Source organism: Neopsephotus bourkii, unplaced genomic scaffold (genome assembly GCF_033783945.1).
Source record: "Neopsephotus bourkii isolate Nb327-2 ecotype Australia unplaced genomic scaffold, CSIRO-AGI_Nbou_v1 NB_1600, whole genome shotgun sequence".
Taxonomy (NCBI): domain Eukaryota; kingdom Metazoa; phylum Chordata; class Aves; order Psittaciformes; family Psittacidae; genus Neopsephotus; species Neopsephotus bourkii.
In genome coordinates, this window is record NW_026902076.1 from 1,623,286 (window position 1) to 1,694,217 (window position 70,932).

The 70,932-nt window shown below is 47.2% G+C and overlaps 2 protein-coding genes across 3 annotated transcripts in view; one reads left to right on the forward strand and one right to left on the reverse strand.

Annotated features, from left to right (window-relative positions):
- The first annotated feature begins 6,231 nt into the window (after positions 1-6,231).
- On the forward strand, positions 6,232-22,654 carry LOC133222480 (L-threonine 3-dehydrogenase, mitochondrial-like). 2 transcript variants are annotated; one of them, XM_061372210.1, is made up of 10 exons: positions 6,232-6,346; positions 8,434-8,545; positions 12,030-12,231; positions 12,598-12,640; positions 13,822-13,892; positions 14,643-14,792; positions 14,882-15,054; positions 15,876-15,966; positions 16,442-16,711; positions 16,947-22,654. In XM_061372210.1, exons 3-10 carry the CDS (start codon positions 12,048-12,050, stop codon positions 17,084-17,086), a joined length of 1,122 nt encoding a protein of 373 aa, XP_061228194.1. In that variant the 5' UTR covers positions 6,232-6,346; positions 8,434-8,545; positions 12,030-12,047; the 3' UTR covers positions 17,087-22,654. The 2 variants fall into 2 exon arrangements, with proteins under 2 accessions (XP_061228194.1, XP_061228193.1); XM_061372209.1 differs by lacking the exon at positions 6,232-6,346 and adding an exon at positions 7,473-7,704.
- Positions 22,655-50,765: 28,111 nt separating this feature from the next.
- The window catches only part of FAM167A (family with sequence similarity 167 member A), a 21,348-nt gene continuing 1,181 nt past the window's right edge, over positions 50,766-70,932 (reverse strand). The window contains exons 2-3 of the mRNA XM_061372211.1: positions 62,782-63,321; positions 50,766-53,525 (exon numbers count right to left, since the gene is read on the reverse strand). Of these exons, the coding sequence (XP_061228195.1) occupies positions 53,262-53,525; positions 62,782-63,159 (642 nt within the window). The 5' untranslated portion in view covers positions 63,160-63,321 and the 3' untranslated portion in view covers positions 50,766-53,261. The remainder of the gene's footprint in view (positions 53,526-62,781; positions 63,322-70,932) is intronic.

Below are 70,932 nucleotides of genomic sequence, written 5' to 3' on the forward strand. Positions count from 1 at the left end.
TGCTGAAAGGCCACATCTTGCTCTTTCTGCTTGCCATAAGCTTTGCCTGGCTCAGTCCATGTGCTCATGGGCTGTTCAGCACTATCCGCACTCCTGGTCAGGACTGCAGTTCATTATTGATTCAACTAGTTCTTCCAGGCTATATCACCAGGTCCTTGACTGCCCAGACATCAGAGAGGTCTGTAGTACATAAATGATCTTTCAGTTTCTAATCATCGCCTTCGTATTTCAAACTGTCTTTGCTGTCTTTCCTGACTTTGCATCCTTCCAGTGTCTCTTCTGCATGAACAGCTGCTAAGAATTATTCTCCCTTCACTAGACTGTGGTTTCCAGTGTTCCCACTCTTACCGAAGTCACTAGCTTGGTGGCAGGATAGGGCCCTTAGGTTCTATAGCATTTTGAGCAAGGTTGTACTTCCTGAAAGAACAATAGCTCCCTCTTCCCCAGTCAAGGTCAGTGTCTCATCTATATTTATTGACTTCACTAACTGAGTCACCTGGTTGGTCTTAGGTGCAGAAACCAATGTAGGAGGGACTTTGTTAAGTCAAGATAATCTTTGCTGGAACAGAGGCTGTAGGAATTGTTGTGGTTGTGCTATCTGCACAGCCTGACAGCTGTGACACCATGCTCAAAGCTGCAGATATACCCTATCAGTACACACTCACATTTAGAGCCCCAGCTAACAGCTGTTCAGCAATCTCTTGTGCAGCTTCCAGTATATCACGCAAGAGAGTCTGCTGCTGATTTTGGCAGGAGATGGGGATAGCTATTCCAAGAAGAAAACTCATCCTATCAACATGCTGTTCTAAGTAGGAGGCTGTGTAGAGAGTAAGGTTAATGGAACTTCAAGTCTACAGCAAGGATCCCATTGGGTGTAAGACTCTGTGCTAAGGCTAAACAATCATAATTCTTACTATTAATCAAGCATTCATATATTGTTAGAATCTACATGTAAAAATCTAAAACAGTCTGAAGAGAATTCACTTGATATCAGGTACATTGAGCTGGGACAGGACAGCACTTTTCATTGGACACATTTTACGCTGTTTTGGAACACAACTGGTACATTTCTATACAGGACAAGAGTACAAGACCGAATGCTTCCCTGGTTCTTAACCTAGGTTCAACATTTTTGGATCTCAACCACAGGAATGCGAGCTGACAAGCCCTCTCAAGAAAATGCAGTTCTACATCTTCCCTTTCCATGTCCTCCAAAGCTATTTGTGCTGAGGATCTGGAGCTGTGCTTCTTGGTTACTAATTCTGCCCCTTCAGTTTCTTTTCTGGGGAAATGAGCTTTGTTTGAAGCACCTGCCCAGGTGTTTCACACAAATGGCAGAGAAAACAACTTCTACACATCTTTTTCTTACCCTCAACCACCGTGAAGTGGGCTCTGGGGTGTCAGATGCCCTCCAAATCAGAGATGTTCCAGAAATTCCAGAGGAAGTCCCATCCCTGGCAGTGTTCAAGGCCAGGTTGGATGGGGCTTGGAGCAACCTGGTCTAGTGAAAGGTGTCCCTGCCCATGGCAGAGGGTTGGAACTGGATGAGTTTTAAGGTCCTTTCTAATCCAAACCATTCTATGATGCAAGTTGATCCCACACTGATAGCCATCTGTGTGCACTGGCTCTGGACTGTCTCCCTTGCCTCAGGTTACAGTTTGCATCATGCAGTGCTGATCTCCATTGCATTTTTGCACTGGTGTTTTTCCTTCTTCCCACATGACTGGGAGGTGCACAGGTAGCTAGAGCAAAGGGCTCCCTTGGGGGTAAAATGAGAGCCCAAAAGGATCCCGTGTGAGAGCCTGGGATTGCACAGGAGGTGTGTTACCTGAGGCACCAGGATCCCTGCTGGCACTTCTCTGACTGCAAAACCATGGAGCAAAGCCTGCAGTGAACTCTCCTGGAAAGGCTGCTGAGTCTCCCATAAGAAGTAACTGCGTACAGCAACCAGCTCACAGAGTCATCGGGGACCTCGCCGTACACTAGTTCTGCCCATTTTCTCCAATGATCTCCTTCACTCAGTCTCTCCAGAGCTGCTTTGCGCTTCTCTGCCTGCCCCAGGGCTGTGAGTCTCATCTCTTCTGTTTCTCAGCCCACCACGTGCCATTTGTTGCCCCCATCTTTTGTACTTCTCCTCCTCAGCCTGCCTCTGCGTGGTTTACTTAGAGCAGATGTCCTGAACTGTCCGTTCCTGTCTGCAAATCAGCCCACTGAAAGGCAGTCCCATTTGTTGGGGTTGACACGCAGACACTCCCCAAACTGATGAGATGATACATGGTGCAGTGAGGACAATGCTGCACCTTTCCTGGGGGGTACTGGCCAAAGATCCCTCTAGAAATGGGCCTTAGTTGGCAAGAACTGCAGAAACCCTGTAACATGGAACTGTATGAGATTTAAGGTCCCTTGCAACCCAAACTGTTCTATGATTCTGTGTTTCTATGTCATGGTTCAGTCCAGACACATCACTGCCTAGACAACTGGGAAAGCTGCATGTAGCAGGAATTCCCTAATGAGCAGCCAAGAGCAGCTCATCCCTAATGAGCCTGGAGCAGCTTATACAAATATTTGGGCTTAAATCTGATCCTGGGTCACACTTCCTGAAACTCTTAGTCCTGGTGTGCTAGGTGTTCCTGCAGCCGAGGAAGCAGGGCTTGGTATGGGAACCCCACTCCTAAATCAAGGTTCTTCATCTGTTTCTGGCTGAGGAAGGAGGTGTCTTCTGGCAGCAAAGGTGCTGCCAACAGGGGAAGATTGTGTGTCATCCCCCTTTACAGGGGAGCATTGTAAGTGGGCCAGTAGGATGCCCTCTGAAGGACAAAGGACAGAAGCTGCTGGAGGACACTGTGTTTGATAGATCATTGACTTGACGGACCATGGCAAGTCTTAAACAGGGATGCAGCCAGCAGTGCCTGCTTTCCAACAGGAGTTAACTGAATCCTCCTTTCACTGAGCTGATCGTCACAAGTCTTCTCGTTGCCAGCAGCATTTGTACAAAGACTCTCTTCCGTTAAGATGTACTTCCTGCACACAACATCACTACTTTACCCCCTCTCCTTATTCCAAGCACTTCTAGCTCTCACAACCATAAAGAACATTAACTCCCCAAGCAATCCTGAAGAACAAAGCCTGTGAAATAAGATTAGCTTGCCACAGAGATTTTTATAAGATTTTTTTTTTTCCCCTTCCCTCCTGCTTACGCATTTCACCCCTTGGTAGACAGGCTGGGGTTTGTTCTGTAACAGCTTAGCTACATATAATTACAGGGAACAAAATTACATGTGAAGCAGATACATTATCCAGTGTGAATCATAGAATCATAGAATAGTTAGGGTTGGAAAGGACCTTAAGATCATCAAGTTCCAACCCCCCTGCCATGCATTAAACCATCTCACCCAAGGCCTAGTCCAACCTGGCCTTGAACACTGCCAGGGATGGAGCATTCACAATTTCCCTGGGAAACCCATTCCAGTGCCTCACCACCCTAACAGGAAAGAACTTCTTCCTTATATCCAATCTAAACTTCCCCTGTTTAAGTTTTAACCCATTACCCCTTGTCCTATCACTACAGCCCCTAATGAAGAGTCCATCCCCAGCATCCCTATAGGCCCCCTCTTCAGATACTGGAAGGCTGCTATGAGGTCTCCACGCAGCCTTCTCTTCTCCAAGCTGAACAGCCCCAACTTTCTCAGCTGATCTTCATACAGGAGGTGCTCCAGTCCCCTGATCATTCTCGTGGCCCTTCTCTGGACTTGTTCCAACAGTTCCATGTCCTTTTTATGCTGAGGACACCAGAACTGCACACAGTACTCCAGGTGAGGTCTCACAAGAGCAGAGGGGCAGGATCACCTTCGACCTGCTGGTCACACTCCTTCTGATGCAGCCCAGGATACAGTTGGCTTTCTGGGCTGCAAGTACACACTGAAGCCGGCTCATGTTCATTTTCTCATTGACCAACACCCCCAAGTCCTTTTCCACAGGGCTGCTCTGAATCTCTTCTCCGCCCAACCTGTAGCTGTGCCTGGGATTGCTCCAACCCAGGTGTAGGACCTTGCACTTGGCATGGTTAAACTTCGTGAGATTGATATCAGCCCACCTCCCAAGCGTGTCAAGGTCCCTCTGGATGGCATTCCTTCCCTCCAGCGTATCAATACTACAAGCTTACCTGAGTTTGAAAAGCATATGGGTGAGTCTGTGGAGGAGAAAAACGTTTATGTCAAGTGACTGTAGATAGACTGACTGTACAGATACCATGTCTGCTTCGTAAAGTCCTTCTAATGTCAGTCACAGAGGTCTGTGAGAATACTGTGGGGAAAGAGCTGCTGCTAGAGAGAAAAAAAAATGGACTAGGATGGTCTTTGCTTGATTTGATGTGGTTGCTTTTGTGTCTTAGTTCAGTTCACTTTGTGATGCGCAATACCTGCCTAACCACCACGAGGAGCAGACGAGGACCTTGCGGAGCTTTGCAAGCTACTCACTTTATATAAAAATGCTGTTTTACAAGGTGATTTATTATAAGCAGAGCACTGAGGCATAAGTAAGCTAAGTGCAGTAATTACATTTGTTAAGTATGGGTCATTCCTGTTGGCTGGATCCACTTGATTGCTATTCATACAATGGTGTCTTTTTTTTGTGTCAGATTGAGCTTATCAGTTACTGCTTTAAAAATGATTAGTGCTGGCTCATGTATATCCTCACTCTCAGCAGCACTTACTTGTGTTTGAATGCGCTCCTGAAGGCAAACCATGCTCCTCATTTGACCTGGATTTCACAGTTAAACATCTCATTAGGAAACGTTGCCTTTTTTCCCCAAGTCTGTGGTATTTCAGTGTTTTGTGGATGACAGGCTTTCCATCTTGCCTAACTTCTGCCCATAAATAGGTCTCAAACTGTTCACAGTGAGGAGTTAAAACACCTTCAAGCTTTTGCTTTTTTGTCTTCCTCCATGTAGAAAGGCAAATGTCTAATAGTTTATTTATCCCTGAAGTCTTGCCACCAGTGTCCCTGCCCATGGCAGGGGGGTTGGAACTTGATGATCTTAAGGTCCTTTCCAACCCTAACTATTCTATGATTCTATGATTAATCACCACAGAAGACAGTTACCGTGGTCTCAGAGATTATCCCCTTCCATCTTCTTCATGATGGAGTTCCTGATTCTTCTTTTTTTGTTGTTGTTGTAATACTCAAAAGCCTTTCAGTGACTTTAACTCTGATAAATGCATCTGCTCTTGAACCTCTGTATGGATTCCTTCTTGGAGGTAGAAAAATTTTCAACCTATTGCTGATCATTGAAGAGTCTTATTCCCAAGTGTACAAATCCTGCAGAACTCACTATTTTGGCAGACCATCTTCAACAGCTGTTAAATCAAAAGGTTTTCTTTGGCAAAATGTGCTGGTTGCTGGTCCTTCTTCTCACCCAAAGGGATCACCACTAGAAGCACGCATCCTGCTCAAGCAGTTGAGCAACAGGGCACCCTGTCCTGAAAGATTTACTCCCTGTATCTTGAATTTGTTCCTTAACTGTATCTTGACTTTTCACAGGCAATCAGGCTTTGTGACGTTCTAACCTTGCAGCCCAATGTGGAGGATGCTTTTTGGTCAGAAATTTATTTCCTTTGGCATTTTCAAAGGGGTGACCCTCAGTCAGGGTGGAATCATAGAATCACAGAATCATGGAATGGGCTGGGTTGCAAGGACCTTAAGATCACCTAATTCCAACCCCCTGCCAACTTCCACTAGATCAGGTTGCTTCAAGCACCATCCACCCTGGCCTTGAACACTGCCAGGGATGGGGCAGCCACAGCTTCTCTGGGCAACCTGTGCCAGGGCCTCAGCACTCTTTCACCTGCCCTACAGCTCTGCTTGCTTCAGAGCTTCCACACTGAATTCCTGAATTCGTCTTTGCAAACTGAGCCTCATCCTTCACTGTGTTATCATACCATAGCTTGTGGTATGACAGCAGTCACAGCTGATGACTGCTGACCTTGTGACTTTGTGCTTCTCCAGAGTTCTCTCTGAACCACCGATGATAGGGAGCATCCACCTGCAACGCAAGGCTGGGCTCAGGCCTGTGGGATGCTCACCCCCCTTACAAGGATGCGCCTCGCAAGACATGAATGACATCATGGCTGAGTGGCGTCACTCTAACGTCCCATCACGCCCCTCCCCGGCAGGCGGGTACACCAGGATGCAGCCCCGCCTCCCCCGAAGCCCCGGGGTTACCCTGGAGCGGTACCCATCGCCGGGACTGCGTTATCCAGCGCCAGGAGAGCGGTACCCAGGGCCGGGGAGTGGCACCCAGCGCCGCTGGAGGTGATGCAGGGCGGCCTGAGCTCGGCGGGGCCCGCCGGTGAGCGCGGTTCTGCGGGGCTGTGCCCGAATGAATGAGGCGTGGAAGGGCTGCGGGCGGTCAATACGGCCATTGCGGAGCGGAGCGGAGCCGGCCGCCCTGCATCACCGCAGCGCCGGGAGCACCCTGCCCGGGGTAACGGCGTGAGGGGCTGCTGCCCGTTGGGGGCCGGTCGCGGGAGTGTCGTGTTGCTCTTCCATCCCTTTCCTGGCGCTTTGGCTTCTCGGCAGGGGCCTGATACAGCTTTCTTCATGCGCCTGACACACACCCGCCTCTGCTTCATCTGTGGAGGCCGCATGTAAAGTCGATCTTTTCTTATCTGCTCCAGGAGCATCATGGTCCCTCTCTCTAAAAGAGGGCAACTTCAGGCTGGATGTGAGGAAAAAATTCTTTGCAATGTGGGTGGTTAAATACTGGAACATGTTGTCCATGTGTGGTAGACTCACCATCCCTGGAGACTTTCAAGGCCAGGCTGGATGTGGTTCTGGGCAACCTGATCTAACTGAAGATGTTCCTGCTCATTGCAGGGGGTTGGGCTAGATGACCTTTGAAGGTCACTTCCAACCCAAACTGTGCTATGATTCTGTTCTGTGATTCCATGCTGCTCAGTAGCTGGTGTATGTAATTTTGGGGTTGCTGAGGTCAGATTTCTAGTTGTTCCCATGGTGTTTCAGGCTGACATCATCTCTTGGCGGGCTGTGCAAGGGATACGGCGTCGTCCCACCGTCTTGCGTCACCTCTATAAAACAAGCGGCGCAGGTTGTGTGTGTGTCAAGGTTGTTTTAACTGAGATTAGCCAACAGCTTCCTGCCAGACAGAACAGGACAAGCACTGCCACTCCTCTGCCCTGGCACATCCACCACGCCAGGGGACACGGGGAAGGATGCAGTGTTCCCTTACCTCAGTCTGGGGCTTTCCAAGCCAGAGAAAATGCCAACAAAGGGTGTGTGATGTCCTTTCAGGCTGCATCAACTGTTGGTTGAGGTGAGAGGATCTCCCAGCTGTTGCAGCTTGAACACTTTAAATGTGGTGATCCGATGGACTTCCCAGTTGGCCATACCAGGGAGTAAGGCTTTCCCATGGGACGCACAAGGTGGCATGTGCTTTGTCTTCTGGATGTCCATGGCAGGTGGTATCTTGCCACTCAAGCTATTCTTGATACAGATGGAAGAAGTAGAGGAGCTTTCCAGCGCATAAGCCCTTCTTCTTTAGGGTCAACGCAGAAACTGGTTTTGGAGAGACATGAGTGGAGAACAATAGCTGGGAGTTCAGTGGTTGGTGTGGACCATGTGCCCACGGATGTTTGCTGTTTTGGAAGTACCAATGGTTGAGAATCTGCAGGATCCTGTGCCCAGAGAGTATCTTAACTTTCTCTGAAAGAAGCAAGCTCTGGACTTCTTTGCTTAGCTCTGTGGAGGAGCATCCCATGGGATCTCAGCAGCTATGCGGCCCCTGGAATGCAGTGGGACATTTGGGTTTTGGTTCTGAGCTCTCTCTCTTGCCTCTTACCCATTTTCTTTGACATTTACTGTTGTGGGATTTCCCAGACCTAACCCGTGAGTTTATTTTTCTTATCACTGTAATGCTCTATCAGTAGCTAATACATAAGAAACTACAAGCTTAAATAAACATGTTTTTGTCTTTTGCATGAGCAGCAGGTGATTGCTGCTTGTAGAACACATTGAAAATCCTGCAAAGGAGCAGTAGCTGGTGCTTAACTCGCTAAATACCATTTTATGAGCTTGCTTCTTTCTTTCCCTCTTTTCTCTATCTCCGTGCTTTAATCTTCTCACCAAACTCAGAAATTCCCTGCTATCAATGGAGATAATTGCTTTACATTCTGAGACACGTTTGCTTCATGCTAATCCTTTGTGCTGCAACCTGTCAGTTTCAAACCTGCCTTTCAGAGATGACCCTAGGTTGTGTGGTGCTGTTAGTTAAAGGAGCTGGTTGCATAGCTTTGGTGTCCTCTGCCTATCACAAACGTGCAGACATTTCAGAGCCAAACGAATGTGAACAAAGCGATATCCCTGGCTGCTGCTCCCATGAACGAGCTCTTTTTTCTTCTCTCTTCTTTTTTTTTTAAGGTGTGGGACAACTCCTACTTTCTGTCTGGTTTTGATTGGCTTTCGGAAGAGGCTGTGTCCTATAAATTGCCCTCGCCAACCTGCTTCTGCTCGATCACCAGCTGACGGACAGGTGAGTACAGAAGAGAAAAGATTCCAGCCCGTATCGCTTAATCCTTGACATTAGCGTTGGTTGTTAATTGAAATTAGTGGGGTGGGGGAAATAAATTCCATGTTTCAGGAGAAAAATGCCTCGTTTTCCTTGATCTAGGAAATGAAAGAGCTTGTTTCGAATATCAGCTTTTGTCAGTGAGTAAACCCAGTGACTGAGAAAGTAGTCAAAAGATAAAGGGGGGGGGGGGGGGAAGAAGGATGTGTTTGAAAATAGGCATGATTGTTCTCTCCCCAGTTCCTAACAGTACAGAAGTAGTCCTCTCTAATAGTAGACAGATAGATAGATAGATAGATAGATAGATAGACAGATAGATAAACCTATAGTTTGGGATAGCAAGATAGAGAAACCTATTAAAAAAGAAAAAGAAAGAATGTTCGTCTTTACATCAGTTAAATGAATACTTTTTGTGTTTAGAGCTGTTAATAACTCCTTGAAGTTAAGTAAAGTGGGAAACTGATGTAACAGAAGGGGCTTTTCTGTCCGAGTTACTTTTGTGAGCTTATCATTGTGTTGAGGCCAGTTTTATCTCATGGTTGGTTTGGGGGAGTGTTTTTTAAGGCATATTGTTAATTTCTGAATGGATCTGTGCATTGGTTGGCAACCTTAGGATTTCATAGGTAGTTACAGCATTTCCCCACACCCCTACCCCCCACTTCATATCTGAAATACAAATGCATGTCATAGGTGGTGATTTTTGCATGCAGTTGTGCTGCTGGGTGAGAGAAGGGGTTTACGGTATCTGATATAAAGTGTGTTTACTGTTCTTCGGAGTCAGCCTAGGCTTGCGTGTAAATTCTCAGCTTAAGCCTGGGAATTTCACTCCAGGCATGTTTGGAGAAACCAGTTCAGTGGGAAATCAGCTAGCCATGAGTGTGTCATTTTCAGTAACACCTGACTTCGGTTTGTACTTTGTTTATAGAGCTCAAAATGCCTTTTCAGGTACTTTAAGGGGAAATTCGCTGCAGCAGAAGCCAGAGAGTCTCTCTGATTGCTGTAAGAGCTGTTTATTGTCCCATTCTGGAAGAAGAAAGGTTTATCATGGCTCTTTAAAAGGCTGTCACTGCCCTTTTTCACTTTCACATGGGTTTCCTATGAAGAAACTTGTCTTACGAGGTTGAATTGTCTGGATATGTCTGCCTGCTGCTTTCGTTCCCTGCACACCTAACTATTTTTGCACCTATTGGCTAATTTCAAGTGAGCTTGACAGGGACTGGGTCTCAAACACATCTGTTTTGTGAAGATGGGTTTGCAGGGGAGGGAAATCTCGTTAGTGCCTTGGCTGAGCATCAGAGAATGGTTGTGGTTGGAGGGCACCTCTGGAGATCATCTGATCCATCCCCACCTGCTTAAGCAGGGCCACCCAGAGCTGGTTGCTCAGGACCATGTCCAGATGGCTGTTGAATATCTCTAAGGATGGAGACTCCATCACCTCTTTGGGCAACTTGTGCCTGTGCTTGGTCACCCTCACAGTAAAGAAGTGTTTCCTGATGTTCAGAGGAACCTGCTGTGTTTCAGTGTGTGCCCATGGACTCTGGTTCTCACACTGAACACCATTGAAAAGAGTCTCAATCCCTTCTCTTTGCACCGCCCCTTCACATATTTATATACATTGGTATTTCCTTGCAGCCTTCTGTTCTCCAGGCTGAACAGTCCCAGCTCTCTCAGCCTCTCTTCATAGCAGAGATGTTCCTGTCCATCATCTTGGTGGTCCGTCAGAAATATAAACTGAGCTGTACTGAGTGGTAGAGGATCAAGACAGGAGAAAGATGTCATAACCTCTGAGACTGAGTCCTCAGGAAATGGAGCTTCCTCACTTTCAGCACTGAAGGAATAGCTTGCTTGCTCTATTTTATAGGTGGAGTGAGATGTAGGTATGTAGGGCTGGTGTGTAGCAAGGAATTGCCAGAGACTTGTGCAAAGCCTAGCAAAGATAGAGTGATTGCTTCTGTGGCATTGTGACAGGAGAGAGATGGCTTTAATAGATAAAGCATATGATCAGGGAGACTGATTCCTCTAATGGGTTTGTGGCTGTGAGGTGCAGCAGAGGCTTGGCTAATTCATTGGGATACCAATTGACCATGCTTCTTAGGGCAATAAAGTGAGCAAACAATTCTAAGGGGTGGGAGGGAAGTTGCATTTCAGAATAAATCTCTTTTATCAGTTTAAATATGCAAATTTGCTTTTGAATGCTGCACTTTTGGAGGGTGGTATCTTATTAAGCACATCATAGGGAGTCAAGCAAGTCTTCTGTAAATAGCAGGGCTCCCTAAAATATCAGAGAATACTCAGCCTTGTCTGTTGCTGAGAAAGGAACACAGACATTAATTACTTGTTTGCTTTTCTATGCAGACTAGAATTGGAGTGGTGAAATCCTTCTGCAGCAATTAGCCACTGTCATTTCTTGTTGTGGCCTTCCTCCTCCCTGACTCTCCTTATTATAATACATTCCACAAGTACACATATGAGAAAGGAGTTGTCAGGGTAATCTCAAACAAGCTGGTTTGAAATACATTTTTGTCTGAGAATTCACTTATTCTGGCACTTAGTGAGAGTTAAAAGTTGTTTGAGGTGGGATAAGGAAGATCTTAAGTGGTTGTGTGTTAAGAATTGTATTTGAAAGAAGTAAATGGAAACCTTAGAAGAGAACAGTTGTGGATGCACATGTGATTCTATGATTCTGTGATTCTATGATTTTATGATTTATTTGGGGTACATCCTTCTCTATTTTCTTCCCCAATGTGAAAGATATAGACAGAAATAAAACTACCATATAGCTCAGGGTAACTTATGGAAGTTTTTGCAGTGTGCTGTTATGATAGAATCGTTCTTTTTTTTTTCTTTCTTTTTTTTTTTTTTTTTGTGAAATAATTAGGACATTTTCATTTGATCCTGGGTAAATACAACTTCTCCTTTGTTAGCTTCCGGGTACTGTCCAGCATGAGTCCAGCATTAAGTCTGAGCAAAGCAGTGCTCTTGAAAGTGATTTACTGCTGTGTCTGTTGGCCTAGCTGAATCTTGCTGATGCAGTACTAGGAAGGTTTGCTGTTTCATGGCAGTCTACAGACTTTCAGTACCTGCAGTGGAGCTGTGTAATCACAGCAGGCAAGCTTGCTGAATTCTGTATTTGTTGTCTTTTGTGCTTGAAATCCAAGTTTCTAGTCATGGTTTTAAAAGGGTTAAACTTAACTATATTCTCACTCTCCATTATACTGGACTTTGTGCTGGGGCTATGGATATTTTCTTGAGCTCACTGTGGTGAACATATTACCTCATTGATATTACTTCACAGGCTGCTTCTAACAGACAAGGCTCTCAGCTGGCACATCAGCTAGGACGTGAATTGCATCAAACATCCTGAAACCCTTCAGTTTTCTAAGGAGGTGTTTAGTATGTTTGATATGATTGAGTCATTTGTGACTGATCTTTTCTCCCTTTCTCAGAGCATACTGGAAGGAGGAAGATGCCAGTTGTCAGAAACATGAGCCGAGCTGTCCGCCAGCTGCTACAGAACTCTGGTTGTGGATGCGGGATTCCTGTCATTCCTGCTCGATGCAATCGAGTCTCGCCCCGCCAGGTGGCCTCTGATGCAAGCTTTCACTCGGTTTCCTTTTCCAACTCCGACCATCCTCGGGTGCTAATCACAGGTCAGCATTCCTGTCATAACTATTCTCGCTCCAGCTTCTCCATCAAGTCCCCACTCCCTTCCTCCCTCTCTGGTGAGCTGAATACTGGAAACAAAACTACTCAAAATATGCTGGAATGGTGATGATCTTTCCCCTATGGGAATAAGATCGGAGTCCTGTCAGTAAGAAAGTGAACTGTCCTATTATTTTTATTCCAGAAATCTACTAAAACGAGTTCATTGGATTTTCCTTGAGAAAAAGTATGAAAGCTTTCTGACTCACTGAGAAAAATAGTATTCATTTCTGGTGTGATACATATAATCTTGGATCTGTGTCTTTTGATAGCCCTTTTCCTCTGATTTTTGTCTCTTGTGCATTGCCTTTTAGGTGGTCTTGGCCAGCTTGGAGTGGGACTTGCTAAGCTTCTGAGGTACGTTGTGATTCTCTGACTTGCTGTGAGGAATTCACGCTTTAGCCATCACTTCTAGAAGCAATATATTTCTGGAGAGTTGATTATAACAGGATCCTAGTGATGATTGCAGATGTTCTCTTTTTTGGCCTAGCCAAACAAGGCTGGATTTGAGTGCTCAACAGAGAAACAAAGGCTGTGATTGTATGCAGCTACTACAGGAGAGAGAAAAGTACAAACACCTACTTGAAAAAATGCATAGTCCTTTGCTAACAACCCAGCTGTTGGGCTTTGTGACTGCTGCCTTTTACCTTTCTGAGAATTTCAGTTGAGCAACTTCAGGAATAAGTTGCCCCATATGGTAAAGTACAAACAAAACCAAAGATTAGGATACAAGATCTTGAAGTTTTTATAATTTGGTGAAACATAAACTGGCGAAGCAAAAAAAGTAAGTCTAAAATACATTTCTTTTGGCTCTTTCTGTTCCCTTGCATCGCATACAGTTGCCTTATTTTTACCATGGTATCTTTTCGCAATGTAAAAATGCTCTGAGAGCTCTCCCTGGTCTATATCATTGTCCATATCCACTCAGCTCTAGAGTATTGCTTGCACATAGACAGTGTTTCTTGCAGAGGATTTGGACTGTGACCCCAAGTGAGCAAACTCACTGTGCTCAACACCTTGCTGCAGTTTGTGTATTTTCTACTACTTCTGTGCTATATTTAGAAATAATTCAAGTAATGGAAGGCTGAATGTACTCCAGTGCCATCAGACTTGCTCTCTGTGACAGCACTGTGTTCCTTAAAAAAGCACAAGGCAGAGCTTGCTCAGTTGGTATAAAAGTAGCTGCAGTTGCAGCAAGCCCAGTGGCTTTTTGCAGTCTGTAGAGGAGTGGGTTATCTCTGGGTAATGTTTTGAGAAAGAAGAGGGCAAGGAAATCTTTCTTACTAATGTTTTTTCATTTTGCAAAGATACCTCTGTTCTTATGTGGTCTCTCACTGCTACTAGAAGTATTTACTGATTTCCTAAGATGCTATATTAACATTTGAAGGAACAGTAGTCATTGTTTTTTTAGTGCAATAACTGATTTCATTGTGGAAATTATTGTTCTTTTGATACTGCTCCTGCAAAACAAAATAGCAGAATAGCAATTTACCAATTATCTGAAAGACTCACTGTACCATGTGGGTATTTTTACACAGGAAACGCTTTGGAAAGAACAGTGTGATCTTGTCTGACATTAGAAAGCCTGCAGATAATGTTTTTTATAGTGGTAAGTGACTGGGGGAGCATATGGGAAAAAAATCTTGACTTTCATGTTGATAGACTAATTACCAAAGTCTAAATGTTAAGTGGATTAAACTGAACAAATCACCCTTCAAAACTTCTGGATAATGCTTTCCTGCTTTGAAATCTTGCCAAGACATTAATTTCCTTTGCCTATTATTCCCTTTTTCTAAATATTTTTCTTTGCTTTTTTCCACTGCTGCTTTGCCACTTTGTTGACCAGAATAACTACTTGAGTCAAGCTGAGCTTGGCTGTTTGCTCCTGCTGTAAAATGAGATGCACCTATTCTTTGGTAGGGAACAAGTTGGAAATTAAATCTGTGCTTTCTTTTTTTTATGCTCAGGCACTTTTTAATGGTAAGATGGATGTAGATAGGATTTTTGGGTCCTTTTATTTTCATTAGGAACTTGCATAAGTTCATCACTACTGCTTAATGATGTATTCAAGTATTTGAACAGTGTACCCAAAATGTTCTCTGCTTTCATGCTGTTGAGCAGATAAAACATGAGTTCTTGCATCATCAGTCTGTTGTTGAGGTAAAGGTAGCAGGTTCCCTTCATTTGTGCTCCTTATTTACTAATTTATTGACCACTGCTCTTAGGTGTTTATTCTGCTGCATAGTCAAATCCTGAAGGTAGGTATGGTCAAGAAGCAGCCATGTGAGTTTAACGTAGAACTTCTCTTTACATCCGTTCTTCTTGGTACTCAATTTCCTACTGGTTCCATTTCTTCTAGGTCCTTTTATCTACGCAGATATCTTGGACTACAAGAATTTGCGTGAGATAGTGGTGAATAATCGGATAACTTGGCTGTTCCACTATAGTGCTTTGCTCAGTGCTGTTGGAGAAGCAAACGTCCCCTTGGCCAGAGCCGTAAACATTACCGGTATGTGACAAGGGTTTCAAGTTCATGACTCCTACAGGGGCTTGGTAAGGTCCAGTGAGTGTTCTGATAAATCCTGTTGTTTGTCCCAGGTTTACACAATATTCTGGATATTGCAGCTGAGCATAATTTGAGACTCTTTGTTCCAAGCACTATTGGAGCCTTTGGACCCACCTCTCCTCGAAATCCAACTCCTGATCTCTGCATCCAGAGACCAAGGACAATCTATGGAGTATCCAAGGTTCACGCTGAGCTCATGGGAGAAGTAGGAATTTTTCATTTTATTTATTTCTTGAAAATTTTGGGATAACTTAATTGCTTTTGTAAGATTCCTCACTGCAGTGTTCTTTTCCCCATTCTTTCCTTCCTTCAGGCTTCAGTACTCTGAGGCAGCTCTTAAGGACAAGTATCTTTTGAGTTTTGTTAGAAAAAGCACAAAGAATTGGAAGCTGGTGAAGATCTAACTTTCAGTGTAATTTCTTCCCCTGATTCTTTTGACTTTGGCCTAATCTGCCAATATGAATGACGTTGCAGAAATGACAGTGTACAAAGCCTTGCCAAAGCATCCTGGGAAATGATGACTTTTGGTCCTCCCTTTTCCATACAAGAAGAGTCTACGGTCCAAGCCATGAGAGTCTGTACATGCACAACATCTCTTTTGGCTTTGTAGTTTATTATAAAGATAATATTAAAACTGATATTGTTATATACTGTTTCCTCATACTTTAAATTTATGAAGAACATTGGCAGGCCTAAAGACTGTATTAACCTGAAAAGGCTCACAAACTTAGCTATTTTCTGTTTCTGAGCATTAGATCTAGACCCTGTATTAAGCCAATCCATATCAAGTATCCATATCAAGAATCTGTATCTACTGATACGCATGCAAACTAGAAAAGAGCAAGTAAGGACATCAGCTACCTTATAGGAAATTAAGACTGTTCACCAGTCCCTTTCCTTTCATCCCTGTCATGGGATGGCTACAAAACAAAGGTTCATCCTGTGGCAGATTTTTCCTGTGAAATCCATGAGTTGTGAGACCTTAGTCTTGATGCATAAAGCCCTGCTTCTCTCCTCCTTCCATAGTACTATCATTACCGGTATGGCCTAGACTTCCGCTGCCTGAGGTATCCAGGAATTATATCTGCTGACTCTCAGCCCGGTGGGGGAACAACTGGTAAGAGACTTGTGTGCAGTTCTCAGCAAGAATATCAAAACCAAGCCAATACACTGTAATTTATAAAGTTTTTGTAGAAATTTTATCCGTGGCAGTATGAAGCATCACTGCAGAGATGCTGTTTCAACAGTGTTAGAGAAGTTCTGTCCACTCCAGCCTAGGGCATAATGACTTTGCCTTTAAAGAGTATCTGAGAAATTTCAGATTATTTACACTCAGATTATTTTGCTTTATTATTTGCTTTCAGATTATTTTGCTTTAAAATTATTTTAAACTCTTGCAGTGTGCAAATACTGGAATAACATTGGGATAGTCTGGAATTACTTACACTTGTGCTGTAAAATGTAAATAATGCATAGTCCTGTGGTTAGATTTTATCTGGAAGACACTGACGGTGGTCTGAGGATCGTTGACTGTCACGAAGTGAACAAGACTGAGGCAGATGAGTACACACCCCCATTGTTCTTTTCTACAGATTATGCTGTCCAGATTTTCCATGATGCCATAAAGACAGGCAAATTTCAGTGCTACCTAAAGCCAGACACTCGTCTCCCTATGATGTATATTGATGACTGTCTGAAGGCGACTCTAGAAGTCATGGAGGCCCCTGCAGAGACACTGAGCATGAGGACATACAACATCAGTGCCATGAGCTTCACTCCGGAAGAGCTGGTGCAGGAGGTGCAGAAACATGTTCCTGAGCTTCAAGTGACCTACAAAGTGGATGAAATCAGGCAGGCCATAGGTTAGTACTGGCTTCTTTGGCAATGGGTAAGAAAAAAACATTATATTGCTATAGGTTAAGGGCAAAAGAAAGTTTATTTTCTTTATGGGTGCTTGCAAGTTGCTCCTGTACAATTCAAGCGTACAACTGAAATTCAGCTTTAGTAATTCAAGTGGCCAGTGATGATATACCTTAATGTTTAAAGAAGTTCTTCTTAAACCTCATGCTCCTTGTTTCTTCTCTCTTTTCATTGCAGCTGACAGCTGGCCGATGAACTTTGATGACAGGAATGCCCGGAGGGATTGGGGCTGGAAACATGACTATGATCTCCCCGAGCTGGTGACTACAATGTTTAGCTTCCTAGGGTCTGACTCTAGGATTGCTCAAGTTAACTGAAACACTTTGTAGGATGTTTCCAGATTTCTAAAGAGGACCAGAAAGAAATGGCTAAATTAGTTTATATTTTTCTCGGTCTGAGAGCATGTCAGTTATTATCTTTCATAAGTAGCAATAGAGTTGGGCAGAAACATGCTGTTGCTGGAATCTACTGTTAGATTTACAACATCGTTTGGTGCTGTCTGCAAGCACAGCACCGATGACAAACACAGATTTCTTAAACTTTCATACTTAAGCAGCTATCAAAAAAAGCTAAGAAAAGCACGCACTGCTGGCTGATGACTCTTCAACCATTACTGCTGCCTGCCTCTTCTTTGGCAAACAACTTGGGCCAGTGATGTCAAGCCTGGTGTTTCAGGCATATCCCACCAAGTTAGTGATAGGTTTGCCATTTTTCCTGGTGGAGGATGTTAGATTGTAATAAGATACCATCCTTTCTACTCTTTGCTTACAAAAGAGAGATCAGAAGAGCTACTTCATGTTTTTAAATTGCAGGGGTTGTTGCAATTTTAGTTTGAAATCAAACCTCGGTCATAGTTCCTTTATATATATATATGTATATATATATTGCTGTAAACATTTTTCTATAGGGCATACAAGGTAACATTATTCTTACAATGCTTAAGAATGTGAAGGGGAATAGGACTTGAATTCTCATTATGCTTTAAAAACCCAGGGTTTACAAGTTAAGCTTTGTCCTACTCTGAAAGTGCTGCTGCCTGCAGTTTACCCTTGGAGGTAGATCTGAAATCTGAGGAGTTGTTGTTATGTGTATGTGAACCTGGGGTGTATTTCAAGTAGGTAATGTTTATGTATGGGTTTATTATTAATTGGCAACACTTTTGGTTATCCCAGTTGTTTGCTGTGCTAGCTAGCGTGATGACATACTGCCTGGAGCAAGTTTCCAGGATGGGCTGATGATGGAGCCTTATGGTAAAGTTCCATAAACCATTGTAATTTGTTTGCGTTCACTACATTTTCCTTGTGTGCTGTAAGTGTATTTGTAGATGCTATTTATGTCTAACTGTCATATGCTTTTATTCTTTAGAGAGGGATCCAGAAGCTGAAACCACCTTCTAGCTATAGTTAAGGGCTGTTCTGCTCATTGAGTCTCATGCACAACGGATTCTAGGATTAACAAGGGGGTCTTAGTAGATGCGTGCAAGGAAGATATGTTGATTCAAAAGGTACTTAGGAGACATTGAGAAATGACAAACTGGACAGACAGAAAAACAATTTAGGCAAAACATCCTTTTCCATGGATGTGACTCTGAGCTATCAGCTACTATAGCTATAGCATGCCTTGAGAGACAGCATCTGGGAACTTTTGATTTTGTTTCTTTCAAAGAAAAAATATCTTTCATTTTCAAAATGACTGGAAATTTCCTATCTGAAGCTCTCCATCTTTTTTGTCTTGTATACTCCAACAATGTGTGTAGGTAAACATGTTAAAGTCTTTTTTCTACCTACAACTTGTTTGCTGTGTTTTTTGTGACAATGCTTTGCTAGTTGTGAGTCTTAGTCTCTCTGTAAGCCTGCAGTGTTTCTCAGTAAGTAGATAAGTGACATGACCAGATTTCTGTCTCTCTGTGAAGGAGTCTGCATGCTGCAGGGAATATGTTTTCTCATGAAAGCAACCTTCAAATGAAGATCTGTGGTGAAACCCAGTTATTTCAAGTGTTTGTTAAACCTGTTTCTGTCAGGTTTGTTACGTATTTTAGTGTTTTGGCTGCTGGCAAAGTATGCATTTACCAGTTCCTTAAGCTCAAAAACCCCTAAGGTTTTGGCCTGTTATTGAAACATTTTTATATTGTTTACATTTCCGAAACGACAAGATTTAAGCTTTGGCCACTGTTGTAACTATCGCATTGTTCAAGTGTAGTATTTGGCTGAATTGGCCAGCAACGTTGTGGCCCCCCATTTGTACCGTACCAGGAAAGACTGGCTCAGGTTTTGTCCTCTGCCCTGCCAAATCTCTGCTAGTGAACTTTACACTGAGCTGTCAGGTGGAGGGCTTTAATATGAGCTCAAGTGTCCTGTCCATTCCAACCTCAATTCAGACCCTAAGGACTCCTCGTTGCCTCCATTCCACAAGATGTATAAAATAGTCATTGACGGATCTCACTCCATTTCCTTACTTCACTTAGTTGGGTTAGGAACAGCCATTTCAGAAATCTGTATTTTGCAAATCTGAGATAAACCATATTACAACAGAGAGCTGTTTGGAGGTAACAGTGCAGTGTTAATCAGGACTGTGATTAGATGTGTCTAGGTAGGTCTGGAAGGTCTGATTCCTGTTTGAAATCCTGGTTTTCAACCTGTGATGCATGCATTTTTTTTCATACCTTCCCCATTAACTTCTGTTATAACAGAGTCTTGGGTTACATGGTCTAGAGTGAAATGTCCCTGCCCATGGCAGGGGGCTGGAACTAGATGGTCTTAAGGTCCCTTCCAACCTTAACTATTCTATGATTCTATGTTACAGTATATTCTATATTACACCAATTTGATGTGGTACGAAATGTCTAACTTTTGCTACCAGTTTGACTTCTGGGCAGAGACTTCCCTCATGACATTTGAGCATTATAGCTGTTTAAATTACCTATTCAGGAAAGAAAGTTGTTAATACTTTGTTTTTCAAATATCGTCAGTTGTGGATGATGCCTACTTTAATAAAATCCTATGCAGATGTATCCTGTTTTACCATCCCTGTTTACAGCATAAAAGAGCAGTGATGAAGGATCTCAGTTACTGCTGAAGCCTTTTAATCAGCCACAGGAGCGATGTATGATTGTGGCACAGTGAAAGATACAGCCCTCTCAGTCTGTGTAGTGACTGTCAACCATTTGTATGACTCACCTGCCTTGTTAATTGATGAATTGACTCTTCTTCAGGTTAAACCCTTTTCATCCTCCTACGTCTCAACTTTCTAATGATGGGAAACCTTTTGATGGAGGAAGCATTCCACTTGACCATAGTGTAATGACTAATGCAACCATTGTTTCTTGCAGAGTAGGGGAGGGTGTTACAGCACCATCCTCTTCCCAGCTGCTTCAGTTTGATAATGTGTTTATACATGCTCAGTCTTGCTTCTGTAAGTGCTATAGGTGATGGTGCTTCATCCAAAGCTGCTGTAGTGGGGGAGAGGACCAACATTACCATGTCCTTACAAAAAAAAAAAACAACTATTCCACTTTTCCCATTTTCCCTCCATCCTGTTTGTCAGAGACGTAAGAATATTTTACCCTGTAATCACATTGATGCAGCAGAAACAAAAGCCCCCTAACCTGTTTGCTTTCAGTTCTCAGATTTGCATCTTGCTGGCTTGCCGTGGAGGCAGCAATGGGCTTTGCTGTCCTCACTTTGCTGTTCTCAGTAAGAGGGAACACACAGAGCTGAAGCAATGCTCATGCCATGATTATCAGTAGGTACACACTAAAAAGTTTCAAAGGAAGGTGCTTTGCTCCTTTTCAAGGTCGCAGTGATGGTGGAGCATGCACACCACTGTGCAGATAGAGGCTGGAAAGAACTTTATGGCCCTAGAGTTTTAAAGTCTCATGGCATGACAAGAGGTAGATTTGGGCACATGGAAGAAGACAGGACAGTGGCCTTAAAGTTATGGCTGGAGGCAGATAGAGCTGGATGGTTTGAGGACATCTCTGCACATCTCCCCAGCTCTTCTGAAAGCTAATGTAAAACTGATTGGATAACATCTGCAGGAGGGGTTGTTTCTTAGCACAGACATAACCTCAGGTTACTCAGCCAAACTTTCCCAGAGGAGAAAATGAGATTGTGGAAGGTTGACCCTTGCTGGACACCAGGTGCTCACCAAACCACTCTATCACTTCCCTCCTCAGCAGAACAGGGGGAAAGAATATAAGATAGAAAAAAACCCTTATGGGTCAAGATAAAGGCAGTTCAATAAAGCAAAGGCAAAGGTTGTGTGTGGATGCAAATGAAAACAGAAGATTTTGTTCTCTACTTCCCATAAGCAGGTGACGTCTGGCCACTTCCTGGGAAGAAGGATTTCAGTATGTGCAGTGGTTGCTTCAGAAGACAAATGCTGTAAATAACAAATGCCTCCCCTTCCTTCTCCTTCCTCTTAGCTTTTATTGCTGAGTAGAATAGGAATAGGTCAGGGATTAGCCCAGAGCAAAAACATACGCAGCAGGCAATTTTGATTCTGTGACCCTGTTTTGGAGAGCAAACAAATCCAATATATGGTTACAGCAAGGCTGTGCCAGCCAGAGAGAGCCCAGGCTTTGCTCAGGTTGGTCATGAAGTCCTTCATATGGGTGTCTCAGTGCCTGGCACAGGAAACCAAGAAGCAGGAGAGATGTGGCCATCTCTTTTCCACCAGTGTCCTGGGATTTGGCCATCCAGACACACTTGGCAAGAAGCATGAGGAGGTTCTTGAGTATCTTCCTGTAATCAATTCACATGTCCCTTGACCCTCTGAAGTTCAACAGATGTGTCCTCCACTTTGCTGCTGGTTCCTCAGCATGTCTCTGCCTTTGTTCCCAGTCTTGTGGGCCTCCTCAGCCCCTTCCTTGTCAAAGGAAAAAGGATGGGACCATGCTCCTGGTGGGATAAACACATCCCCAGTAATTTCCCTCCTACAGTGAGGTCACAGTGTGTAGCTTTATGGGTGGGATGACCTTTAGACCAATCCTCAATAGAGGAGGCTCTTGGCAGGGGATGCTAGACTGCAGCTCCAAGGACACCAGCAAACTGATCATTTTTTGGCAAGAAAGGAGCATTGCTGCAAGGACGATCTCTCCTTACCTATCTGGTGCAATAGGTCCCTAATCTCCCCAGCCTTTACGTAATGCCAGGGTAAAGACCCATCACCATCAGAGCTTTTGCCAAAGCAATGTGTCAGATGAGAGATATCAAAGTCCAGAGATTGTTCACTGACTATCTGTTTCCCCTTCACCCAACACTGCTGGTTCTTTGCATCTGAAACCCAAGATTCATGAGATTTGGTGCATTTTTTAAAGCCCTACCTCCTAGAGTTTTGGATTCTGAGAGGCTCATAAGAAGTTCTGTAACAGTCCACACCTTATTAATCCTTATGAATTAAAGGCAAAAAATAATCTCCTGAAAATGAATATGAACTTCAGGAACTCAAATATCTGTAATTTCTGAAAGTGCAGAGTTTTGATGTTTTATTACCATTTTATTTGCAATAATTGATTATACTTTTATTATCTTACTTATTTTTGCGGACTCACAGTTTTTCCCTCTATGGCCACAGCAATATTCATACATTCCTTTGGTAAATACAGGAATTACATTGTTCTTGCTGAAATAATGGCTTGCCAGCATTTCCTAAATGGTGATAAATTGCTAAAATCACATTTTCTATAAGAGTGTCTTATACGGAGCTCATCACAGAGTGTCTGAATGTGTTTAGTTACATGGAAACACCACCCAAGAATGCTGTTTCAGGGAATAAGTGGTTTATTGAGCTCCAGCACTAGGGAAACCTGGTTTGGTATGGATTTGTGTCTTGCAGCTGATTGATGTGGGTGTCTAATAATGAAATAAAAAGTGTTATTTTTACAAGAGATGCTCCTTCCCTTGGCCGGAAGGAACTCCTCATGGCCAGACACACACGACCCTCCATGCTCTTCCCTATTGCACTTGCCTTTGGGGAATGCAAAGGGAGGAAGGGTCAATAAAAGAGCAATTTCTGTTTCTTCCTATTGCTCCTGTTTTACATCATCTCTCCTCCTTTCTTATCTGCTCTCTTTTTTTCCATGGTTATGTGTGTGTTAAGCAGGTTTGAAGTTGTGTCAGGGTCCAAAAGGTGTCATATATACCCTATTGAAGCCAAACACGCTTTGGAAACTGGGAATAACTCCAATTCCTCCTGCAATCTCTTCCCTGCTTGAATGTTGGATGAAAACTGACATATGTATATATATATAAAACACCCCCAAGCATCTCAGTCAGGTAAGAGCCATCTTTACCAGTGCTGAGGGCAGGAGGAGAATGAGTCAATGAGGTGCAGATCCTGCTCATCCAAGCCCCAAACAGCTAACCTCCTGGTTTCCCCACCAGGCCATGCAGCAGAGGCGCTGCTACTGCTTGAGCGTACTTATGGGGACCGGGGAAGTCAGTATAGCATGTGAGTAGATAATGAACTCTGGCAACATCTAAGCTCTTGCCAGGAACAACAGGAACCCAGTGCTCACTAGTGACTCTAGGGCACTGCATGCTCAAACTTCCCAGTGGTCTTCAGCAGCCCATGTCCAATGACTAAGGTTCACCCCTTGGTTTGCATGGTGGTTCCACCTCCTCCATCAGTTGTCTGTGAATATTGCTGCTTCCATTAATAGCAAAGGACTTGCAAAGCAGAGGACAGTGTCCACCCAGGGGTTTGCTCAACTGCTTTCTCTGCTGGATGGCTGATGACCTGCCAGGAAAACACTAATAGGCACCTTTATTTCTTCATCCAGCTCATCCTGAGGCTTGCTGTCTTCTCAAGAGTTGGAAAACATGCCCAATCTATGCACATGACCAGCAAGGTCTCACTCAAGACACACGCAGTAGATGGTAGCACTGACGTTTGAACTACTGATGACCTGTGGCTGCCCAGGGGTATTTGCTCTGTTGGCAGAGTGTCCCAGGATCAGTGCCAGGAGCACATTTTCCACCTCCAGCCTCCCCTCCTGGCAACAGCAGCTGGGACGTTTGCCTAAGATAACACAGAGCTTTGGGACGGAGAGGGGGATGCTCCCCACCCGTCCCCAGACACGTACGCCTGTTGGTGACCTCAGCTGAGGCTCCAGCAAGATCCACATTGCACAGGAATAGAGGTACCTGGGGACATACTATGGCCCCATCCAGACCCTGTGTCAGGGCAAGGATCCAGGGCAGTTTGGAGGGGTTTTGAGTCTCTAAAGATTGCAACAGAGATGCAGCCACCATAGTGAACAGTGATGTTGCACTGTGATGCTGCACAGCTGCACTGTGCATAGGAGAAAAAGGCATCACTGGGCGGGGAATCCAAGGAGGATGAGGGACCCCACTCCATGCCCCCTAAACTGTTTCCTGAAGGCTGTGACCCAGCATCATTGGGTTGCCCTTGGCTGACCCTTTTGGAGCTCAAACATCACTCTGGTGTGCTTCTATCTGCCACCTCCTTTGAAAGGAGCACAGTAGCCAAGGTCTCCCAACTGCTCAAACCTACAGGGGAAAAGCTCTCTGTAAACCATTCAGTACTCAGTGGACCACCTTTTAGATCTACTTTTTAATACCAAGTGGAGAAGGTGTGTAGGCCCCATTTAGCCTGGATAACGTGGAATCCTGAAGCTGACCACAACTGTAACAGGTGTGCAATTGGGAACCTAAAGGGGAATGCAAAGAGGTGAGAGGAGGACATGAAATTTGGTTGTCTGTCCCTGCCCTGGTATTTCGGATTTCCCTTGGAATGCTGTCTAGAGAGAACATAAGGATTTCACTTTAAAATAGAACTAGAAGAGGGCAGATTTAAATGTGATATTACGAAGAAGTTGTTCCCTGTGAGGGTGGTGAGGCCCTGGCACAGGTTGCCCAGAGAAGCTGTGGCTGCCCCATCCCTGGCAGTGTTCAAGGCCAGGTTGGATGGGGCTTGGAGCAACCTGGAATAGTGGAAGGTGTCTGTGCCCATGGCAGGGGGTTGGAACTGAATGAGCTGCAAGGTCCTTTCCAACCCAACCCAATCAATAATTCTATTATTCTATGATTTGAGACCTTCACAGGGAGTTTCTGGGACTTTGGATGATCAGTGGTACGGGGTAATCAGAGCTCTCTGCCAGGTGTCCTTCCCAAAACCCAGCCACACACAGTGTCCCAGCTCCACCACAGATGCCATACGATGTTGATGCTGGCTGGTTGCTGTTTTCCTTTCAGTTCTCTGATGTTACAGATTCACTTCAAAATCTGGAATTTAAATAAATAAACAAATAAGGTTTGGGATATCTTTCCTATTAAAAAATAAAGAAATGCAGGGTCTTAGTAAGTTAATAAGTGAAATCTTTCAGGGATAGTTTTCTTTCTTAAAAGTACTCATATCTCAGTTCAGGACCAGGCAGCATTCTTGAAACAAAGCCCCTGTTTAAATTCCTTGAATACAATGATAAAAACGCAGCAATAGGAGTGCCACTTCTACTGGTGATGATGCTGCTGGCAGCCCCAGTCGGGGAACTCAAAACCCGGATGCTCTTCCAACACCTTGCAGTTCCTGCCAAGATGTTTCTGCTCACTGCTCTGGACGATGTTTCTTCACAATGGCTTTTTTCCCTAGGGATGGTGATTAAGTATTTACTGAGCTCAAGGCATGAGCTGTTCACATGCCGGTTTCCAAATCCCTTCCCACCGTAGCCACCTGCCATGCCCCAAGAATCAACGTCTCCATCCCTTCCAAGACACATGGAGCTCGTCGCAGCTCTATTTGTTGTCTGGCCAGGGCAGGGGTCTCCATCCCTGCTGAGACGCCCATTGAAGCGGAAGGTTTAATTTAAGGCTTGACTTGTCCTCTCCCCAGAAGCCATTAATTAATTAGTGCTGGTTTTGGCATGGAGACAGAAGCAGAGATGGTGAATGCTCTGCTTCTCTGAGCAATGAAGACACTCGGGTGTGCAGTGATTGCCCCGATTTGGGGTGCGCGTGGGTCAAGCAACACTGCTGGAGCAGGGGTAGCCTTTGGAAAGGGCTTTCCCATGGCCATGGTTGGTGGCAGAGGTACATCTGAGCCAAGTTTCTTCTGTGACCCCAGAGAAGCTGCTCAAGGAGCAATCTGGAGAAGAAGGAAGGTGAGGGATTCTCCATCCTCAGTTAGCCCAGGCCAAAAATGCTGCTTTGCATTGCCACATCCTCTCCCTTCTACACCTGGATTTTGAAGGCCTTGTGCATGATGTGTTGCAGAGGCTGATGATGCAAAACTTTCCAAATACCTGATTTTGTTTGAATTTTTTTTTTAAGGGAAAATAATGGTAATGCAGAGGTGGGATGTGCAAGTTTATGTGAAAACAGCTCTCCCCCTCCCAACAACTTTTAAATCTAACTTTACCAAGATATTCCCTGCCTAACTGTGAATCAGCACTTCAGGGTGAATCCAGCATTACTCTATGACCTGAGCAGTGCAGTTACTCTGCAACGCAATGCATTTTGCTTTAAGCTTTCTTTACCCCCTGTATCTCTTCTACATGTTGGTGAGGTTAAATGTGGATGTACGACAAGGTCCATGTACATGGTGATAACCTGGGGAGCCCCAGTCACACTGTGGCTCTTGCAACCCCCCAAAGTGACTTCAGGCTCTGTTAGGTGATAGCAAGTGCCATGATGCTGCTGGGCTAGGAGAGGTTAGCATCATGGTCCCTGGCCTTGGGGAGAGGAGATTTCCTGCCCTAAGCCATCCACCATGCCTCAGAAACCCATGTGGCCTCATAAGCAGGAGGGCAGGATGGGAAGCCTATGGAAGGAGAGGAAAGTGGTCACTGGAATAAATCCCAGATGTGTGAACAAAGTGTCTCCCAAGAAGGCCAAATTCAGGCAGGGAACACAACCAGGTGATTTGTGAGGGGGCTTGCAAGGGGCCAGCATTGCTTTTCCAGTTATTTTCTGAAGTACTTGACATCGGGCCCTTCTCCCTTGCTCTTGCATAGGCTCCAGTGCCATAGGCATTTTTTAGCTTACTTCCTAAGGAAATAAAGAAACACACTGGACTTCCTGCCCGCCTGTCCGTGCTTCCCCAGCAATAACTGCATCCCATGATTGATTTCAACCAGGCTGCACCAAGAGCTACAGACAGGTGCTAAGTCTGCCAGCCTCCTTCTCTCTGGAAGGGGTGAGAGATGTCCCAGGGTCAGCTGAACCCCATATTAGACACCAGAGAAGCCCCTCCCTCACATAGGTCTCACTCTGGGGTTCATGGCTGTTATCACCCCAAATGTGGGCCTGTCTTGCCATCTACTGGTGGGATCCCATCAGAGGAGCAGGGGCAGAGGACATCCAGGAGAAGGAGGTTGTGAGGACTGAGCCCTGTACTGATTATGGCACCCCAGGGGGTGACCAATCGGATCAGAAGGGAACCAAGTACAGCCTTGCAAGTTAACTTCTTGCTTTGCAGAAGGCTTTCATTGTTTCTGTTGGCTACTAATATCACAGAATCATAGAATCAGGGAATGCACAACCTGTGCCAGGGCCTCAGCTCCCTCACAGGGAAGAACTTCTGCCTAAGAGCTCATCTCAATCTCCCCTCTGTCAGGTTAAAGCCATTCCCCCTTGTCCTGTCCCTACAGGTCCTTGTCAAAAGCCCCTCTCCAGCTTTCTTGTCAGCCCCTTTATGCACTGGAAGCTGCTCTAAGGTCTCTCCTTAAGGAGCCTTCTCTTCTCCAGGCTGAACAAGCCCAGCTCTCTCAGCCTGTCTCCATAGCAGAGGTGCTCCAGCCCTCAGAGCATCTTCGTGGCCTCCCCTGGACTCACTCCAACAGCTCCACATCCTTCTTTTGCTGGGCCCCAAAGCTGGATGCAGGACTGCAGGGGTGTCTCAGCAGAGCAGAGTAGAGGGGGAGATGTGTATTGGACATGCCCATGCTTGGCATGATGCTGGTGGTGCTTTGGTTTGGTTCAGTGTGCTTACTAAGGTTTTCTGCAAGAAGCTTTGCTGCAGCACATTGCACCCAGTAATTCCTTCAAAGGTTTCTGTGGGTGAACCATCAACAAAACTGGATTTTGAGGGATGTCTGAGCAACTCGGTGGCTTTGTTCATGCCCGTGACCCAGTACGGATGGGCAATCAGCAACCCCACTGCCTTCCCCAGCGGCTTTTAGGAGGATGGTTGGACCAGCAAAAGATGTCAGGAGAGGGAGCCAGAGCCTCAGCTCAGAGCTGCGAGAGCTGCCGGGAGCGCTTTCACCGCTATAGGGGCACCCTAGCCTACACAACCACCTCTAATTTGGAGCTGATCCCTGCCACGTTTCAGATGCTCAGAGCAAGCCCAGCAAGTCAGGTCCTTCAGGACCTTAATTTCTGGAGAGTGTCCTGGTTTCAGCTGGAATAGAGTTAATTTTCTTCCTAGTAGCTGATATAGTGCTGTGTGCATCGTTAAACCATGACAGGGACACATCCTGGGGTAGTCATTGAGTCACAGAATGGTTTGCATTGGAAGGGACCTTAAAGCCCATCCAGTTCCAACCCCCTGCCATGGGCAGGGACACCTTCCACTAGACCAGGTTGCTCCAAGCCCCATCCAGCCTGGCCTTGAACACTGCCAGGGATGGAGCAGTCACAGCTTCTCTGGGCACCCCGTGCCAGGGCTTCAGCACCCTCACAGGGAAGAAATTCTGCCCAAGAGCTCATCCCAATCTCCCCTCTGTCAGGTTAAAGCCATTCCCCCTTGTCCTGTCCCTACAGGCCGTTGTCCAAAGCCCCTCTCCAGGTTTCTTGTAGCCCCTTTAGGCACTGGAAGCTGCTCTATGGTCTCCCCAGATCCTTCTTTTCTCCAGGCTGAACAAGTCTGGACAAATCAGCAGAAGGGGCCAGTGCTCTGTGGGACAGCAGCTTTAAAGCCTCTGAGACTTGAATTTTAATTGCATTGAGTGCTGTGAGTGCTGTGTGCTTTGGGTGGGATTTCTCCTTCCCTCCTCTCCTGCAGTGTTAGGAACCTGCATTCAGCTGCCCATAAATACGTTCTGCATATTGAACATGTTGGTGTAGTCCTCTGTGTGTGCCAGTGCATGGTGATGTGACTGTGTGTTTACTGGTACACGCATGTGGCCATGGGGCCATGCGCAGACATGCACTGAACACGTTGTGGTGGAGAGTTATGCACTAAGTGTGGTGTGATTGAGAGCTCATCCCGGTGTGCATGCGTGGTGATTGCATGAGACAGGCCTGAAGCCTGGAGAGAACCAGGATCCTACCACCTTCATTTGTCGGTGTAATGGAAGAAAGACTGGGGAGCCTGAGTTTGGTGTCTATCCCTTGAAATGTACAAGTGATACTGCTGCGTCCCCTGTGCGCACCCATGGCTTGGGACAGAGGACAGCGCAGCACTGTCCTGCATCTCATCTCCAGCTCGGTTTCAGAGCTCCCTGAATTATTGATGGCTTCGATGCATTAATCTATAATTAGCTCCCCAAACCTTTTCCCCATGGGCTGGAGCTTGGAACAGATTTTCTTTCCCTTTCTGTGATTTTGCTTTGACTTGAGCAGACTTGGGAGGGTGGAGGGAAGCAAGGGATGGTCAGGGACCTTGGAGAATGTCAGTGGAGGATCAGGACAGCTTTGAATGCATGGGGTGGTTTAACAGAGTGGGTACACTCATTGCAGTCCATCAGGGGAAGTGGTTTGGGGATGGCCTGGGCTATCTGAGGGGTCTTTAACCTGACTTCTACAGAGTGGAGGCTGTGCTGGGAGCCAGGAGAAGGCAGTCAGCCTTCTTCATGTCACCCTTTGGGGCCTCCACAGCCACAGTGCTGGTGGGCCTGCAGGTCAGAGGGAGGAAACACTGAGCACTGGCTGCTAAGAGAAAGCCAGACTTCATCTTATGCAAAGAGCCATCTGTATGTGCTTGGAGGTAGAAAATGATGGGTTAGATGCGCAGTGAGGCAGCAAAGGGGCTCTCCCACTACCAGAGAGCAGCTCAGTATTAGTGGGCTCTGCTTTAAGAGATATTCATGGTCAAAAAATGGCTTCAGTGATTTCCAGGAGGTCTGAGTGCATTAATGCTCATTCCTCAAAACTGCAAGTCCCAATCAAACCAGGAGCATAAATTCCCTATAGCTTTGAGGTCAGAGACACAAGCCCTCAAGCTTAACTCTATGCATTGCTTTCTGAAAAACACACAGTTTGAGCTGCAGCAAGTGGTGGTACCTGCAAACTGTCTTGGCTCTCACAAACCTCATCCAGGGGCTCTGTAGTTATGCTATGGAGATGTTTTGCTTATAAAGGGAAGCAGAACATGAGGCCCTGCTGCTCTCCTCTGCTTTGCTCTCCCTTCTGAGCTATGGAGGGAGCCCTTCGTTCCCGCTGACCCAGTGCCATCAGCTGGGAGATGTGAGTCTTTCATGAAGGCCAAGGGGACCCCACCTAGGGAGGCAAATCAGGACTAAAAGAGCTGTTCAATAATCCATTTCACATATGCAGCTTATGGCTGGGTTTATGGGAAGGGATTGTTGCAATAGCTCGCTGGAGGTCCTTTTCAGCATGGTCTCCCTTTTTCAGCTGGTGGAAGTCCTACTCCATGGAGTCAGTGGGAAGGACCTGCATGGATGGTTTTGATTGCAAGATAGGCTCTGAGACTGAGTAGGAGGACACTGATTGACCCTCCCAGCTCTGGAACCTATGTTCACCGCAGCTGAGCATGGCACAGATCTTAGGCAAACACAGAGGAATACACCAACATGTTCTGCTCTCTTAGGGGCAGAGATTAAGGCCAAGCAGGAAGGACTTGCAATGAGATTTGTGCTATTGCTGCCCATACTATTGTGGGTCTGGGGGTGACCACAGCATCAAAGACTTGGCAGGAGAGCTCCCATTCCCACGCCTTTGCTCCAAGGTGGGATCATGTCACCTAAACTCATCCTGGCAATTATTTACCTGGGGTACTTTAAATAAATGCATAGAGATTAAGGAATTCTCCTTCTTGAATGAGCTGTTCGGTGAGAAACCCTCTCCCAGTCTCCAGTTCTCACCCAGGGACTTGCCATTTCAACAGGACTCACCTCCCAGGGGGATGCAGCAGGTCAAAGGGGGGCATGGCAAGGAACTGGCTCATCAACAAGGAGGAGGTGAATTGACTTCAACCACCAAAAATGTTGGGCATCCACTTCCCAGGCCAAAGCATGGTGACAGGGGCTCTGCCTTGGTGAAAAGCTGTGCTGGGTCAGCTTGTGCACCACCATGCTGAGGACCGCTCTTGGCAGCAACAGCACATTCTTCACTCTTCTTGGCTTTATGTGGACTTTATCATTAAGACCTCACTTAGGGCTTTAAAACAGCAGCAAACTGGTTTTATTTATGGCATATTTGCATACTTTGTGGTAGGGCCTAACCCATGGCTGTTGCTTGTACCAGCACCACCAAGGACCCACCCTGCCCCAGTCCCATCCATTTGGAGATCCCTCACTTGACACTGTGAGGTTGCACTGTTCCTGCCACACAGCCTGCTTTGCTGTGCTTGCTTCAAGATGTACATTAAACATGTATTTAAGCACATTCCCTAGAAAATTGTTCCTTTTTTGAGAAACCTGGCATAATTGAAGAGTTGACTTAGTTTCAGCTGCGTGGGAAGTGCTTGCAGGCAGGCTCAGAGCTGTATTCCTGCTGTGCACCCACTCACCCACTTGGCTGTGGGCATAGGTTTGGTCAGGATGAGTCCTACTGACCCAGCCATGCACTGTACATGTGTATGTGGTGGTGGTGCACTAAAGAAATGGCCTTTTTTGGAGAAAGGAGGATTTTGTAGAAGACACCACCAGGACTTGGATGGAGATGGAGAACGATGCTACCATCGTCTCTATGTCACAAGCATCATGCTGGGGTGAAAAGACCTAAGGGATGGAGTAGTGTCATTGGTGCATGCAGAAACATTAGACCAAGCAGAAACAAAGGGCAATCTAAGGTAGAGAAAACCCAGGGCAGATGGGACACAAGGTGATGTACACAAGCTACTTGATGAGACCATCAGATAGGCGCTGCCAGCACTGATTTACATGTAGTTTCTTCTCCCACAGGGCAGGGAAATGATCTGAACAACCTCTCAAGGCACTTTACAGATCTATAATCTGCATTTCCTAAGAACCAAGCAAGCTTGCTAACCAATAGACTGACCTTCCCTTTCACCCAGCAATGGAAAACCACAGAGATGAGTGGATAAGAGAGCAAAGAGGGAGGTTTAAGTTCAGGGAACAGGTCATGGGAGCCTGTCATAAATAAAGAGGTCTTATTTAGGAGATGATATATGCTGATCTAATATTGTTCTCAGTCTCCCATTCATCACTGCAAGCTAATTACACTTCCTGGAGCCATCAAACTTTTCTTTGCATCTTGTATACACAGTGCAAGGACCTGGATACAACCTAGTAGCTTGGGGTTGGGGCTGACCCTTCTGTTTAGGTGCCTTTTAACTTTTCTGCTGTAATTCATTGGTCACACAATTACACACTAATGAACTGTGTCCTGGTCCCCGAGGAACTCCGGGTCCCTGCCACATTCCCATGAAAGAGCATGGAGTCAATACGAGGTGAAGTGCCACATCAATCTCATATAAGGCTCTGTGCAAGTGCAAAGGGATGCAGACTGAAGTGAGTTTCATTAGCTGCATTTGTGCCAGGAAGCAGGGTGGACTCGCTCACTGGACCATGTCCACCTCCACTGGGTTGCCATGCTCACGGTTTTGGCCCACTGGTTACAAAATGAAGAATTTCTAGCTCAAATCTGGAACAGAAAAGGTTAATGGTAGGATAGTGGAGAGACTGGGAACAGTGACTTCCTCTGCAGTGTTTTCATGTGTGATCTATGAGAGGCAGAAGTCCTTCTGCCAGGGGTCTGCACGCTCTCCAAGCCAGGAACTCATAGAATCATAGAATGGTTCAGGTTGGAAGGGACTCCATCGCTCCTGAGAAGGGGGTTTGAAATACATCCTTGAGGACTACAGTCCCCAAGGCCAATTCAGAGGTCCTTGGCTTTGTGTGGAGGGCCCCTTGGCCCTCACCAAGTGGTCATGAGAGCTGCTGGGATGTGTGTTGTTTTTAGGATGCTACATGCATCCCTTTAGCTTCAGCGGCACCCTGCAAAAAGTGGAGAGGATGTTTAACAAAGCTGGGGATGTATAAATTAGGGATAACTCCTCTGAGAGGAGTGGAAGGTGCTTTCAACTAATTCACCAAAGGATGAGCCCCATGCCAGGTGTGGCCCCAAGCATGTCCCTGCTCAGAGCAGGTTTCCTGTGTGATGCTGGAGCTCAGCCCACTCTGCTGCTCTCCATCTCCCTGTGAAACGCTTGAGTGGCTCATGCTGCAAACCACACAGGTCTTTTTTCCTCCTCCTGCTCCATCTTGCATGCATAATTGATCAACAATGCTAATTCTGTCACCCTGAAACTGTGTCCAGGCAAAGTGAGCTGAGGCAGGTAATGTGTCAATATATCTGTCATTGCTCTGACCCACAGCATCAGTGATGTTTTGAAAACCAGCTTGCTCTGCAGTAAGTAGAATGCAGCTGGGTACAAATATCTTGAGTACCTATAGTGTCCAGAAGCTGATGCCTACAGGATACCATGAGGATAAAGCAAAGCTAAAGCACCTTCCCCAAGGTACTGTTTCAAATTCAGATGTGCCTCAAGGTATTCCTGAATTTGTCTGCGGTTTCTGTCCTTCCATTTACCAACACTGAACTTCACTGTCACAACATAACGTGGTCTCCACCAACTTCATGCCAACCTTTAGCAGCAACAATGTTGTGCAGCAAGGGGTTCCCCAGTTCTGGTAGCCAAATCTATTTTTAAGCACTTTCCAAGTTGAATTGAATTGAGTGGAAAACAGAGCCTCAGAAACACAGACACCTTCTCCAGCTTCTGGGCACAAGCATTGGCTTCTGTCTGTAGAAAACGCTGCTGCCTTTGAAGCAAAGATGGGGATAACAGATCCTTTCACACCTCAGCGGAGAAAGGAGCAGGGCCACAATGCAAAAGACCCAGATTTTCCATGTCTGGGCCAGACAGGTGGAAAACAGGACTGCCAACAAAGCAAAGAGGGAAACCCAAACACCTTAGCTGCGGTATTCCGTGGTGCTCCAGCCAAATTTGAAATTCTGCCCCACAAAGGTTTTAAGATTGCTCTTCCTGAGGCTGAAGATGGATGGGTTCATTCCTTCCCTTCCCTAGAGTCATTTATCTTATTCTGACCTTATTCTTAACAGCTCCAATTGTTTAATGTCTGGGATATTTTCCAAATAGTTGAAACACCAGCTTCAATGGCTGACTTGATGGTTTCCTGCTTTAGCAGGCGCTGCAGTTGGATGTCACACTGGATGCAGGTGATTTCTGGTTGGCTTTCTCCATAGACCAGAAGCTTTCCGTGGGACATTGTCAATTTGCCTCTCCTCAGGGTCTGGTTTACCCTTTCCACGTGTAACATCTGCTTTGCTGTTGGGAAATTGCTCCAATATGCTGAATCTGAACAACCCCCAGGAGATCCTCATTCCCACTTTTGAAGACGCTCCTGCACGGCTCTGCTGTGGTATTTCTGGTTGAGTGATTCACATCTGTTGCAGGGATCGGTGTCACTGATGTCCAAAAACTATCTGGAAAAGCTAATTAAAGCCCCCAAATGATCAAACCCCACCAGATGTAGCCCCCAGAGGTGAAACAGATTCCTGGTGACTGGCTGTAGTTAGTTTATTAGTACAGACCCAGCAGAAATTTAAGATCACGGAACCATTCTGGTTAGAACTGACTTCTGGGGCTCATCTTGTCCTGTGTCCTGCTCAGTGGAGGTCTGATCAAATCAGGTCACTCAGGCCACATCCAGCTTGAATACCTCCAAGAATGGAGATCCTATAACCTCTCTGGGAATTTGTTTCTGTTCCCTTACCATAAGATACTGTCTTGTAGCAAACCCTTTCACAGGCTGGCATAGCAGCAGCAACCTGCTTACCTGCCAGCCTGGGGCAGGGGTTTGCAGGGGTCTGCACTCACGTCCTCTGCTTTGGGAGGGGTTTTGCTAGTGGTGTCCACACTGTGGCTGTTTCAGCCTCACAACTAGGGTGAGCACGATGTGAGATGTCTGTCCCAGAGCTGTGAGTGTCACTTACACTTTCGCCCTTGGCAAATGCCTGGAGAAACCTCAAGCACCCACCCTGTGTCACTCCCCAGTCTTACCAACACAGAGCAACCTGATGCAGCATCCGCTTTCCCTTTTTGGCTTAGGCACAGTGTTTGCTGGCCTCAGCTGTAACGTTTGCATGGGGTATTGAGCAGGTAGCAATGTGCTGGTTATGAGTAATCAAAGTCCCTGTTGCCATGTTTTGGTGCTTTGAGGCCAAGAAGGGCCTGGCCATGCTGTGTAAAGCTTTGAGGCAGGATGAGAACCTTTTCTCTTTCTATGAAATAGTCTCCAAACCACACGGAGGGCTCATACAGCATTGCAACAGACTCCTGCAATCAGCTTTTCTCCCAGAGATGAGCCTGAGCTGCATCAGGCACCATGACCTGGCATGAGTCTGCCTCCAGAAACCACCATGGCTGTGGCTGAAGCCATAGGTGTTAAGAGTGCCTTGAAGCTTATCTGGGTTTGGAAATGAGTTAATGAATCATGAGCCTGCTCAGGGGCGCTGAAAGGATAAAGCAGAGCCTTGCACTAGCACCCTGCCTGGTTTTGCAGTGGCTGCCCAAAGTGGTCCTGCGCTCATTGGAAACCTGTCAGCTGAGCAGGACAGAGCCCTTCCAGTCCCTGGGATATTTCGTGTTGGAGTCATCCCCCAAGGTGCTTATATACTCCATGGGAGATATTCCCTAGTGTTTAGGAACCCTGGGGTTGGACAACCTGGCCCAGAGCTCTCTCCCAGGAGGAGGGACTTCCAAGGGCTATGGGGGAGGAAGGGTTGTGAGTTGCATGTGTTGGATGGGAGCCACTGACCTCCAGCCAAAGGACACTTTCTGCTCCACCAATCTGTTCCCTGTTTTTCCTCATTAATGCTACTTCCATGCTCGACAGTTGTGATTTGAATAATTTGGACTGATTAGTGTTTACACAGCAACATTTGGAGGAAATGAAACCACAGCACAGCCAACAGCCAACTCAGCGCTCTGAAATGCTGTTTTGTTCAGGTTTCTAAAGGGGCTTGCATGACCATGCAGATCTATGCCATCTACTTGTCTGCAAGGCCAGTCAACCTTGCAGTACCTGACAAATCACAGCCACATCTGAGCTCGGGGTGCAGGTCTCAAAGACATTTGGTTGTTGCAGGGTTTTAGTTTGCTGGCTGAAGGAAAGGAGATGCATTTACTGTTGGCACTGAAGGAAAGGCAGGGGTGACAGAGCCTCTGACGGGCTGGTATCCACTAAAGCACAGCCACAGCAGATAGGCAGAGTCACTGCCCTTTTGTTCGGCACCTGTGTAGCTCCAAACAAAGGCATTGTATGGCATATCCACAGCCAGAAAGCCAAGAATAGGTAGGAGACAGGGGGATGGGGGAGACAGGGAAGTGGAATTGTAGCACCTGGGAGATTAAGGGACATAGGAAGGAGAAATGAAGGTTATGGGATTATCTGGAAGTCTTGCGTGAGTGGGTGAAAGAAGCCTAGGAGCTGTGGGACACAAACTTGAGCGCTGTAAAAACGCATCCATTGCATGGAGCTTCTTTGCCTTTTTTCCTGATCAAAGCCCATCTTTCAAAGGTTGCTGGGGATGCAGAAACCCTTTCAGTGAATCCTCTGCCTTTCTTCATCTCTGCAGGCAGAGGCCCTTTATCTGATCTGTTTGCGGGAATGGATGTCCTGCCGCCTCCTTCAAAGGTGCTGGTAGAAACTGTGATCCTTGGAAATGTGATGTGCAAAGCCAAGAAGGTTCCTCCTCCCCAGACTGCTTTTGGCAACGGCCATCTCTGCTTTGTATTTTGCTTCTCGGGGCTCAGCAGCTTGCTTGAGCCAGCTCAGATGACCCCAGGAGTGTCCTGGTACCTCCAAATTCCCCTGAGGAAGAGATGTAAGGGGGATATCTGAATGCAGGGGAAGATCTGAATTACTTCAGTGGGGCTTTTGAGCTCTCCCAGTTAGCAGGGGAGATCAAGTGCAGTAACACTGGAGAGACACAGGATTCCCACCACAGAGGGATGGGACTAGCATGAAGTTTTAGGGATCCTTTTGTGATTCGGTCCCTGTATTATTTACCACTCTCTTCCAGGGTAAATACTCCCTTCCAGCCTGCAGCTTCCCACACTGGATTCACCTGATGGAGGCATTTCCCACCACCGTCCCATTCATCCCCCATTAGCCCTAACCAAACAGGAAAATGAGAGGATTTAACAGAAACTGAAATAATCAAGTCCCAGAGCCCTCCTCCAACGCTGATCTTTTATCTGAGGAAGGGAGCAGCTCCCGAGCCCCCCCAATGCCTGCTGGGAATTCAAGCTGAGAACTGATTTTATTCAGGAGATGGTCTGGTCTCCAGCAGCGAGCTGAGGGTAAAGCCCTAGGAGAACTAAAGCAGCCTTCCTGTATTTACTTATTTATTGACAGTGTGTGTGTGCACGTTTGTTTGCTTGTATAAGGATTTCTAGATGAACACCGATTTCCTGGTTTGGTTTGGTTGTTATTTCCCTTGAAAAGGCTAAAATACACTCCTCTAATTTAGGTAGAACTGAGTGTTGGCTGTGACCTCACACACTCCATGTGCTTCCTCAGTGTCCCTGTGGATGGTTGAGAAGAGCTGGCTGTCCATGTGCTCTCTACATGTGGGAAGAGCTGACATTTTTGCCCTTTCCATTTCCTGCCAGCACATGATGCTGCCAAGGAAATGCAATTACCTCTCCAGTTTATTGAGACAAACGACACCAGCCTCTGTGTGTTCATGGCTCAGCAAAACCCAGCGCTCAGCTCTCAGGCACTCCCAGCTCTGCTCTGCATGGAGAGCTGCTCCCAGGGGAAAACATCCTCTCCTGAGACCCCAGTTTCCTGTTTTCAATGGTCTCTGTCCTTGCAGGACCTCTGGGGTTTGTGACTCTCTGCCTCCTCATCTGCTTCTCTGCTTCCCAGCTGCACTGTGGGCTCCCTCAGAGTGTTTGCACAGCACTTTGGGTAAGGGGCATCAGTCTCAAGAGGAACTGTGAGGGTCTGGGTAACACAAGCAGAGGTGGATGTAGGAATTATCTCCATAGGTCACAGCATGGCCCCTTGAGACTATGCAGGTGTCTCAGGTTCAGCAGTAGCAGTCATTTTTCTCCTTAGTAGCCGGTGCAGTGCTGTGGTTTTGACTTTCAGCCTGGGAACAGCGCTGATAACACCAATGTTTTTAGTTGCTGCTCAGTAATGTTTACTCTGACCAATGACTTTCTGAGTCTCATGCTCTGCCAGGGAGGAGGGGAAGCCGAGAGGAAGCAGAGACAGGACACCTGACCCAAACCAGCCAAAGAGGTATTCCATACCACAGCACATCATGCCCACTATATAAACTGGGGGCAGTTACCTGGAAGGGCTAGATCGCTGCTCAGGTGGGCTGGGTATTGGTCGGCAGGTGGTGAGTGGTTGTGTTCCATTCCCTTGTTATTTCCCTTATCAGTATTATCATTGGTGGTAGCAGTAGTGGTTTGTGTTATACCTTAGTTACTGGACTGCTCATATCTCAACCCGTGGGGGTTACACTCTTTCGATTCTCCTCCCCATCCCTCCAGGAGTGGGGGGAGGAAGTGGAGGGGGAGTGAGAAGGAGACTGTGTGGCTGACTGAGTTTAAACCACGATAGCAGGCCAAAGAGATGCTTTTTAGGGAGAGCTCCTGAACCCAGCAGCTTTCCATGGACCAGTCTTTTAGTGTTTCCATAGCATCCTCCCCCCCGGGGTTAGGGACACTAGGGAGGAAATCCCAGCCCAGTCTTTAACATACTGCTGCCCACATCTATTTCTTGCTCTTTTCCCAGCACTTTTGTGCTTTCTGATGCCCACTGTGCCAAGAGCTAATTTGTGTTACTGTTTTAACCTGATTCCCTGATGATTTCATCACTTGCTCCCTAGGATTTGGGGAAAGGTGGGTTGGCAGTTGTCATACCCACTGCCTTCATGGTCAGTTGATGTGGCCAGGGGTGCCTTGGGATGGAAGAGAAGCCCAGGCACTGGTTAATTCACTGGTATGGACATAGTTAGTCTCAAGCATATCCTCTGCTGCATAAATACACTGATGGAACAGCACTTGAGAAACGTTTGTGGGAATGCGACATCTCTGAGGTTTACTGCTCTGTCAAATATGGCAGCGATCGGGAGGTTACAAAGTTGTTTGGAGGGAAGAAGGGGGTGGACAACAAACAGGGATACACAATCTGCATCATTCATAAGTGTTGTGGAAAAACACCCACTCCAAAACCAGTCTGTGCATCGACAATCATAACCGATACCAAGAGAAGGAACATCAGGACAAACGGGGATATTTTACAAGGTGTAATTAATCAGATTGGCCAAATAAATCACAGCTTTGCCTTTGAGGAAGCCGGAGAAGCAGAGAGGCAGAAAATGAGGCTGAGCCTCTCTCTCTCTCCCTACAGCCAACATGCAAATCCATCCTGAGCAATTTCTGGAGCAGCAGAAGGTCAGTAATTGATTTGGAGACCCTGAGTTTCTGACTACATCACAATGCAGATGTGCTTCCCAGCCCAACCGGAGGCCGCACAGCTCCCGCTGCATCAAATGAGTTTGGAATACGAATAGAGAGGGGAAGGAGCACGCTCTTCCCTTGACAAGCAAGCAACAGGGAGACAAAAAAACCTTCCACACTGAATTAACCCAGTTTTGTGTCAAACTGCAATCCCCTCACTGCCTCCCTTTGCTCCCCAGAGCAAAACCCCTGGTCAAGGTTGCTTTGCTGTGGTGAAAGGAGGCAGGAGGATGAAGAGAAGGTGATTTGTCTGTGGTTGGTTTTCACTTGAGCTGAACGCTCCTTGGTTTAGAAATGGTGTTGCAGTTTCAATAGGCAGAGTGGTTCAGGTCCTCCCACCAGCTCAGGCACCTTTTGGGAGTGCAGTGAACCTCATCCCAGGGCTAAAACCATGATGGTACAGTGGGAAATGGCTGAGCACTGGCACAAGCATGTGCCACAGAGACATCTCCCAGCCTGGACTCAAGCAGAATTCTTCAGGAGCCCTCAAAATCCTCCCAACTCTTGGGCTACTGCATCCCCCCCTGCCAAGCCCAGGGGGTATGGAAATTCAAGGATGGGATAAGAGAAGTTCATGTGGATTTGAACTATCTGTAGCAATTGAACACAGCCTCACTCACAACAACCTTACATGGATGACGGCAGGTTTAAATCGTGGCCCAGGATGAAGATTCACCCTCAAGATGAGATCCTGACAAGGGGAAGATGCCCTCATCCTTTCCCATCAAAATACTGTGATAAGGATAGCCACTGCCATTGCCTGGACTGGTGGGCCAGTAAAGGCTCTTGGGGTGAGAATACTCACTCTTCAGTACCTGGATGAGGCAACATGGCTTTGTGTATGGGATCTTGCAGTTCCAAACCAGCTACACCTCTGTTTTATGGGTTCTGATACCTAAACACCACAACCTTAGAGGGTAAAGCAGATGCCCACATAAATGACTGTGTTGGGAGCCTTTGCTGTGGTTTGAAAAAGTCCAGAGATCCTCTAAGCTGAGTTTTGCAGGTTTTAAGCCCATCCAACACACTTATCAGCTTTGAATTTTGCAGCAGTAGCGCTTGATAAGTATCTTAAGAAACAGTGTGAAAAACACAGGAAAACAAGGAAGGTGATGCCCAGAATAGCTCTGGAAGCAGTGATGCATAGCTGCAGACTGCCAAGACCTCCTGAGGTGGACACAGTGAACCAGCTCCGCTCAGAAAGTTACATATCATCAGGAGGGCAACTGGGGCTCTACACCTCATCATCCTTAAGGAGCAGTGGAAAGATCAGCCCCTTCCTGCAGGAGACTTGAGGTTTGCTTGTATATAGTGCCCCAAACCCCACAGAAGTCAAGAGGAGGCATCCCTCAGATGATTTCCAACAACTGAGCAGATAAATATCTGGGAACATGAATAAACTCTAAAGTAGGACCAGCACAGCTTTTACTTATCTGTTCTGTAATTATGTCCTCTCTTTTAATAAGACCTACACAGATACAGAGAGCAGATGGGCTGGGTGAAGCTGGGGCCATTTTGTTCCCCTCCTCCCTTATTTCTACAAAGAGCTGCTGCAAGGAAAGGCAAATATTTGACTGTTTGGGATGTGAGGGAAGGAGAAACTGAAACATGAGCTGGCAAACAGCTCCTTATTCAAGCAGGGCTTTTCTATGGCACTGTCACTATGCTTTATCTATTGGAGGGGTTGGAATAGGAGATGCTGGCAGCCAGCTGGAAGGCAAGACTGAACGAAGAACATCTGCATTCTTTCCAAGTGGTGCCCTTACCTCAGTCCTACAGATGAGGGCAATTCAGGGAAATAAAGGTTGGAGGGGATGCTGTGGAGGGAAGAGGGGATGGAGAACAGCAATGCAAGGAGCAGGCTTGGGAGGCTGGTGTGGAGGAGGACTTGTTTGCAGCCCCATGCATCACTGTGTGCAGCTCTGGATCCCAGCTCTGCCCCTCGGAGCTCTTCAAGGAAACATCCTGAAAACGAAGATTAAAATGAGTTGCCATGAGCCACATGCGTGGTACCAGTCCTATGTTGTGCTCCCACAGGCGCACCATGGGGCACACACCCATTTGCACATACAGCGGTACACATACAAGGTCATGTGAATGTTGTGCACATGCTTTGTGGTCTACATGTATCACAGTAGTCACACACACACACACTGCTGTCTTCAGCACGGAGCAATACACACATGTGCATGAGCACTGTGATACACACACTTCATTATCGGTTGATTATGTTTTGAACAGTTTACCTGTACACACACACACATGCAAGAGTCTGTTACACACATTAGCATGTTCAGCACAGTCAACGGGCCAGGATATACCTGTGCCACGCAGACATATTCTAACACACATGCACCATTCCACTCAGGAATACAGATACATCACTCTCCTGGAAACTAATCTACAGCCAGAGATCTCTTTGCATGTCTGAGGCCAATTAATGGGATTTGGCAGCCATGTTAATAAATTGTAATCCCTTTATAACAGTACAGGGAGCCCCTAGAGCCCCAGGCTCTGTGACACGTGATTGCTTTTCTGAATGCCTGATGTCAGCTCCCACTCATACTCCACTGCGAGCATCCTCACCTGTGTTGGCAAAGGCAGCTGTGCTCTCGGGGAAGACAGCATTGCATTTAGCTTTATTGGGGTGGCTTTACTGATGCCCTCAAGCCCAGGGCTTAATAAAAAGCAATCCCTTGGAGGAAGGGAAGTTTGGCACAGATGTGACACCCTCTTCCTGGTCCATGGTGGACAGCATCCCGGATGTGTCAAGGTGAGAAATGTGCTCATGAACATACACCCTGTGACTTGGAGACAGATGAAATCTGAGGAGGGCTGTTTTCATAGGGAGGAGTGTTAAAGTCTGCACTGCAGGGGAACAGGATGGCTCTGGAGCTATGTATGGGATCTGGATATGTCCTGCAGCTCACATAGGCACCTGAAAATCCCAGCACCCCCCATCTACACCTACAAATCTCACCTTCCCATCACTCGCACTGCAAACACAGCACGATCCGGAGCATGCAGGCATTCCTGCTGGAGCACTGCCAGGTCCGACTGCAGCCAGGAGCTCAGCAGTGTGCTGTGGAGTAGGGACATCACCTCCTTATTCCTAATACATCCTATACCGGCAAATTCTGGCCCTTCAGCCTGGCACAGCCACGGGACAGATGGTCACAGGAGACAGCTCAGGTATGAAGGCAGCTCCCTCATGCTCAAACCCCTCCCTTCTCCCTGTGCTTCCAGGCAAGGAAGGGGACGATTAGCACAAAATCCATGGCAACCCGGCCGGCAGCTTTAGAGCCAGCTCCTCACTCCCTCCCCTCCCCTCCCCTCTCCTCAGCGCCTTTGTCTGCTGTTGGCACATCCCTCAAGCCCTCATTTCTTGCTCTCCTTGAATTTCAGAGGGAGCAGCTTTGCTCTTCTCTTCCCCCCACGGGCAGTGCTGGCTGGGGACAGAAAACTCAGGTTTCCACACCTGCAAAAGACTTACCTGCAAGAGCCAGCTTTGCTCCTTCTCCCGCTCCATCACCATTACAAAACCCACCAGCAAAATGCACAAGAGCATTCACTGGGAACAAGCTAGCATGGGCAAGCAATACGAGTACATACGAGCCTACAAAAACAAGCCAGCAAAACCCCAGCGGAACCTCTCTGTGAGGAGCAGAGCAAGGGCTTACACTATCAGGACTCAAAGCTTGTTCTGGAGGTGGGTAAATAACCTGGACTGCCATCCCCAGGCTGATGATTTCAACCTGCAAGCAGCCCAGTGGGAAAAAAACCAGGCTGTGACAGCACAAATCTTCACAACAGCAACCTGGCCATTACGCATCAGGGTGCTCCCCTTAGGAAAGACCCTACACTAGCACACAGGTGTGGTCATCTTTGAGGTTAAGGGTATTGCGGCATCAGTGAAGCTGTGTTTTCCTCTCTGACACACACAGAAAGGAACAGAAAGAGCCTGTGCTCTGGTTGCTGCTTGTGAGCAGCCATGCTAAAACAAGTCTGGAGTCCGTGACTTGCACACAAGGCTAGAGGTCTGCAAGTGCAGCCTGCTGAGGACAAACCAATAAGAACAGGGAGTTCGCCACCTTTCCAAGCAAAACCAGGGAATTCCCCCAAGCTCCTCCCTGAAACTCCTCTTACTGAGCCCACTCCAGATATGAAAACCGTTTTGCCCTTTTAAAGAGCAGCCCTTGAACATACCCATCTCCTTCTCTGCTCAGACAGCTTCTCCAGGGAAACATCCTCCTCTGCAATGTATGAAAACCCTGCAGGTACCTGGACCTGATGAATTGAATCTTTGCATCCCCAGAGGAGTGTTGGCACTGTGCTGTTGCCAGATTCCTGCAGTCCCCCCTTCTCCCTTAGCAATTACCCTGGGAGACTGGGGTGAGCCCCTGATGAATCCTGTGTTGGCAAGAGCCCCCCAAAGCCTGTCCAAGCAGCCCAGCATCTTGCTGTCTGATGCCAATAAATGACGGCAGACATGACAGCAGGATCATCATCCCCTTTGCATTGCCTTGCTTGGAGTCCTCATGCTCCCAACCCCAATAGCAGCTTGGAGAAGGGGTGACTGGTTGCAGTGGGTGTTGGGGCAGGGCATTTCCTGAGCACTGCAGGAGGAACTCAGACGCCTGGCACGATGCACTCCTTGTCTCGGTATGTGAGCCGGTAACGCTGCTTCTGCTTAAAGATAAGTATGTGCTTGCTGCCCGGGCTGGCTGGAGCCCAGCACCAGCACAAAGAGGGCTTTGTACGAGCAGGATGCACAAGGGGATGGGGCAGAGCTGCTCTCTGAGGGTATTGGAGGCCCATAGACAAAACGGGTCCCCAGGGAGAAGCTAAAAGGGGACCTTTCTTCCTTTGCTTTTCGCAGAGCAGAAGGAGAGCTGAACATGGTAATTAATAAGCCCTAGGTGATCAAACCCCTGCAGCCGATGAGCACTGAAAGGGAAACAAAGCAGCGCAGAGGGGAGTGGGGAGGCAGGAGTAAACACTCCACAGGGCACCACTGGGAAAGAAAGGCGAGCTAAGCTCGGAGGGGTGGGAGGCTGAGCATCTCAGATCCACCGAGCTTGAACTCATCCAAAGCCTTATTTCCTATGGGCCATAATGCTGGCAGCCAGGCTTGGCGTGATAGGCTCTTACAACAGTTAGAGCAAAGGGAGAGGAAGGCAGCATGATATCAGGGGAAAAGCATGCCCCAGTGCTCTTACAGGACTTAAGGGCTTGGGCAGGCCAGGCTGGATGTCTGGCCAAGCTGAGGAAACACAGGCTGGTCTGGTGCTTGGGGAGAGCACATCTGCAGATCCTACTTGGAGAAGAATTGACTGAAGCATTGCAGCTGAACCTGTCATGAATGCATGACCTGGGATTCAGACTCTGCAACTACATCTATGCTAGTAAGTGAAACAGGTCAGGGACTACCCTCAGCCTATGTGGCATGGTATAGATGATGCCACCTGTGTGATCGCATCCATACCATAGCTAATCATCCTTTCTCCCCCAGCAGGGCATCTATAACAGACTGCTGCTGGAGATTAGCCCGTGCTAGCATCAGCTCTGTGGTGTTGTTGGGAAAGAACTGCTGGTACGTGCTAGGGAGCGTGGGGCTGGTTGTGGGGCTCACCCTTGGCTGTGTTTTCTTTGAGAGACGGGCACAGTGTGTAGCTCCATTAACAGCACAAGCTGGTGCTGAGAAGTTGAGGGCTCCTGCCCCTGTCATCTCCTTCCTAACCCTCCTAACGTTTGTGCAGCCATGTGCAGAGCTGCGGTGATGGACTCATGTACGTTGTAACTAATGTGGCTAAACCATGTAAAAAAACAGAGGCATAAAGCCAATCCAGGGTACTTTGCCTCACTTGTGTCATCTTAGGGAACAGAAGGAAATAAGGGTGGAGAGAGTAAGCAAGCAGGTAGGTTTGCATCTGGAAGAGATCCAGGCCAGTTCCAGCGAGAGCAGGACTGTCCCTGTTTCTAACCCAATTTTCCAGGAAAGACAATCTTGCACCGTCAGGGTCTGTTATCTGCCTTTAACTACTACCCTTGCCTCCCTCTTGCTGGCTTTTAGATGTCCTTGATCGTTGCCTGTCCACATCCATCAATACGCTTGACCTGCTGCTCATAAATGTGGAAGAGCAGAGGGCAATGGTGGTCAGGGGCAGCAGCTTGATGTCTCCTAGCTGTGAGATGCTGGGCTCTAGAGATGTCATGTGAGATGATATGATTCTCCAGATGATGTATCTGGCTTGGGAAGACAAGCTGTAGACTGGGGACTGGACCTCAGGAGGGTTGACTTCAGCTCATTTGGGAAACTGGGAGGTTGCTGTGAGGGGGAGAAGGTGTCCAAGACAGCTGGCTGGGTTGTTCTAAAGAGAACTTATTCAGAGCTTGGGAACAAACCCTGCCTTTGCACATGAAAATCAGGAATTGCAGCACAAAGCCTGCCTGGCTAATTAAGACACTTCTTAGTGAACAGAGCTGCTAAAAGGGAGCATACAAGAAATGGAAATAAGGAGGGAAAATGAAAGAAGAGTGCAAGTGCATGCCTGGGGTACTTAGGGATGAAAGCAGAAGGACTGAAAACCAGCTGGAGCAAAGACTGGCCAGAGATGTTAAGAGTAACAAAAAGGGGGTTTGTAAGTATTTCAACAGCATACTCCATGGAAAATGTGGGTTGATTGTTGGGGTGGGGGATAGCCTAACAATGGGTGATTATGGAAAAGGTTGAATGCCTTTTTTTGGCCTCAGTTTATATATGTCAGATTTGCTCCAAGCTTCTGCACATAGCAACAGCATTTGGGAAGGAGAACAGCCAACATTGCGGAAAAAAGGTTAAGAACTACTTAGTGAAATTAAATGCATTTCCATCCATAAGACTGGATGACATTCATCCCAGTGCTCTGATAGAGTTCTCTGATGTGATCATGAGGCTGTTGCCTGCCATCTACAAAACGTGTCCAGCCTCTGCCTCCCCACTGGGTGTTTCCAAGAGTTATACACATCTCAAGAAAGGGGAAAAGGACAATGTGAAGAGCTGTAGGGGTCATCCTCACCTTGGACCTAGAAAGATCATGGGGTGTGTCCTCTGGGAATTAATTCCTGGATATACGAAGAGCAAGAAGACAGGGACCCAGGGACTCCAAGCTACAGGACATGGAGTGGAGGCTGGTGTACAAGATGCTCTGCAGAAACAGATCAGGGTGAGAGAAACCATGCAAAAGAGCCTGCTTTTCTTCTTTGGTGGTAATGATTTAAATTGGTGCCAAGAAGAAAGCTTGCATTTCAGGGGTACAAAGAAACCACTTGGTGGTTCTGGTACTAAATCCTTCTCTTCTCTGCAAAAAAAAACCGAAAAAAAAGGAAGAAACCACAAACAATGGGAGCTTGCATGGGTCAGGAACCATTCCTAAGATGTAGTCTGGCTGTAGCTGCCCTGTTTTGTAGTTAATAATAAGGACGTGGCCAGATTTGTCAGTTGGCCTTTGGTCAGAGAGTGGGTCCTGGCTGCTGGTGAAGATGCAGCTCTTGGTGTTCTCATACATACCAGTGATTCTACCTCTGGATGGGAGGTTTGTATGGCGTGGATCAAGAAAACTTTGTCTGCACAGCCTAGGCTTAAACTTACACTAGAGATCTGTCCGTTCACAAGACTTACAAGTCATTAGTGATTGCTGCTTTATAAGAAAGGCTTATTGCACACTGTCCTGACTGTGCTTCTTCATGTGGTTGTTGCAGCTCTGTTGGTGAACTGATGAGAACCACGGACCCTCTTCTGTCCATGGGACCAACTGGTGTGGCGCAGACATGTTCATATGGTTAAATCCTCATAACCCAAAAGAGGTAGCTGCATTCCAGTTTGGGATGGTACCTGGCTTACATTAACTCCTGAGCCATAATTTCTTGCTTGCTTGGGTCAGTGCAGCTGTACTGGACCAACAACACGCCAGGATCATGCTGACAACTGAGCAGTCACAGATAACCTTTGGGAAACCCCATGCCAAAGGCGAAGCTTTCACTGGAATTGGCAGCATGGGAAAGGGCAGTCTAACAAGCTGCTGGTTTCACAGGAGGATTTAATAGCATTAAGAACTTGATCCCTCTGATTTGTTAGAAGCCTTGCAACCAGCTTCCAACCTTAATGCACCTGCAGGACAGGCTTTCATCCAAAAGCTCAGTCCCAGCAGCTTCCAGGGTGGCAAAGACATGCTGAGCATGTCAAAGCGCTCACATCTGGAAGTCCAGAAGGTCCTTGGCTGTACCTCAGGCTGGAGATGCACAACATGGGGCATCCTGCATCTCATTTTCCACCTTATAATCAGAGGATAATTGTTCTACCTACCTTTCTGTGGTGGTAGGAAGGAGATGAACTTTGCAGATCTCTGCATAGCACTGTTAGCAGAATTCCTGCTTCCTATTGAGCAGCCTCCCTGGCTACCCAGGTTGCAAGCTAAAGCAGTTGGGAGAAACTCCATCTGCCTCCCTGAGCAATCCCCATCCTAAAGAAACCCCCTTGTAGCACATGGCATTTTTGTAGCAACTCTTTCCTACCCTCATTGTTCCCAGGCAGAAGAGACAATGATCTAAGAATGCAAAGCTCCTGAAACCCCTCCAGAAAGCTGTGATTTATGAGCAGCCTGTTCCAACTGGCAGAGGGAAACCATCAGTGGAACAAAAACATTGTGTAATAGCCCTCCTCCTCCTGCTCCCCCCTCAAGAGGCAGGCAGGGAAGGGGGGCTGAGACAGACACCAAGGCAAAGGGCAGCAGAAAATCACTGGGAATCTTCTGCCACTATGTCAGGGCTTCGGCACTGCAGACCTCTCACATTGGCTGACCTGGAGAGTTTTGAAACACATTTTGATGCTGAAGGCAGTGACCAGGATGGTTTGATTGCCCCAGGGATTGGACCACAGGGACTCTGCACCATCTGCCTTTGCAAGGATGGGGCAAGTCCAGATCTCATCTGCTCTGAATGATGGAGTGAGTCCCTTGGTCCTTCCTCATAAAACAGGTTGCAAATATGAGAGATGAAAGCCTGCAATCATGAATTTACCCCAAATCTGATCACTGATTACCTTAAAATCCACATCCAACCACTGCAGCCTGGGACACAGCTTCACATGACTGAGTGTGGTCATCTGAGGCTTAGGGGTATTCTTTGCTTGGAGAGGGCAGGGAGGTGCTGGTGTTTTCAGCTTTACAGGTTTCCCAGGTACCACAGAGACCAGCAAGGATTTCGGGAGTGGTTTGCACATCTTTCAGTGTCATTTCTCCTTTGGGCTGCTGCATGGCTCCTATGGACGCCGGTTGGGTTGTAAGCAATACCCAAGGCGTGATTTCGCCCCGAGGTTTTGGGATGCTTTGCTCCCTTGTGTGTATGTCCTCAGACACAACACTTGGTTGTAAAATGTGCATCGAGGGAGGCGAGTCTGATTCTGGTTTTGGTGTGTAGCCTGCCACTTCCTCTTTGCAATCCTTTTTTATTCTCCCCCCCGCCCCGCCTTCTGTCTTCCTGATCTAAAATAAAACCCACTAACAGACAGTGTCAGTCTGTGAAGAGAAAACCACAAGGTGCTGGGAATACTCCAGCTGGGACTTTTCCATATATATTTTTTCCATATATATATATAAAAAGAAGCTAGACCGTGATAGCTGAAATACTGTGTAACAGAGGCAGTCTGAAAATTCTGCCTTTAAGTCAAACGTATCATTCCCCAGCATTCCTGGTGTAAATGGGACCTGTTGGGGCATTTCTATGGTATCTCAATTGAATTTCATGGAGGGTTATATGGACATTTGGGGGGGATGTCACAATAGAAATCACTCCCTGATTATACGATAGCACTTCCCAGTGGCAAAAGAGCGAGAAATGAGACACTCTCCTAGGAACAATGACCCTTTTCATTGTTGCTGCACTGGGGCTGTGACATTCGAGCAAGGTCTTGTCTATTAGTAGGTCGAGGCAGACCATGCTTGGGAGAGAAGCCAATTGACCCTAAGTTAAAATGTGTAAAATTGCTTTCTGCTTCCTCTTAAGTGACCCAAAGGAAGTCAGAAATCAAGCTGGGCCAATTCATATTTAACTGAATTCTTCGTGCTGAATAGTAAATAGAGGCTTGGGTTAATTAAAACTTCAGGGATTTGGTCTAGTTGGATAAATGTACAATACTCACTGAAAAAGAGGAACTGGAAAAGTTTCATTAAGGCTGTTTAAGAGAAAATATTTTGACTGCTCATTACAAAACAACTCATGAATAAAAATAAGGTGTTAAGGGCTTCAGTTTCTATTTATAATTTTGAAACTGTTTTAAGTTAAACATGACCAATTAAAATGCTAGCCTGATTCCCCCACATCCAAAATTTGCATTAAGGTTTTTGGAGCAAGAAGTAATATGAAATTTGATCTTCTAGTTAGCACGTAGAAATCTGTGGTCTTCCAGTATACCCAACTAAAATAACAATGCAGTTCATTATTCACATGGACTAGTCTCAAACTTTCTCTTTAATTTCAGTGAGGAACACGTCTCATTGCTGGGTGGCTGTGGACAACCCGTAAATCAACATCCAGCCGATCCCTGCTTCTAATATTTGGATCAGCAGCCACTGGTACTCCAGATGGAGATACCACAGTCTTGATTAGGTGTTCTACACATGTGGCCACATTAAAGGGCACTTTCAGGACCAATTGCAGAAGTGTCAAACTTAATGGCTACCAGCCTTTCACTGCAGGCATCATGGGTCACCTAGGAAAGGGGATGTGGCCATAAGCCACTTGCACTAGTAAAGGCACTCGGAGGCATGAATCATCTCACTGCAAACTGCTGAGACCAGGAGGCTCCTCTGTGGGAACTTGTGATGGGACCAGTGACCTGTACTTACATTTCTCAAGGCCCTCACAACCTTTGGATGACTTGTTTGTTTTAAAGTTCAACAGAAATCAGACATACTCCTACTTATATTTTTCCCTAGCCTGTTATATTTTGAAGTGCCTAGACCCACTTTTGACTCAGTGGCTGACAAACAAAACAGCTCCTCATGTAAAACAGTAGCGTTTTGGCTTTGTTTTCCATACACTTTTTCCCAAATACATAATAAATGCTCCCACCTTAGTTTTTCCCCATCTCCTCCAGACTGCAAGGTGGAGCAGCAATTACTGATGAAGCTGCATCAGTAATTCTAACCAGTGATGCATTTGGGTACAAAAACTTGACTGGAAACCTTGCACACCTATAAACCTTGAGCACACAAGACTTGTGCTTCCCCGACCTCTCTCCAGGCAGAGCTGGAGCCATTGAACACAGTGAGAGACCAGAGGCAGGAATCAATACAGACATAATTTTATGATTAAAAAATTGTGCATTTGGACAAACAGCTGGCAGATACAACCATCCCTCATCCCACTTAATGCAGAAAATATGTGTCTGGAACCCAGACGTCTGATACTTCTAATGCCACATATAAGGAACTCCTAAGACTGTGCTTGTACTAACCTCCTGCATTCGACTACCTGACAAGAGCCCAAAGGCAGGTCCACCCTTTTGTTGGCTCTAACTGATCCTAGAGAGAACTAGCCTCCCTCTTCCAAGGCATTATTTTTACTGAAGAGTTGTCATTGCTATCTTTTAATCAAAAAAGCCTCCGAAAATCAACATGTGGGACATAAATTGATTTCTTTTCATTAAAAAAGTAATCAAAGAAGAATTTTAATGAGATTTTCCAGACATCCATGGGGAAATAAGGCTATTTCTCTACTACTGTAAACACAACAATGTCGTGGCTGGTTGTCTTGTCCAGAGGCTAACTGACACTCTGGCCACAACCCTATTGAACCTTTGCTACCTGGGCAGCACCAGATTCAGCACCCAGGCATGGCACTGATTAACTTACTGGTATAGATAGAGCTGCTGTGCCCCAAATACCTCCTTCCTTAGAAATGATACCCAATGAGCTTTAAAGTGGAGGGGGAGGCATCACTGAGGGCTTACATACTATGGGAGACAGAGGACTGAACTCAGTTCCAGAGCCCCCTACCAGTTCCCCAGCCCCATGCGGCTATGAACATCTTCATGATGTTAGTTTGTTCCTCCTGTGGAGACAGACGAATTATTTGTCTTCTCTGCATTGACCTAAGCTCCTTGTGAAAACCCCAAGTCTCGATGCCTCATTGCAACTTCCCAGGCATGGCAGAGTCTCATTAATTTCTGGTTCACACCACATACGAGAACAAAGACATGGGGCCACCACTCTACCTCCTGAGAGAGGCATCCTGTGGGCTCACATGCACACACACAAAACAACTTATGCACACACACAGCTTACAGACACAGTCAGGTACAGGCACGTCAACACAGCCACACAGCTTTCAGCTCAGTGCTGACTTGCATCTCCCGCTCATCCCCAGGGCTTGGGCTGGTGCTGCATGGACACAGTCACGTTCACCCAGCCACAGAGCGCTGTGCTTGGGCATGTGGAGGGGAGCAGAGCTGGGCTGGGGCGATGAGTTGGGAGATTGTACCACTCTGACATGGTCAGGAGTGGCGCTGGCACAGGAGGAAGAGCCTACAGGCACCCAGGCTTGGTCTAGTCAGACTGCTTTGGGTGCCAGGTGCCCCAAGACCTCTTGAGTCCCTGCCCTTGCTGGGCTGCACCATGGGTGTCTCTGCCCTCTGTGCCATGCAGAGGCAAGTGTGCAGCTATGTGCACAAAAGGCAAAAATCTATCTCATCCATCTGACATCCTACGAAGCAGAGAGGGAATCCCGTGGGTTTGCTGCAGGTCCGAAGTTCATCACAGCAATATTTCTCCCTTTAATTTTATAGTCACACTTTACATTCATCACAGAAAAGTCCCTTTTCTCCTCTCCTCTTCTGATGGATGTGTGCTGCTACAGAGGATCCGGGATTTGCTGGTGCTGCTGTTGTGGTAAAGTCAGCCTGCGGTGATTTCTCTCATATGAGATGTCTTGGCGGTAAGTTACCTTCTTTGCCTTACTGCAGGGGTAATCACATGGTGTCTTGTGGCCACTGCTGACAAGAAGATCATAATCGTATATTGCTCTGGTTATAACTTCTAGGGCACACAAGCTACTTCTGGCTGGCTGGAGTCTCTATACAAATGTGTCCATGATCTGCCCATAATCTATACCACAGGCAAAATGAAAATAGAGTACACTGGACTCAATGGAGCAAGTCAACAAACACATCTTCTCACCAGTTCCTGGGGCTGCATACCATTTTACCCACTATCCCTTCCCTGCTGGGAGGGATCCTTTCCGCTGGCAATTGGCTTCCACCTGAAATAGCCCCATGGACCCCGTGTTTGGGCCAGCAGAGGCTGAGGATTGTTGCCTAAGGTGACATCCATGGAGGAGAGTGATTTATCTTCTGAAGAGGCAGCTCTAGCCTGGGGGAAGGTAAAGGGGAAAGCAAAAGGGATTTTGCTTTACTTTGTGGCTGATCTTTGACTCCTTCCTGTGATTTTTGGCTACAACCAACCACACTGGAGCTGCGTTGTCTTAGTAACTGTGTGGGGAAGAGAACGGACTTTGCAAAGGAGCAGCCTAAGTGCACATCTCGGGTTCAGATGCTCCCCACACATCCCTCATACAGGATTTGTCTTCTCAATGAGCATCTCTGGGCCATCCCAGTGTGCAGCTCCACTGCTCTACCCTGCCACCAAGAGCCAGCTGTGGGTACCCTGTTTTCTCCTGTTCCCTCTGGTCCTCTTTGGCCTCTTTTCACCCAGCTGCCAGGCAGAGAGAGCCGTGGCTCTGCCCAGTCTTCTCTTTCTCCCCCATCCTTCCCTCTTCTTCCCTCCTTCAGCACAGCGAGAACCGCCGGGAGTTGATGTTCATCTTGGTGACCCCGATGAGCTTGAGCGGCGTGGAGAGGCTGAAGGAGCTCACAAGGGGGAAGTCACAGAAGAGGTCAGCGAGCTCGTCCCTCTCCTCCAGCTCGTACGTGGCGTCGTTGAGCATGCGCTGGTGGAGGTGGCAGGTCTGCTCGATCTTCAGCTTGTTGATGTCGCTGCGGAGCCGCATGAGCTGCCTCGCCAGCTGCTGGTCCTGCAGGCGCATTTCTGCCTGGAACACAAGACGGAGGGTGGGGAGAGAAGAGGGTATTGGCAAGGGAACGTCAAATCTGGTCATCGCGATACCATGATATCAGCTCCCAGACAGTGGCCGCGCTAAATCACCAGAAATGAAACTCTGTGAGAGAGGCTACACCATTGGAAAGAACTGGGAGGGAGATAAGCATCTTCCAAGCCAGCAGTGCATCCCTGTCATATACCAGCTCAGGATGGTGAATTATCAGCTCTCAGGAAGTCTGTGCCTGCTCAGGTTTTTCAGGAGTTAAAGCCAGCCATGCCAAGGCTGTTGGCTTGGGTACCTGTTCAGAGCAGGCTTCAGCACTTCCATCTCAACCTTAAGCAAAGCTTAAATTAATTTTGCCCATAAGGGAGCAGCCACAGAGAGAAGGAGCAATTAGAGGTGGAAAGGACCAATTAAAAGAACCCCAGAGAACTCATCCCCAAATACTTGGCTCATGTTTCCAGCCTGCATAAATCAGGGCTGGTTCATGACACCCGGGAACATAGGCCTCCACATCCCCCATGGCTTATATGTGAAGGAGCTCTTGGGATGGGACATCCACAGTTTCGCACAGGAGTGAGAACAATTATCCTGCAGGCTAATGAGCTAAGTGTTTTGGAGGGCTTTTTCCTCCCTTAGCACCTACCTTTGGAAAGTGGAGGATTCAGAAGCGATGAAAGAAAAGAGCTTGGGGTTTGGTGTTTTTTTTTTAATTTCAACTTATAATAAAGCTGAAAATTCATGGCCACAGGTTACTGGGAGTGGTGATGGAAAGAGGTGAATGTTTGGTGCAAGGATCAGCCTTTGTCTGGGGAACAGAAGCAGGCAGAGCTAGAACAGCAAATGCCGAAAGCACAATCCCTACTTCTCACCCCCCATCCCTCCTCACAGAAAAGCACAAGCCATGTAAACTGCAAAGAAAAGAAGGTGGTGGGAGAGAATCCGAACAGCTCTGAGCAAACCTTGTGGCTTAAATCTCTGTAACTGCTAGAAACAAGGAGGGAAAAAGCCTGGAATACAGTCCTACATCTCCCCTAATGTAATATCCTACCTCTTTCCCTGTTGCCTCCACCTCAGGACATGAACTGGCACTGGAAGAAGCCTCTTGGAAGCAAAGATCCTGATTTTTATTTGTGGGTTTGTTTTCTTTTCCTCCCAGGGGCTTCCTGGGTAAGTCCTGTCCTTGCTGAGTTCTCAGTGCATGAGATGATGCCCTGAGCTCACTTCAAGCTGCACAGTGGAGCTGCCCTGAACCCAAATCCATCATTTAGGTCACTCCTTTGACTTGCATCACTGATTTCTCAGCTCCCTGTGGTTTGAATGAGAAGCTCAGGAACAGACCCAGACTACATCTATATTCATATGATAATATTAACTGAATATATTTAATATTATTTAATATATTCTATATTATTTAATTATATGTTGAATGTTATTTATTATATTAAATAGCACATTGCAACAAAGTCTTCCTCTCTGCTCAATTGTGAGCAAGGTCCTGGCATCCTCTGAGCTGAGATCAGCTCTCACAATCCCAAGCTATTCCCCACAGGCACTCTTCAGGAGTTAACATAGAGGGATTTGTCCTCTGAAGGCATTTGGGTTACAACCCCCTTGTCTGGATTTTAACAGTGTGGATTCAGCCAGACCATACCAGTTGCCTCCAGGCACAAAACCAAACTGTTTAGTTTACAAGTACAGAGGTAGCTCTAGGGGTTGGGGGTAAATTTATTCCTGATCTGGTGACTCATACATAAAGCTGCATAAGGGAAGGGAGGAGGGAAAATTCCCCTTGAGAAGCTCCACAGGTGGCTCTGGTATTTCTGCATGAGGCTTTTTTGATGCCTGATGCATGGGCTGCTACAAGGATGTGAACCACAGCAATCTCAGGATTGCTCTAGCTTGTGGCATAATCCCTCCTCCTCCAGGCAATGCCTCCAAAGACATTTGGATCACCCCTTCCAACATTTTCAGTCTCACAGCGAGGTGGAGCAGCCACCCTAGGATGTTGAAGAGCTTGGGGGGAAGCCTCGCTCTGCTCCAGCTGTTTTCTGCAGCTGTCAGGAAGCCCTTTGCAATGCTGTGCTCAGAGCCTACGCTGAGAGCTGATGTGTGTATAGGGAAAGTTAAACCAAGCCAAGCAAGGCTTTTCTCAATCCTGGACCATGGAAACATCTGGAGGACCTTGCCTAGTGCTCTCAGCCAGTGACTGGATTCCAGCTTAGTTGCCTGGAGAGGGTACGGTCACCTTTTTACCAGTCCCTGAGCGAATCTCTTTTTCTGTCTCAGGGAACTTCAAATCATTGGCAGAGTTGTGGCCATTTGCCTCCTTCAAAAAAACACTATTTCCTTGTGGACCTCATAGCCTGTGCCCCCAGCAGAGTAACGCCACTGGGCAGGTTTTTCTTCTCCCATCTCAGTTGCAACGAAAAAAAACCTCCTCATTTTGTTGATATTTTTCCCTGCTTCACAACCACTGCTGCGCCTTGACGTTTTATCAGGAAGGTGATCGTGGGCATTACTGAACTTACCCGTGGTCATTCTTCCTTGTCAGTTTATCAAGATACATGAGAAATATCAACAAATGCTTTCAAGAATGTGGGATTAAAAAAGTCACCACTGCCACAAAGGGTTTAAAAATTAATTACAAGGCCATTGTGGAGGGGGATGTGAGTTGGTGGTTGCTGTTTTTCCCTTGTGAGCCAGCTTCCACTTTTTCACCTGTTGTTGCTTCCCCTGTCTTTTGAGGAAGCTGTCGTGATTTCATGCAAGCTGGAAGTCGAAATCCCTCCAGGACATGTCCTTTGGGTGCTCCATCTCCACTCACCCTTCCTTCCCTCCATCAGACTTGCTCACCCTGACATCTACCGAGCCAGCCACACGGCCTGCTGGCCTGCCTGTAAGGTGGGAGCAACATGGCATAGAGCAAACCCACCACCCATCTACACTGATCACCTAGGCTGTGAGACTGTCTTGGATACAGCTGTCTCTTGTCTGTGCTGCTGGCTGAATGGGGAAGCAAGGCTGACCAGTCAGATGTGCGCTATCAGTCTCTCACTCATCCCACTCATTAGGGCTTGGCTTGAGGTGCAAAACCCTGTCCCTCCTCCATGGACTTGTCCCATTAAACCTTGCTTTGTTCAAAACCAGCCAGAATATTAGCATAATTTGGGTCAGAATCCAGAAATCCTCATTCTCCTTTCCTTTCCGAAAGGCTCCACAGGAGTGTCAGAAACATTCAATCTGTCCCATGCTGAGGAGCCAGCCATTGCTAGGAATTATGAATGATCACTCTTTAAAAGGAGCACTCTCCGGTCAGCAGAGCTCCACAAAGAAATAATGAGATTACAGGGCCCGCATCACAGGAAGCCATGGGGTTTTCAGTTTACACAGTTCATCTACAGGGCCAGTCACCACAAAGTAACTCAATGAACCAGTTATTCTGTGTGGGATGACAGCATGATCCCACACACTCTGTGTCATGTCCTGGGGAAACCCATAGGGAGCACCCAGCAGAAGCCATGCATTTTGATTCCTTCAAGTCTCACACGCCAAATGAAGGAAGAACCTTAGGTATGTCTTGCTCACACCAACCACTTTTTAACCCCCCAAAGAGCTGCCTTTCATCTGCATGATTGAAGCATGCTGTTGGGATGGACAGGCTGACAGTTTCAGGTCCTCCCTGGCAGAGGAGCTATTGCAACTGCTAGACTGAATCACAAAGCTGGTCCACAGGATACTATGAGCCCACAAAGGATTTTCTGTTTGGAATGAGCCTCTGAGTCATCCAGGGATGTTTAATGTAGGGGAGGGAGATAACAGACAGGGATGCATCCTTGCCTGTTGTCCAGTCTCAGTAGCCTAGTCCAGACTTGTCTTCAAGTTTGCCTTATCTATTTGGTCAGACAGGAAGACCCACTGCCAGTGGTCCACCTATGGGGGGATGCATCAGCAGAGAGCAAGTACCCCATGACATGGAGATGTGGAGCCCTTTGGGACCTCTTCCCAAAAGAGAACTGGACCACGGACAAAGTCTTAGTCTGTGGTCCATGAAGTTCAAGTCTGTAGGGAAGTGGCTGCTCCCATGGAACTAGTCCTTCTGATTTCCAAAAGATCAAAAGAAACTTAAATCTAAACTGGTGCTTTCCGAACTACATGCAGCCACTTGGATTCAAGCATGAGGAAGCACTGGCCAGTTATCAGGCCCTTACCAAACACTTCAGAGAAGTAGTTAAGTGTGTGTTTTGATCTGAGACTTCATCTTCAAAGGTGTTCAGATGCTACCCTGCTATGGCTATTTTTATATACTCATGCCCTTATACTGCAACCCACAGCCCCAAATGAGGTATCTCATCTCCTTCTCTACTGCAGGGCTACTGAAACCCTGGCACAGGTTGCCCAGAGAAGCTGTGGCTGCCCCATCCCTGGCAGTGTTCAAGGCCAGGTTGGATGGGGCTTGGATCAACCCGGTCTAGTGGAAGGTGTCCCTGCCCGTGGCAGAGGAGGTGGAACTGGATAAGCTTTAAGGTCCATTCTGGCCCAAACTATTCAGTGTTCTATGCACTTAACAGTAGAGATGACCCCGCTCTGGTCCTTTCATTGCTTTAAATACAAATACAGAGAAGTCCTTCAAGGTTCTGCTACGTAACAGAGGACTCCCAATGCAGGACAGTCTCCACCACCATATCCATTCCGTACACTCTTCCTACTCTTCACCTCCCAACAACCACAGAGCAATATGCAATGAGACTCATGTCAACACTATTTTGGTGCTGCATCATTGTTTAAGTTAATTTAAGTACTTATTCAGCCAATATCAGTACCCTAAAAGGAGATAATAGTGGTTAATACTCAAGTGTCTGATGAACAGGGCATGGGTGTTCTATGTTTTTCCCAGGAGAATGCATCAGGCATTTGTGTCCCTCTTCAAGAGTCTTGCCTGCATTCTGGCTCACACACCTCAGATTTCAATGCCAAACACTGGTGAATTTGAGATGGAAAAAGCATTTTCCTACTCGGACAAAGTCAGAACTGTTCCAAGATGTCCCAGTTCACAGCTCTGTTCTTTAACCACATTTAAGAGGAAGAAGACTTTGAGGGCTTAATTTTAGAACTCACAAAACCTGTCATATTTCAAGAACAAAGAGGAAAGCGCAGTCTGACCACTCTGATCCTTGGGTCTGTCACCATACCCTAGCTGGCGATGGCTCTGCTTCCAGCATTGATGAAGAGCAGCCACACTTGACAGTGGAAAGGCAAACACGAAGGCAAAGAAGAGGCAGGAGGAGTTGGGGAGGGAAGTGCTGCAGCCCTGAGGCGGTTCAGCACATGCTGAGTGCTGCAATTTGCTCCTACACCTACACAGAGCCTCTCAGCGCAAAAACAAGAGCAGGAATTTGCATGGCTGAATAAATCAGCTTCTCAGGGCCAGATTCTCAGCAGGTCCCATCTGACGTGGCTGGCTGGAGCTCAGTGGGCATATGTCAGTCCTATAAAGCAGGGCCAGGACTCGATGTGCAGAATCAGGTCCTGGGACAGGTCATGTGGGGTAAAAGACCAAGAACAGCAGATGCACAGTAAGACCTTGGATTTGTCCTTCACTTCTGAACGTGAGGAGCCTCAACCTGCCAAAAGCTGAACCCAAGCAGACCCTGGAGACACAGAGGCAAATTCCTTGCAGCATGGAATCATAGAACTTTAGAGCACCAGGTTGGAAGGGACCTCAGGGGCCATCTGGTCCAACCTTTCTAGGCAAAGCATGACCTAGAGTAGATGATGTGTTTTGTGTGGAATGGGAGTAATCATTCAGATTTAACAGGGAACTTTAATTTTGAAGCTAGGAACTTCTGGACTATTAATTCCCCACACAACTAACCCATGCCGTAGCCTGTTCTATACCACCATGGCCAGGGACATGCATGGGCATACAGATACTACTGAAGTCACTTTGCCATCTCTACTGGCTTCGGCTGGGATAGAGTTACTTCCAAAATTGGGTGATCCCATACAAATTGTCTGTTGGGAACAGTCCCCAGCATGTGCAGACTCCTGAAGCTCTAACTGCTTGGCAGGGTGCTATCTGGTACAAGCCAAAACCATGCTGGGGCCATGCTATTGAAATAACCCAGCCTAAACATGCTGGTAGCTGTGGTGAGAGTTGCACAGCGTGAGTGATGGAGCTGCACACATTCAGTAAGGACACTGGCTGGTGTACTTCTTTTCTGGACAGAAATCTCTGCATTCACCAGCTTTTGCCATTTCATTGGATAGATGAATCCTGCATATCCCAAATCGACTTCTCATGAAGGACTGTGTAGAGTGGGGGAGAATTCACTGTGCAGCAGAGCACAGCATGACAGAGGCAGATTTCACCTCAGTTATGACTACTGGATCGTTTAGCATAACCTTCAGAAAGCTGCCCAGGATACTCAACACTTGCTTGGGTCGCGTGGTGCTCCCAGGTCTATGGTCTCCTATGTTAAATCAGATCAGAAGGATTGATCTCCCACATAGGGTGACTTTACCCAAGCTATAGATCGCTGGTGTCCTGCCTGGCTGCCCCAAGCAGGGTGCTGTCTGAGGGATGGTGCCCTTTCTGGCCTTTACTCCTGCCTTAAATAAATACATACACTTAGGCATAACCATATCCTTCTATGAAGCCTTCCTGACAGCTTTACTATCACAGTATGTGGATAAACAAGGAAAAATCCTAGCAGTGTTGGAATGTGTGGACGCTTGTTCACTTATTTGCAAAGAAACGGGGCTTCACCCTTGAAATGTAATGTGAAATGCATTCTTTTGTTCCAGCACCCTGTGATGCGCTGGCCTCACTGTGTTCTTGCTGTTCGCTGGCAGCTCTCACCCAACAATAGTACCTCCAACATAGCTATTTAACTGTGTGGTCAGTCAAATACATGCTCTCTTTTTTGGGAAACTGTTCTAAATTACATAAGTCACGTCCAGATCCAGAAAAGACTGGTATAATTATGAGGCAAGAAAATAGAAAGTGAGGAGCAATTAGGGTTTGATTTGCCCTTTTTCTTCTTTAATTTAAAGTTTCAGTTTTCGTCAGACAGTGGTTTATATACCACACCCCAGTCAAAAGGGTAGAATCAGACTCCGAGACAATTTATACTTCCACCATGGGCAGAAACTGAAAGAACAAATCTCTTCAAATCCAGGGCTCTGAGAAGGAAAATCTGCTTCTTACTGCCTGGGCATCTTGAGATTTGGGATTTACATCAAGTGTGATGTGAATTTAAGATTGCATCAGAGATGCAAGCATGGGCCCAGATTCAGGTCTCAGGTCTGGAGATGAGATTCCCAGAGAGCTGAGTGATTTTTAGGAGATCAGCTCAAAACTCTTCCTAACAGTCCTGGATTCCTGAAAGCACTGCAGCTGCCTTCTGAAGCCATGGTCCTGAGAAACGGCGCAAACACCACAACTGTGACATCCTGAACCACCTCTGTAAGTAACTTCTCCAGGGACCAATCTAGCGGGGCGAATACAGTAGGAGCACCAGAAAGGTGAAAATAAATACTATCTGAAACAAAAGTTGCAAAACTATTACTCATTGTTGTGCACAAGAAGTTTTCCTCAAAGACTTTCAGTGCTTATCACAAGCAAAATGTGCACAGGAACATTTTCACAAGTGCATCTGAACTGCAAGTGATGTCCCTGCCCCTGGGGATGCTGCTGCAAATGATGCCACTGTCAATACAGTTGCAAATGCTGGTAGGACTCACAGGCAAGCTTCCAATTAGCCACCAGAAACAAACACCAGAGTTTTGTCCAGTTATGTGTGCCAAACAATAAAGACTTTTCATTCCAGTGAGGAGAAGGGAAGGAAGTGGGGCCTTGGTGTCTGCTTGCTCATACACTTGAAGAGCACTGGGGCCTATTCTCCAGCCTTGGTCCTGTCATGTCCATTCTATTGACCTCCTGTGGCCATCAGAAAAGATGTGCTGTATCCACGCTTCCTTCTGGGAATGACCCCTACACTGTGCTGGCTCCTGAGCTGGGTTGGAAACTGTTTCGAACAGCACTAGTTGGTCCAGGCCAGATTTGTGCCAAAAACCATGACAGATAGCAACACAACATCTAGAAGATGCATTACAGCACCTATACACTGGCTCTGTGAGTTTCCCTAGCATAAGTGTAATTTTAATACATGTAACATTTTTGTCTTCTTTTCCTCTCTGTGAAACTACTGATTCATAACTATGAGAAATAAACGTATGTGTAAAACTGGACCCAAGGCTGGCATGGGAGGATGACAGAAATGTAGACCAGCTTCTAATGAAGCAGGAGCCAACAATGAACCTGTAAAAGCTGAGATAAGGTTCTGGCATCATGCATACAGTGGAAAAAGGGATATTAGTTGTTAGGTTTTACATGGTCAGCACAAGGGGATGCCACAACAGTTTGAAACAAAAGGAAGCACTTGGTCTCACCATGCAGAAATGACCTGGGGGAAGCACAAGAACTTGGAATCTCCTTCTTTGGAGACATTCAAGACCCGCCTGGACACGTTCCTGTGTAACCTTATCTAGGTGTTCCTGCTCCGGCAGGGGGATTGGACTAGATGATCTTTTGAGGTCCCTTCCAATCTCTAACCTACTGTGATACTGTGATACTGTGAACTTACAGAGTGTTATGAGTTAAAGAAAAAAGGGGGAATTAGGCAAACACTCTGAGGTCAGATTCACTAATGATAAACACAATGGTCAGCATAGAGCCTCGCACTGAGGGAGTTCCTAAACAGCCACAAGGTGCAAGAGCAGATCCAGGGGATGGATCTAGACATGTTTCCCCTCTTACTGCCCCAAAGAAGCATCTAGTGTGATACCCACAGGAGAAGTGCTGTTACACCAGCGCTGCCCCTGTACCCATGCTGTATTCATACCTGTTGCATTCATCTGAGTGTTGAGATGTAATTAGAGAAGCAGGGGACGGGGAAAACTGCAAACAAGTCTTAACTAGTACAGGCAACTGTTTCACCGTGGGATGCTGAGACTGGCTCAGCTCCTCTAAGGTTATGGATGCTCTGGCACTCATCTTTTCCCTTCCTGGGGCTGCTCCTGCCAGCCACAGAAAATGCAGTGATTGATTATTGCCTTTTCACCTGGGCATGTGAACAGGTAGGTAGGAACAAGGCAGGTAGGAACAAGGAGTCACTTGTTTCCTCATTCTTTATTTTCCCTCTTGATTAAGTGGGTGATATAAAAGGGGCAGGAAACCACTTACCAGTTCCTTCCTGAGCCACGTCAAAGCTTCATCGATGTTCTCAAAGCCACCTATTCTCCCTGAGGTAAGAGTCACCTTGTCCTGCGCAGGGCTCCCATTGAGGTGCAGCTGCACCTTCCTCAAGGGGACAGTCTCTCCCATGGCCTTTTTGGCTTCAGCTGTCTCTTCCTCCTCCTCTCCCGCTGGCTGAGGACTCTTCCATGCCTGCTCCTCCAGCTTTGCCTTCCACTCCAAGTAGGAAGGGCGCCTGGTTTCCAGTCTTAGCTTCTCTGTCAATGCCTTGAGGGTCCTCAGGTGGTCATCAGGAGGAGCAGCACCTCCAGAGCCAGCATCCATACTGTCCAGCACCTCTTCTATTTGGATTTTGGGTAGAGACATCCTCTCTGGGAGTCAAAAGGCATAGGGGTGGGCTGCAAAGGACCAGGAATGGGAAACCCTCAAGGTTTGACCAGGTATCACAGTGTCAAACACAGCTCCTCAGTGGACAGCCAGAGCAGTGGTAGCTCCCGCTCAAGCACCACGTTGGCCTTGGATGAACACCTAGAAGAAAAAGAGAGGGTTGGTTTCCAGTTTGAGAGGGAAAAGGGAGTGAGGAAAGAGACAGGAGGGAGTGAGGGCTTTGGGAGAGGCACGGTGCCAAGGTGCTCCTGGGGAGTGTTACCTCACCTCAGCTATCTGACTGCTTTTGGGGCAGGAACAGACAGGCTCTGGCTTTTAGGGAAGCTCTGGTTACCAACATCTCCAATCTTAACTTAGGGGGCCATGAAAGGGTTGCCAGGGACGGCAGGACACATTCACACAACCAGACATCCTCAGAAGGCAGCAATGGCTGTTGCTGGGTGTTGAGGTACCTGTGCACCCTACTTTGCTGATTTCCTGGCTGGGAAGCCTGCACCTTTCCATTTGGGCAAAACAGGGCCAGGTGAAGTTGGATTGAGTCAAGTGGAGGCCACAAAGATGCTCTAGGGGCTGAAGAATCTTTCCTATGGAGACAGGCTGAGAGAGCTGGGCTTGTCCAGCCTGGAGAAAAGAAGGCTCCAGGGAGACCTTTGACTTTCCAGTCCTAAAGGGGACCCCATGTTTTACAAACCTCTGTTTTGGTTTAGGTTTGCTAAGACACCAAATTGCAGCCATAACATTCAGCTCCCTCCTGTCGATCAGGATCAGGGCAGGATCATGTTCCCAGCCAAGTGTGGGAGTAACCACTCTGGATTCAGATTCCTGTGCTAAGGGAGACTTGAACTTGAGGTTTCCATCACTGGCCACGTCCAGTCTGCCCATGGGAAGGGTCCCAGTGGTCACCTTGAAAACATCCTTGTAGAGGACTAGCACAGCGGGGCCAGGAGCTTCCTCCCTGCTTCTTCTCATGCCACCACGTGTGGATTCAGGGAAGCTGTGCCCAAAGCTGCTCTACCAGACCATGGGACCTGCAGCGACAGAGGACTCAAACAACTCTGCAAGAGTTTAGCTCAGGCTGCTTCTGCATTTATTTGAGGGTAAGCTCAGAGACTTTCTCAAGGTCGTATGCTCATCTATGGCTGAGCTAGGAATAGATTCAGAGCTCTAGTCTACACAGCAAACACAAAACAAATACCTCTTTGCATGCCTGGTAACATGCCCAGAAAGACCAGCCAGGACGTATGCAGCTTTCTAGCAGGATGCACTGAACCACAGCACTATGAGTTACTCAGCCATTCTGCTCCCGGCTATTTGCGCCCACAAAGACGCGTGTAACTCTGAAATCCAGACCATAATTATGCCTCTTGGACCTTTTCAGTAAGAAGATTCAATTTAAAATAAACACCGTCAGAGAGCAAGATTTATCCCACAGTTGTGAGCAGGCACATGAGCCGAGCGAGGAGTTGATAATATACACACAGACAGTCTGGGGGTGGAGAATTAGTCATGTTGTGGTCTTGTTCCTGCTCTTATTTATGTTAATGAGAGTTTTACGGTGAGCGGGAGCAAACACAGACGCTATATCAGGTTGAAGCCAACAGCTCTCATGCTTGTAGCAGCGACAGTTTTCCTTCTTCTGTTGGGAAACAGATTGTATTGGAGGGGAAGGCAGAGGGATGCCCTATTGGAGAGTCAGGCCCTGCACCAGCTCTTGCACAGATGCTCTGCAGAGCTGAGGACATGTCGATGAATTTCACTTGTCTCCAGCTCCAGCCTACTGAAATCAAAAAGGGAAAACACCCAATGGCTTTAAACACCTCACCTCTGAGCTTTATTCATGACCACTGAGATGGAGATTGCTGGGGGTGTCCAAAACCAGCAGCCCAATAGGGTCTGCTGCAGCTCCAAACTGCAAGATTTGGTAACTCCTTGCAAAGACCGTATTGTTATTGTAAAGCCGACTTTTCCAAATGCCACAGCTACAAACCAGAGCCCTCACAAACTCTTCTGTGCCTTCAGCATGCACAAAATCCTCAGGGTGGAAAAGACTCCTGCTGTTTGAGCCCCGGGTACAGCTCAATTAACATTTATAGCATGGACCATAAAAACAGGACAGCAGTTTGGAGCATCCCTTTTGTCACAATGCCACTGCTGTGTCTCCTTCCCCAGCAGCTTTGGAAGAGCATCCCAGCAGCTTTGGAGGGAGTTGTGTTTTCTGTCCTAACAGCGGCATCAATCCAACCCATCCTTCACCTCCTCCCCAGTGTAACAGGAAACTTCTCACTCACTCTGTAGGGACATCCCTAAATAGCCATGTCTGTTCCCCAGCCTTTCCAAACTCAGAAACGACAGGAAGGAGTGGCTCTAATTTCCTATCAATACCTTGGACTTGGGTCAAAGACCTCCTGTGGAAAAAGGGATGTGAAAGCGGTAAGCGTGTGAAAAGTGTCTGTATGCAAGGCTGTAATACAAACCTGTTTGCAGCCTGGGAGCTACCTAATTCCCAGGAACAAACCTGGCCTCTGGCTCAAACCAACAGACCCCAGCCTCCCTGCCCCAGGCTCAGTTTCCCCCTAGGATGGCCTGTGCAAGGGAATGTAAGTAAGTGATTAACCCTTGATTTATCCTCTTTCTCACACTTGCCAGGCTCAGGAACATGCCTCATTAGGGGAAACAGTTTGGCAGCAAAATGGGGTGAGGGTCTGCTCCCACCTCCCTAAGACCCTTTTTTGCTCTGGCCCTTACATGAATCCTAGCAATGCCAAAGGCACAGGACACATCAGGTCACTGCAGTGACAAGAAAAACTGTAATTTCTTTCTTGGGTTAGGTTTCCATTGGCAAAGTCAGCTTAACTGACCTATTCTGCAAGCTGTAAGGCAAAGGAATTAGCAGAAGCACATGTCCAGGATGGAGAAATAACAGGATTGTCAACGTGGATTGTGTGTGAAGTTCTACTGTGCCAAGACTCAGGGAGCTGGCATGCCCTGAGGCTTGGCTTTTGCATGGCTGCAGGTCAGCAGCGCAAATCCTGCTCTCTCCTATGCCAGCCACACCTTGTGAAGCTCACGGTATGCCCTATCCTCTAAGAGATCAGGTCCAGCAGCACGATCTACTACCACAACTGTAGCCATTCCAATCCGGAAGCAGATGCAGATGTGTTCCATCCCACCCCTCTGATATCCCTGCCCATACCTTAGAGCAGGGGGTCAGGAGAGCCATGTGAACATCCCCTGATAAACCATGTATGATGGGGTAAGGAGGCAAGCAGAGGGGTGTGAGAAAAGCTTTGTGTTATCATCACTGATGATGGAAAACAATGAATTCAGATGCTGCTTGCTGTCAAAAGGGAGATTGTACAAAATTATGCCTTCTACCCTGCGGAGGTTTTATGTGCCTGAGAAGTTTTATACATCTGTACCTTCCCCATCAGCTCTCTGTGCCCTGGTCAGCTTTGCACATAAGGCATTCATGAAGCAGCACTGATTGCTGTGTACCGGGCTAGCGCAGCACAGGTACAGCCTGATAAATTCAAGGCTATAAATAAGGGCACACCGTACTTTGGAAGGTCACACTCTGAGGAGCAAGAAGTCTAGGAGAAGAAGGGGAAAAAAAGAAGGGGAAACACACAGGATGGAAACAGGAGAGATAAAGAAGAATAAATCAATCAGCCAAGGTAGAGGTGTGGGGAGCAAACTATTCTTCTCCCTTCACTATTCCTGGTGGACTTCAGCTTACTGCAACACCATTTTTTATTGCAGAGGAAGAGCAGTGATTGTAAGAGTCTATATTATGCTGCTCATCAGTCTCCAAGAAGACAAAAAGCCCCAGTATGAGACAAAGTCGAGGCTGAGGGAAGCCCTTTTGCAGGGTGAAGAGGTGCCCACGGATGAGACCTACAGCATGGGGTAAACAGGGCAGCCTGTTCACCAGGGTAAATGGTTTAGCCTGTTAATGACCTTCAAAAATCACTTCAGCCCCTTTTATGCCTCAGTTTCCTCTCACTGAGTAGGCAATTCATGCAATTGGTCTTCAAGGGAAAAGCTCCGAGGATCTTCAGAGATGTACAGAATTCACCTCTGGTATCTTGAGATCCCCCCATCTCATCTGAGTGCCCATGTTTTTGCTGTAATTGGTACAGGGACACCCTCTATGATCCATGGAGTTTGGGATGCAGTTTCCCTGACCATTTGCAGGCATCTGCTCCAAGGCTTTGCATCCTGGAATAGAAAACCCCAGAGTAAATTACACCTGCTTATCATCATCATCGAGCTCTGCAGGTGCCAGTGGAGGACCCTGTGCTGGGAAGAGTGGGATGAGGAAATACCAGGATGCACCAAGAGGTGGGGGGTGGTACACAGAATGCATATGCCATGCAGAGAGAGCTGTGTTTGCTTTCCTTCTCAGCACAACAAGCAGACAGACAGGAACGGGGTGGGGACAGCTGACCCGCTGAAGGTCTGCAGCAGGTTGCCAGTGGGGCAGGGAGGAGGAGATGCCTGTGCAAGGAGGTTGCCATAGCAATGGAGTAAAGGAGGACTGGCTGCAGCACGGTGCTGGATGGAGGCTCCTGAGCATCCTCTGGGCAGCAGAGATACTGAGGCTCTTGGCAGCGGGTGAGAAGAGAGACCCATCTAGGTCATAAACAGTGCAGCTCCTTGGAGCTGGTGGTTCTCTTCTGGGGAGGCTGCACGTGAATCACTCTTTCCCATGCCAAAATGACTCGGGAGATAGCTGCTGTGCTGTGCGGGCTCTGGTGAACTCAGGCTTTTCCTCACCCTGGGGTTCCTTGCCACAGCCCCCCAAGCAGCATGGCTGCATCATGCTGCTGTGCACAAGGTGCTTACAGAGACCAAACAGCTCCCCCAGCCAGCCCACTGAGCCGGAGGAGAGACAACCTTCCTGCATTACATTATCCAGCACATGGCCACCCAATCCCTTTCTGTAGCACCTGAAACTGCTCCCGCAGAAAACTGATCTGGTTCCCAAATGCTTTTCTCACCTATCCCAAAGTGACCTTCAGCCCCCCTCCAAAAAGAGAAGACTCCAGCAGCCTAAAGATCTGCCTGATCCCGAAGCCAGGACTCCCTCCTGAAATGTGCTGTCAGGATCAGGTGCTCTCTGCCTGCTCAGAATGGCTGGGGTAGGATGGAAGGGGGTCCATGTATGGCTGCAGAGGTTATGTCAGAGCCCTCTGCCCATTTGACACAGTGCCCATGGAGACCTCGTGGCCACACTCATGTGGTCTGTAAGCTTATCCCATCCTCTAGGGGCAATATAATGACACTGAAGGGACCAAGTTGAGCATCACAAGCATGGGTGCCTGATGACCCTATCTTCAGGCCTCCTTGCAGGGCTGCCTATGTTGGCTGTGTCCCTTCACATGCACATAGACCTGACTTCCAGCCTAATACCAGACAAAAGCCCAGAGAGGAGATCAAGTCTATATCCCTGGGCTGATCCAGATTGTAATGCCCTTGCAGGGGTTTGGAGAGTTGGTCACAGAAGTGCCCCATGCAGCGAGCTGAGATAGGGGTACAGCACCTATATTAATGGGATCCTGAGTGCACCTCGATATTCCTGTCCATTTACTACCATGAACAAACCCCCATAAGATCTCCCAGACAGCTCAGATGCTAAGGTGAGAAGCTGGGAAACAACCACTCCTGCTGCTTCAGCCCTTTGGATGTGCACATGGCATTCACAGATACATGGAGGAAAGAGGGAGGAAGTGAGGCTTTGCACTCACGTATTACCTGGCATGGAAAAGGGTTCACCCTGGCCTGTCTTTTTGCCCAAATAACCTCCAGGAAGAACCCTAAGCACTGCAGTGCAGGGGAGAGCATCGGGGGTCTGCAGCAGGAGGAGTGGAGCAGAAGCACCGAGATAAGAGAGGACCAGTTTGCACTCCCTGCCCTCAGGTACTTCCCCCTGGCTAACCTCCAGCATCACTAGCAGATGATGAGCAGATGATGAAACAATCTGTTTCAATAAATACATCTGTACATTCCTGCCTACCTACATCTGATCTTTCCTGCGTCCCCTGCACAAAATCAAACCGGCTCCTTGCGAGGAATGCTGCCTGCTTCAGATGGACCCTAGCAGCTCCATTTTCAGACCAGCTCCACTCCCACTTGGTCAGCATATTTCCAGCAGTTGTGTTGAAATCCTGCAGGAAGATGGGCACCACCAGATACTTGGCATTCCTATAAACCAGTTTTCCAAATGAGTGGGAAACATTTGCAGACTGGGAAGCTGGATGCAGTCAATGCTCTCAGCCCACCAGCCAAAACCAGGTATGATTATTCTTAGGGATTAAGCAGCAGCAGCAACAACAAGTTTACATTGCTCTTGGTGAAGACACCCTGTCCACCCTAGTCATCTGATAAAGCCTGTTGAGGTGAAGGGAGCTATGGATTATGGACAAAGGTGGCTTCATCATGCACTGCCCCAGGATCCTAGCAGGCTTGGGGACCTAATATTGGAGGTGACACACCTAACCTGTCCCCGGAGATGTCCCCAAAGGACCCATGGCTTTGCACAGCCAGTTCCTTCCCTTATCTTCCTTGCTGCCGCCCCAAGCACAGCCACATTTCGGCAAGGGAAGAGCAGGCAGGGATCTCTTCCTGTGCAGCCAGGATAATGCAAAGGTCCTTGGGAATGAGCCAGGCCAGGCTGAGACCTGCTCTCTTCCCAGGAGACCAGCACAGGGAGCTGTTTTCCCCTGGATGCAGCATGGAAGGCAGACGGGTGTGTTTCCAGGCAAGAAACAACACCTCTTTCTGCCTTTACTGGGCTTCATTCTGCCCGGCACTGAGCTCCCCCCTGCAAAGACAAGCGCCAGGGCCAGCTCCGATTGGAGACCCCAGGGCTCAAAGTTAAAGAGATCCAGGGAGCGAGGTCAGCCCTGCGGTGATCCCCTAATCCCCTTTACACGCTCCCTGTCCCATCCAATTACCCGCCTTGGGGGCTGCCCGAGCAGTGCTCGCTCACCCTGTGCTCAGCCCTGCCTTCTCCCCGTGCTGAGCTGCACTTTATTTAACACGGTTGCAGACAGAAAGCCTCAGGAAGGCTGCGTTACTGTGAGGATGCTTATTTCTGCTTTTCCTTTCTGCAGTGTCCCTGCTATGTTTTGCAAACACCTAATGGCTGCGGAGCTATCGCAAGCCCGGAGCCTGGGAGAATCCGCATTCCTCCCTTGCTTGGTTTCTGTGTTGAACAGATCCCCCCATGAAGAGGTACCACTGCAATAGGCAGTCAAAAGCAGGGGAGACCTGAGATGCAAATAACAGTGACAGCCCCGCTACGCTGAAATGATGGCTGGCACAGAGAAAACCCACAGCAGCCAAAACAGGCTTGTTCCCACTGGGAAGTGGAGAGTGCATAGGATACGGGGGATAAATAGACAAAGCCAAAGGAATCAGCTGGACACAGCTCCTCGCTGGAAACAAGGCACTTGGTTTTCAACCATTTTAACCCCCCTCTACTGAGGTCCCTGTTGTAGAAAAGCTCTGGAGGGCAGAGCAATACCAAATAACACAGAGAGCATCACAGGGAAATAGGGAGGGATCTCCTTGGCCCTGTGCGGGTCTCTGATATGGGAAAGGTGTCAGTGTGCACAGGCTGGGGAGGCTGCAGGCTGCACGATGTGGGTGCAGCGGTGTGCACCTCACTGGGGCGTGCTGGTTGGGGCTGCATGAATGCTTGTGCTGGAAGGGTATTGTTTTAGCAAGTAGCCCCAGGCTGTTACAAAG

What these genes read in the sequence shown, in the direction of transcription:
- LOC133222480 (XM_061372209.1), top strand. Translation starts at nt 7,634, where the DNA reads ATGTGCCCACGGATGTTTGCTGTTTTGGAAGTACCAATGGTTGAGAAT. An exon ending in AGATAATGTTTTTTATAGTG is followed by an intron (nt 13,893 to 14,642) that starts GTAAGTGACTGG and finishes CATTTCTTCTAG; the next exon opens with GTCCTTTTATCTACGCAGAT. An exon ending in GCCCGGTGGGGGAACAACTG is followed by an intron (nt 15,967 to 16,441) that starts GTAAGAGACTTG and finishes TCTTTTCTACAG; the next exon opens with ATTATGCTGTCCAGATTTTC.